We start from the raw sequence: 72,089 nt of genomic DNA on the forward strand, positions 1-72,089 counted from the left end.
TGTCACTATAGCATTATACTGTCCCCTTAAAACTAAGCTTAAATTTTGCAAAACACCTTCTTAAAAAAAAAAAAAGTATGACTTTTTTACATGAAGGGTTAAGCCCCAGAAATAAACTACATTATTTTTACCAAGACCCTACTGACTATTTATAGCCAATCAGGAAAACAGTGTCATGATTTCATTATAGTTACCCAGTATATCACCAGAAAGCATTGCTCACATAATGTGTCTTCATAAGAACAAGTTATAAATAAACTACAAACAACAACAGATCTTTTTTTTTTTTTGAAGTATGACTTTTTAAAGATTTTTTATTGACTCAGACTTCAGAGAATCTTAGAAGTCATCAAGTGTCCCCACCCGGCCCCCTCTAATCAGGACTTACTTCTTCACTGATGGGCAGTAAGGCTCTTTAATGGGGAGGCAGCTAAAGATGCTTTGAGGTAGTTCCATTCCATGTTGCACGTTTCTGTTCTTTGAAAATCCTTGCATTAACAGAAACAGAACTGACTTCCATAAGTTCCTCAGTGCCCTCAGGAGGAGCAACACAGGCTAAATCTAGTCCCTCTTTAAAAAACTAAAAGCCACACCAGTCCACCCTTGAAAGGACGTGCTCTCCCTAACACCAATTATGGCCATTCATTCAAGCATTCTTCACGTGATGGTAAGGAGACTCAAGCATCTTTGCCTCCCTTCTCTGACACTCCTTCACAGCCTCCTCTTCTCTACCTGCCCTTGTATGTTTCAGTTTTCTCGTTTTCCTTCCCTTTGTCTTATCAAACCCCACACTCCCCTCCCAACTGTCACATGGATGAAGACCACCGATTCTCAATCTCCAATACAGACTTCTCTTTTGAGCTCAACTCCTAGCTGAACCACATGCAGGTACCAAGGGCAGCTCAGTCTCAGAATGTCACAGCGGCATCCTTCCTCTACATTCCCTATCTCCATCAATGCTATTTATTAATGCCATCACCCAAGGAAGCGTTTTGAGTCATAATAAATCCTCTTTTCCCCTCAATAAATTTCTCTTCTAATAAATCTACTTCCTAGAATATCCTTGAATTCTGTTCCCTCTTCTCCGTACCACTTCTGCTGCTGTCACTTCAGTCGTGTCCGACTCTGTGTGACCCCATAGACATCACCCCCCCCAGGCTCCCCTGTCCCTGGGATTCTCAAGGCAAGTACACTGGAGTGGGTTGCCATTTCCTTCTCCAATGCATGAAAGTGAAAAATGAAAGTGAAGTCGCTCAGTGGTGTCTGACTCTTAGCGACCCCATGGACTGCAGCCTACCAGGCTCCTCCATCCATGGGATTTTCCAGGCAAGAGTACTGGAGCGGGCCTTCTCCCTACTATGCGTCAATCTGGTCTCCCTGGTTCCAGTTTCACCTTATTTCCCTCACTGCAGCCAGAGTTATCTTCCCAAAACACAGCATGTTCCTGTCACATCCGTTCTAATCACAATGAAAGACACTGTATCTAACAAAAGCGCCTTTCATGCAAAAGCTTACCCTTAACTGGCCGGGGAACAAAAAATATGCAAATAAATCATATTCTTTTTTTAGAGGAAGTTTGAGTTAAACAAAAGAAACAGTTGACAGAAAGGAAGAACCGCAGCTTTAAAAAGCATTTCCACTCAGCTCATCAGTTCTCCGCTGTTAGCTGACAATAAACATATGGGAGGAAACTACAGTATAAGTCAAAGATTTAAGAGCCCATAACAATACCTATGTATGTTTAAATAAGACATTTTCCAGACCCTCATACCTGGGTAAAATAAAAGGACACGTTCTGAGAGTCTTTGAGTTTTTAAGAAGTTAATCTTCCCTCTCCCCCATCGTTAATAACTCCACAGGACTTTCACGCCTTTCTACACGCACTGATTATAGGGGGTTCCTGATAGAGTGCTCTAGGAGGAATAAACGCACTGGTGAGAAGGGTTTGAAAGGATTGTGATTCAGTGGCAGAAACAGAAAACTTTATTACATTTTTTTTATGAGGCAGGATAGCTTCTATATCATACGAATTGTCTGTCACAAACAGCATCATGCTAGAGATAAAACTGGATTCTGTTAGTCTTCAGTCACTTTTATGAAACCAAGCAGACTGGTTTAATTATATATTTTTAGGATCCTAAAACTGACTCTCCCATTCTTGGCTCTTACAATTTTCAATAAATACACACTAAGAGTCCCAACCTTAGAGTTTCTTGATGTCTTCCAAACAAAATATTTCAGGTTTGTTCATTTGTCTAAATTTATTTAGAAAATATAAATATAAAGGATGATGATGGAATAGACCCAGATGAGTGTGTGCATGCTCAATCGCTCAATTGTGTCCGATTCCTTGCCACCCCATGGACTATAGCCCACCAGACTCCTCTCTCTATGGGATTCTCCAGGCAAGAATACTGGAGTGGGTTGCCATGCTCTTCTCCAGGGGATCTTCCCAACCCAGGGATTGAACCTGTATCTCTTGCATTCCTGCATCACAGGCAGATTCTTTCCACTGAGCCATAAGTACAATGTCTTAAACTTTCAAATTTACTTACTTCTTTTTGAAAACATCCATAGTACAGTCTTATTGACAGTGGAGTAAAATGAAAGAAAAAGGTTTTTTACTATTGTTATTTTTTGTTGAAATGTAGTTGATTTACAACATTTTGTTAGTTTCATTCATTATTGTTATTTGACCTTGAAGAGTAATGAACTCTGAAAAATGAATAAATAAAACAGTAAATCATTAACAATAAATAATTCCAGTTAGGTCCTAGGCCTGAAGTTTGAATTTTCTCAGCTCAAAAGAACTGACATATACTCTAGAAACAAAACTGATTTTCTTGCATGTTTCTAAGTATTTATGTCAGTGTGAAGCTATGTGTTTTCTTCTTCACTTCCTTCAAAAACAGAAGTATTTTCATTTAGATTTCATTTTCCATTTCCTTCCATACTTTGGAATCTTGTTACGATGCTGGTGCAAATCAGCAAAGCCACAATCAGGTGTTGCCAGCAGCTTCTGCATAAGTTTATTTTTACTTGGTGTGGGTTTGAAAAAAACTTTTTTTTAAATGGCTCCATTGATAAACATTATCTGAATTGAACTTTCACAGTTCTGTGGAAAATCAAGCAGAACACACGTTTTGGTGGTCATATCACAAGGTTTTCACCCTCCCCAAAGATTTGTGAGGATAGATATGTTCATGGTCAAGTCACTGTCCTGTTTGCCTACTCAAATCAGATGATTTAGGGTCACAATTATATAGAAAAATGAGATTTTATTCTGTTTCATAGAAGGAAAACTAATTGTAATAGTTTTTGCTGTACCTTTTGCTATGGTTTTTTAATCCTCTCCCCAAACTAACAGATCATTTCAGATGCAACAGACAACTTAAAAAAATAATGGAATGGGAAAGAAGGAGAAAGATCCTGAAACATAATGTTTAAACAACAAGAATCCCATATCTAAATGCAACCAAAAAAAATGAGGACAATATCTCTCTATGGTGGACAAAAATAAATGAAACCTGTGAGTGTAAAACAAGAGCAGTTTGAGAAGATGTCATAGATGATTAACCTCGGAAATGCTAATAAGTTAGGGAGAAAATGATAAGGAAAGTAGATTGCATTTCTCCATGCTGAACCAAAAAGATAACAGTGCATCATTAGCCAAAAATTTTGCTTGTGTTGCCATATATGAAAATCTATATAGATTTTGCCCTATTTTTAAAAATGCATGTAGAAAAGGAACAATTTCAACCCCTCAAAACAGCACCAGTTGCAGATATTTTATTTAACTTTAACCTTTTATCCGGACCCATAACTCATTGATTAAGAATTCATCTCTATATTTCAGCTCTTGGTTTAAGGCCCCTCATACCACATATGTCAATCCAGGACTATCTGGAGCATTAACTTAAAATGTCAAAAGTGTAATTTTTCTTTACAGCAGAAGTAGAATTATAAAAATTAGATCTTTCAATTACAGATGACATTTACCACTCTAATCAAGGTTAGCCTTACATGTGGGTGGGGTCAGAGGTTGAATGAGAATGATTCTCTATGCCAAAATAATTCTACCACAGGTCTGTCAAGGAGATTTTACTTGTACTTTTAGTAAATACTCCTATTATCTTGGGCTTCCCAGATGGCTCTAGTGGTAAAGAAGCTGCCTGCCAATGCAGGAGACTTAAGAGATGCAGGTTTCATCCCTGGGTTGGGAAGATGCCCTAGATGAAGCCATGGCAACCTACTCCAGTATTCTTTCCTGGAGAATCCCATTGACAGAGGAGCCTGGTGGGCTACAGTGCGTGGGGTCGCAAAGAGTAGAACACAACTGAAGCTGCTTAGCTTTCACAGGCACCGATTTGCTTGGATCTGAGCCATGACAACCATAACCATAACTATATTTTATCGTGGATTTCCTATGAACCAAATACTGCGTCCAGCCCTTAGTAACTAACATAATGGAGTCCTTAAGTATGGACACTAAAGTCGGGCTCCATATCTTTGAAACCTAGATTTTGGGAAAATTAGCTAACCTAACTGAACTTCTGTTTTCTCAAGTGTAAAATGGGTATCAGTTCCGTTCAGTTGCTCAGTCATGACTCTTTGTGACCCCATGGACTGCAGCATGCCAGGCTTCCCTGTCCATCACCAAATCCTGGAGCTACTCAGACTCGTGTCCATCAAGTCAGTGATGCCATCCAACTACCTCATCCTCTGTCGTCCCCTTCTCCTCCCACCTTCAATCTTTCCCAACATAAGGGTCTTTTCTAGTGAGTCAGTTCTTCACATCAGGTGGCCAAAGTATTGGAGTTTCAGCTTCAGCATCAGTCCTTCCAATGAATATTCAGGACTGATTTCCTTTCGGACTGGTTGGATCTCCTTGCAGTCCAAGGGACTCTAAAGAGTCTTCTCCAACACCACATTTCAAAAGCATCAGTTCTTTAGCGCTCAGCTTTCTTTATACTCCAACTCTCATATCCATACATGACTACTGGAAAAACCATAGCTTTGACTAGACGGACCTTTGTTGGCAGAGTAATCTCTCTGCTTTTTAATATGCTATCTAGGTTGGTCATAGCTTTCCTTCCAAGGAGCAAGCATCTTCCAGTTTCATGGCTGCAGTCACCATCTGCAGTGATTTTGGAGTCCCCAGAAAATCCATTGTTTCCCCATCTATTTGCCATGAAGTGATGGGACCAGATGCCATGATCTTAGTTTTCTGAATGTTGAGTTTTAAGCCAACTTTTTCACTCTCCTCTTTCACTTTCATCAAGAGGCTCTTTAGTTCTTCTCCCTTTCTGCCATAAGGGTGGTGTCATCTGCATATCTGAGGTTACCAATATTTCTCCCAGCAATTTTGATTCCAGCTTGTGCTTCATCCAGCCCAGTATTTCTCATGATTTACTTTGCATATAAGTTAAATAAGCAGAGTGACAATATGCAGCCTTCATATACTCCTTTCCCAATTTCGAACCAGTCTGTTGTTAGGTATAATAACATCTAAATCTTAAAGTGGCTGTGAAAATGATGAGAAAGATGAGAATAGAGAAATTAAGCGATTTTCCTAAGATCACACACAGCTAAGTAGAAGAAACAAGTTTCGATCTAATTCTTGTAATTCCAAATTCCTGCAACTTTCCACAATATCACACCACCTCTCAGGGTGCCCAGGATGACATGCAGAGAGAAGGCACCAGAGAAGAGCAAGACACAAACAAAGGCAGTGTTTCTATTCTTTGAAGAAGACATGGACCTTTGGGGGTCCTGGGATAACCAAAAGAAGATGGATTCTGTTTGATTCTCAGAATTATAGGAAATCATATTTGTGACACATTCAGCTGGACATCATGGAAACTGACAAAGAGTTTCTAATCAACAGTGCTGGACATACCATAGAACTTAAAAAAAAAAAAAAAAGGAAGGAAAGAAAACTAAAAAACAAGATAGTGAAAAAACTGAGTCAGTTAATGAACTCTAAGAACCGTATGAGGCTTCCCTGGTGGCTCAGTGGTAAAGAATCCATCTGCCAATGCAAAAGATATGGGTTCAATCCCTGGGTCAGAAAGACTCCCCTGGAGAAAGAAATGGCAACCTGCTCCAGCTTCTTGCCTGGAAAGTCTCATGGAAAGGAGGAACCTGGTAGATTACCATCCGTAGGATTGCAAAGAGTTGGACACGACTGAGTGACTAAAGAACAAAGAACTGTATACTGTATAAGAAAAGCTATTCCATCCAGTTAATACAGTTTACAGTCCACTCCTAGCTTCAGCCTCCTTCAAACACCTCAAATACTTACATTTTATAACAAAAGATGAAGGTTCACTTCAGGAAAGTTGAGATAAGTGATGCTGTCCCTTGGTTATAAGCTCAACCAGGGCAGGAAGACCAGCAGTTTTAGAGACCACTTTGTAACACTTGCTGGCGCATGCTGAGTTAACTCAATAAGTCTTTCTTGAATTGAATTCAGTCCAATTGCTACTATGACCTTCATCCATAATGCAAAGATATATGACCCTCCTGTTTTCTCCTGAGCTCTTAATTAACATCTAGCAATATTCCATTTGACATGCATTTGGATCCCACCCACATTAAGCATCTGCAAGGCAAAGTCCCAAAGTCACACAGATCAGACATATCAGCTCAAGAAAAATGGAAACAGTTGCATCAAAAGGAATTTTTGTGCCTTATTTTAAATGATTAAATATATAAGATAATTTAATATATAAGATAATTCATGTTGATAGAGGGATTCAATATTATGTGATACTGACCTGGATTTAATGTAAAACATTTTTCTTTCTTCGTGGAATCCAGAAAATCTCATGGTGGTTTTCTTTGTGAGATATTACAGTCATCTAAAGAACATGTAGTCCAAAAGAGCAGGTGGGAGGTACAATCTTGTAAGATGGAGTCTCAAAGCCACATGTCATCACTCTGAATCTTTGGTGTCACCCTGCAGGCTACCTCTCACAGCTTTCCTCCATAAAGCCAAGTTCTTGAAGCTGAAATAACATTGTTCATAAGACTATATAAGTACAACTACTTTTCTGTAAATCTATTTGGAAATGTATGTCAAAACCTTATAATACATCCATCGTTTGACTGAATATTTCCTCTTCTTGGAATCTATTGGCAAAACCAATACAATATTGTAAAGTTTAAAAATAAAATAAAATTAAAAAAAATTAGTACTGTAAAAAAAAAAGAAAAGAAAAAAAAGAAATAATCAAAAATGCAAAGAAAAGTTTGTATTAAAAGAAAAAAAAGTTTGTCTTTTATAAATAAAAGACTCAGAATAACAAAATGGTCAATTAAATTCAGGTGCATTCATTGATACTAAGACTCACCTGTCTCCATTTTAACATCTTTGAAATTGGAATATGTTTTATAGTAGCTGGCATCTTATTATCCCCATCAGCCAGGCAATAGCCACTAAGTAGCTGTCATTGGCAGGCAAGCCTTAACTTGGTCACAGATGTTCATCTTGTCATTACTTCGGTTGAATGATGGACATTACACATGTTGCTTTCACTGCCATTTAAAAGTAACACAGTGATTCAGTATTGAGATGAAAAGTTATTGTATAACCATGTAAACAGAACTGCAGCAGGTAAATTTTATATTGGTGAAGCAAATATTCATCAAAGGAGAAATGGTTACTATTCCATATTTTGTTCCAAAGGAAATAAACATCACGTGTTTTATGGAACCTAAATAGATGAAACAGTGCTACATTTTGTTTTCTGAGGAATATGCAAAAGAAGCATCTCCTACATGCCAAGTAGTGCAACTCTTAGGCTTTTGAATGGCCAGATGCTTAGAAGAGATGAAAGAAATGTCAAAGCATCAAAAGGCTAGTGTAAGTCACAAATGTGTTTCAGGAGATCATGAAGGCTTTGTGTCATAGCTTAATTGAAAACATCTTTTTCCTTTCATAGTAGTGTGTAGAATAATGTGTTCTATAGTCAACAGCATCTTAAAATCATTTAAAATAAAGACTTCCTAGAGACAAAAAAAAACTCTGGGCTTAAATAAAAATATAAAAAAAGAATAAAAGATTGCAAACTCACAACTATGTAAGATAACTTTTAAATAGTGTGGAAAAGTGAAAACAAATATGTTAAAATGTGTAAAAATCTGTAAAGTGAGACTATGATTAATCTTTTCTTCTTCCTTTTTATGTTTCCAAGTCGGTTTTTTTAACTTATTTTTTTTGTGTAATAGGGTATATTTTGTTTCTAATAATAAAAGACAAAATTAGAGATTTTCTTTTTTATTAAAATATGACTTACAATGTTGTGCTAATTACTGCTGTATTGCAAAGCAATTCAGTTATATATGTGTACATTCTTATTTTAACAAGAGTGTGTTTTTTAATCAGCTCAAAATGATATTTAGGATATTAAAAACAAGGGTGGAAATTTACCCTCATGCACTCATCACTTCCTTTATAACCATTATTGTATGTGTCTAAGCCTGTTTTGAATCTGCTCATATTTTATATCCTTATTCTTCTGCGAGGATAGTTCTATAGATTCTATGAGATACAGTCAATAGATTCACAAGCTTCCACTTCTGTCTCCTGCCTGGTGTTCTTAAATCCGGCCCATGCATGTCAACCCAATCTATATTCTTCACACTTTAATTATGTTCAATCGAACTTTCTTGGCCTTTGCTATCCCAACCACAAAAGCTAACTTACTACATTTTTTCTAACTATTAACGCTCTCTCTGATAAAGGACCTTTCCAACTCATCTTTCTTAGAACTTATAATTATTCCGAGTTCACTACCCAAGGCTACTCTGAGATCAGATGAGTTTATTTCCAAGTTATTTATCCAGTTGTGGTATCTTTCGATTTCTTTTCTGTATGAAAGAAAACTAAAAGGAACAAAAGAGGAAACACATCTTTTCCCAGATATATTATTGATCAAAGGGCCTTCTAGCTGGTATAGTTTGCAGCCATGGGCTTTTGGATGGTAACCTTAATGTCATTCACTAGAATCTCTGAGGTCACTGAGAAGATGAATCAGGAGAGCATAAGGTGAAGGTGGAACAGAGATAAGAAAACATAGAGCCTGAAATAAACCTCAGAACCAGGGGACCCTGAACAAGCTGGATTCATGCTGGGGAATAATGTATCCCCAGGCCCAGCTCTTTCTCAGTTTCATTGTATTTACAAAATCTGTCCATTCTCTGGTCTCTCTCATTCTTCTACAGTTGAAAGAAATTGTGCCCAACTGCCACAGGCAGCCTTGGAGTGCAAGCGGGAAGTAGGATGAACCCCAACGTCATATGTTGGGGCTCTTCATCAGTCAGTGCTGAGATGAGACTTCCTCCCAAGCAGCATCTCTACTTGTCCCTGCAGTTACCAAGACTGCATCCTTTGTACCTCAAGCACATGTGTACTTCTGTCACTCATGGTCTGAGGGTGGCCCTCTGGAACATATGGCAAGACTATCAGAGCAACCAGTTCCACAAAGGAAGGCCCCCAAACTAAGTTCTCCACTGGCACCATCAATCAGCTGAGTCCTAAAAGGAAGCTCTGTTTTCATTTCAGTCCCCCCACAAGTCTATGTATTTGATGGTAAAATTATAAAATCATCAATGCATTTAACCTGTAGCCCATAATCATGTTAACTCCCTATTTGTACCTCATCCCACCCCAAACTGGGCTTCCTTGATGGTTCAGTGGTAAAGAATCCACCTGCAATGCAGGAGACCCAGGTTCGATCCCTAGGTCTTAAAGATCTCTTGGAGAAGGGAATGGCTATCCACTCCAATATTCTTGCCTGGAGAATTCCATGGACAGAGGAGCTTGTTGGGCTACAGCCTATGGGTCAGATACGACTGAGCAAGTAACACACACTCACACACAACCCCCAACTAGTTAAAATAATAAATAAATAAAATCTGACTTGATGCTACTCACCCACAACTTATAATAAGTATCTGAGATGTTCTGAGATTGAAGTTCAAGACTTGCTTTGGCTGGAGTTGGACTCTCCCTGGAGATTTGGACAGGAGGCTTGGCAGGAAGTGACAGGATGCAGAGATGCCATGGCAATCTAGAGCTTACCTCACGTCAGAGACACGACACATGGGGTCAGTGTAGGGAGGGGAATATCCATCCAGAGCAGAAATCTGAAGGAGGTGGGAGAGAGGTCTGCCACAACTGCCTTGTCACCGTCACATGAAGACTTAGACTCTGTCAAGTTGAATCTGCCAAAAATTGTAAAATAAGGATACGTCTCATTGCTCTGTCATGTGTGAGATGTTCATTAGCATTTCATGCAGGCAGGCAGAAAATTGCTGGGGAAGGAAGAAATCACATCCCGAGCTCATCCCCCATCTAAGCGCTGCAAATTTGGCATTTATGCACAGGAGGAAATGGTACCCTGCTGGCAACAGGTTCTTCATCAACCCAACCCGCAGTGAAAACACAAAGCAAGAAAAAGACACTGCGTCTTGATTGCTCTCAGTACCTTGTGAGTACCCATCAGTCTTAGGAAGAGTTCCTGGAATTGTTACAGAAACTCTCTGCTCACCTGAAGTACTGTGCTCCCTACCTGAATTCTGTTTAATTCATTAGAATTATTAATAGAAATCTGGAGAAATAGGGGAAGAGGGAAGGAAAAGCATTATTGTATCCAGAGCACTAGAGTGAGGCTGGATATCATCCCTGTCCCAGCCTTGTTCTCCCAGGACTTTTCAGTAGAGAAGCTCTCTCTTGAATCATGTAGGACTCCACAGCCCCAAATGATAAACCAGCCTCGATGCCAGATTTGACTTTCATCACTCAGGTTATGGGGGTCCTTCCTACTCTGCAGGTTCCCAATTGTCCATGGCAACAGGGAATACACACAAAGCAAAGGAAGGCAAGCCCTTTAAACACTTTGTCTCATCTTTCAACACACCTTTTAGCAGAACTGATTGACATGGAACAAAACAGACTGCTTGAAATTGTACCCATTCCTCTTTTAATTGCCCTCCTTTTGATAGGAGAGTGACAAGCAGAGATGTAGTCTAAAGGCTGACTGTCCAAGGGGTGACCAAGTGGGCTGGATAATCGGTACCTTTCTCATCTGAGTCACTTCCCAGGTGGCGCTAGTGATAAAGAACTCGCCTGCCAATGCAGGCAGACATAAGAGAGGAAAGTTCGATCCAGAGGTCAGGAAGATCCCCTGGAGGAGGATCCAGGAGGAAGAAGACCCTCTGGCAACCCATTCCAGTATTCTTGCCTGGAGAATCCCATGCACAGAGGAACCTGGCAAGCTACAGTCCATGGGGTTGCAAAGAATCAGATACAGCTGAGCGAGTTAGCATGTAGGTACACACACTTCCAAGATGAGGACTTTATCTTGTGGGAACCTGGGCTGACCAGTCTGTGGCCTAAATGCTGCTTAGCATTACAAATGGATGCTGAAGAGGAGGACAAAATAAGAAGCTATTACATTCTCTTAAGTGTGTGTCTTTGAATTGACTGTCATCTACCACTAAACACCCTCATGTTGCTGCTTGGAAGGGACTGACAGCTCTCAGCTGCTGCCGTCACCAATCCTTCCATGCTGACACCCCAGATCAGATCATAGCACCAAACCTTAGCATGCCTTTCTTTTTATTCTATACCAGGATTTATGCCACATCATCCTGTTCTAATGGTTCATCAAGTAACAAAAACCAAAAGGAACAACCAGAGAATATTCTTTAGCCATTTAAAAACCATAGCGTTGCAGAACATGCAATGATATGGGAAAGTGCTCATCATATAGTATGCAATGAAAACACCCAGAGAGAAAATTATGCATGCAATATGATCTAATTGGATTATACATATGTATGTGTGTGTGATTCCAAAATACTAATCTTGAACATTTCTTGACAAAGTGGTTAAGGGTAATTTTGATTTTTTTCTTTATACTTTCAAAAGTGTACTAAATTGAGCATGTATTATTAATTTTTTAAATCTGGCTGTGCCTGGTCTTAGCTGCAGCATGCAGGATCTTTAGTTGTGGCATGCGGGCTTTTAGTTGTGGCATTCGAGATCTAGTTCCCTGACTAGGGATCAAACCCAGGTCCCCTGCATTGGGAGCATGGAGTCTTAGCCACTGGACCACCAGGGAAGTCCTGAACATGTATCATTTTTATAAGCAGAAAAAAAAATAATTTTTTCAAACTGCTACACAGAGGTAAGATGGTCCTCAGTTTAAACCAGCACGTTATTGTTTATTTACACCACATTCTACGCCACTAATTTCATTTCCTATTCTCTGGATTTCCCAAGACCCATATGGTTCAACTTTGTTTCTGGCGTCCAGGATGCAAATGAAGCAAGCAGGCTGACTTTTGGGTGACTTCTCAGTTCACCATGTGTCAGGAAGCAGAAGGAGCCAGAAGAACTGGCTCTGAGTCCCCATCCTGCCCCCCAAATGCAATCAGGGACCTTGGAAATCCCTGAGCATCTGGGCCAAACTCTCTCCACGTATGAACTGAAAGGTTGGGCCCTCACTTGAAATGTCTGCTTTCCATGAGCTGCTAGATCCAATTGCAGCAGAAAGTTCTAATTGCCATGAACGTGAGGGTGCTGCAAAGTTCCTTCACAGAGTGATTTTCATTCAACCGGAAGTGGTGAAAGCCAAGTCATCAATATTCAGGAGATCCAACATGCTGTTTTATATCAGAACAAACCTCTTAGGCAAAATATTCAATGCAGATGTAAATACAGTCCAAGTATCTACAGTATTGAAATAGGCAATGTGGTCTTTGAGAAACCTAAATCATGTAGTATAGCAAACATAAATAAGGAGTTAGCTTTATATCCAATATTTAAGTTTGGGCTTCCCTGCTGGCTCAGACAGTAAAGAATTTGCCTGCAATGCAGGATACCTGGGTTCGATCCCTGGGTTGGGAAGATCCCCTGGAGAAAGAAAGAAATGGCTATCCAATCCTGTATTCTTACCTGGCAAATTCCATGGACAGAGGGGCCTGGTGGGCTACAGTCCACGGGGTCACAAAGGGTAGCACACGACTGAGCGACTAATATTTTCACTAAGTTTAATCATCTGAATTCACTTGAATCATCAGGTGACTCAGGTACAAATACGTGGAATGATTATAATGACCCGATCTGAACAAGTAGTTGGAGAAAATATAACCCTTCCCTTGAATGGAATTATTGACATTGTAAATTCTGAAAATTATACAAGCAATACATAAAATCACTGCAAAATAAAATTCATACCATGCAATATTTTCACAGAGTGAAAAATGGAAATTCTCCTTGAAGTCTCACTCTCTGCCCACCCATTCCTCTATCCACAGATAATCTGTTTTAGATCCTTTCCATTTTAAATGTACATATCTCTACATGGTTCCTATCACTTGCTCCCAAAGTTCCACAAGAATATCTATAAATATCTCAAATCTTTGTCCCATCAAATGTAACCAAAAACGACATTTTTTTTTTTTTACTAAAATGAGATCACTGTTTTTCAAAGAAATGTTCCTTATTTGTAGCCTCTACAATTGATGCTGACCATTATTTTCTCTTTGCTCATTTGGTTATCTTTAAATAATTAGTAAATAAACATGAATATTAGAGGAAAAAAATGTTACTGGGACAGCAAGAACAGTACAAAAGCCCCTGCCTGTGCAGTTTTTGGTCTCCCAGATACAAGCATATGCCAACCTTTATCAGCTCAGACTCATAACTGAGCTCAACAGATGCCCCGGGTCAGCTCCCATGTGAAAACACATCCTGCCTGTGGGCACTGCCAGGGAATAGCATCACAACTCTTCCTTCTCTGCAAAACCTGGACAGAGCTTCGGGTCCAAGAGGAAAGATCAGATGATTTTGCAGGCGCTAGAAGTTCAGAAATGGCACTTAGAGACCAGTCCCTGAGGTTTCATTATTTAAATGCTGACATGGACAACTGACTGCTGGCAAAACCAATTCTGTGCAAAGATCACTTAAGTATAGAGCTCACCTAAAAGGAGAAGAAAACAAGCAGCGGTCTCCAGCCTCCAGGTCATGAACTGATGCCTCCCGTCAGATGACCGAGGGCATTAGATTACAGTGCACAATAGATGTAATGTGCTAGGATCATCCCAAAACCACCCCCTCCCCCTGGTCCATGGAAAACTTGTCTCCCCTGGTGTCAAAAAGCCTGGGTACCACTGGTTTAAGGAGTTAAATATAATTAACCAGACAGCTCAGGCCCCCAAAACTGTTACACTGGGCTCACAGAGGGGAAATGATGCTTTTTGTTAAAGTGGAGGAAATATACTCTATCTGCTAATAAAAACGATCACTTATTGAGTATTTCCTGTTCTAAGCATCTTATGTAAGTTAAACAATGTAGTTTCACAACAAACCCAAAGGTGCTATATTAAAGATGAGGAAATGCAAGAACTCAGAGTTGGTCAGCTTCATCTTGAGAGGATCTGGGCTCTCCCTCCTAGTGGCAAAATGGCTGCAGCAGTGTCAGCCTTTACATCTCAATCACCACACTATTCAGAGGAGAAGAAATTCTCTTCTGGAATCCACATTCTCATTGGCCTGATTGTGTTATGTGCTCATTTGTTATGGACAGGGAGACTGAGATGTGCAGATTAGAACAAGCCAATCAGAGCCATCGGGTTATATACTAGGAGGTATAAGTAGGATTAATGTCACTTAAATTTCCAGGGGGATAATGGATGCTGGAGAGGTGAACACCAAATGTGTACTACAGTATTCACGAGCCAGAAAAGAAAAATTTTCCTACAGTGTAACTATAATCATAGTTTAGCTTGAAACTCTTAATTCCTTATTGGTATTATTTGTTCTAAAACAATATTTTCTCCATGGAGTCACTTATATATATATATTTCATTCTATCTCCTCTTCCCCAGAATTTATTTTTCCTAAGGACAATACGTTTGCCATACATAGTGAGCACTCTTAGGCATATATGTGATCATTACTTTTATAATAGGAAATATGACAGTGGAGAACTAGGACTATCATATACTCTTTGATTAGAGGAAAATCAAGATTTCAAATCAGAAGCTTCTTCCTACCTAGTTATCTTATGTATGTGTTATTTTACCCCTAAGTTATGGATTTAGTGTTTTGCTTCAGTTCAGTTCAGTTTAGTTGCTCAGTTGTGACTCTTTGCGACCCCATGGACTGCAGCACACCAGGCCTCCCTGTCCATCACCAACTCCCGGAGCCTACTCAAACTCATGTTCATCGAGCCAGTGATGCCATCCAACCACCTCATCCTCTGTCATCCCCTTCTCCTTCTGCCTTCAATCTTTCCCAGCATCAGCGTCTTTTCAAACGAGTCAGCTCTTCACATCAAGTGGCCAAAGTATTGGAGTTTCAGCTTCGAAGTCAGTCCTTTCAATGACTATTCAGGACTGATTTCCTTTAGGATTGACTGATTGGACTTCCTTTCAGTCCAAGGGACTTTCAAGAGTCTTATCCAACACCATAGTTCAAAAGCATCAATTCTTTGATGCTCAGCTTTCTTTATAGTCCAAGTCTTAAACCCATACATGACTACTGGAAAAACCATAGCCTTGACTAGACGGACCTTTGTTAACAAAGTAATGTCTCTGCTTTTTAATGTGCTGTCTAGGTTGGTCATAACTTTTCTCCCAAGGAGTAAGTGTCTTTTAATTTCTTGGCTGCAGTCACCATCTGCAATGATTTTGGAGCTTAAAAAAAATAAAGTCTGCCACTATTTCCACTGTTTCTCCATCTATTTGCCATGAACTGATGGGACCAGATGCCATGATCTTAATTTTCTGAATGTTGAGTTTTAAGCCAACTTTTTCACTCTCCTCTTTCACTTTCATCAAGAGGCTCTTTAGTTCTTCTTCCCTTTCTGCCATAAGGGTGGTGTCATCTGAGTATCTGAGGTTATTGATATTTCTCCCAGCAATCTTGATTCCAGCTTACACACAAGCAAAGCACACAAGTGAAATCAGAACTGTAGGAGCCCTTATGAAGTGCTCAGAATTATTCCTCTGCTTTTATTCTAAACAGATAATTAGCTATCCAATTTAAAAGATGTTCTCAAATGGAGATGCCACAGCATTCTTTGGGAACACACTTTAAAGTTTAATGACCTTCCCTATCAGTGTGATGCTTATATTGAAACTAATATTTAATTCAAGTTAATCCCACAAATATTTGTTAAATGTGACCATCTTGATCATGCCTATGTCTCAATAGAAAACATCCTCTATGTAGCCTTCATAAACTAGAAGACCACAGTTATACATAAGTTAATCAACACGTATGTATTTGAGCATCTGTGCTAGGAATGGAGGCTTGCAAACAAGTATAAACATTATTCTCAACCTTACCTCTCCTGGATACATGGCTGAAATCCATTTTCCTGGTTCTTCATTGTTTCCATGGCTTTCCTCTGGACCTTCTGCTAGTTTTCCACAGCTATGATAAATGGATGTCTCACAATTGACTCCACAAATAGAAACAGCCAAATGGATTCTAGAGAAAAAAAAAAAAAAGTAGCTTATTTTGGGAAGCAGAATCCCAACCACAACACTGGCATTAGGTTGTGCTTGCACTGGAAAAGAAAAATAAATATGAAATGGAAAATGTGAACATAATAGATATCACCTAATAATCCAGGGAGAAACACCTCATGTAATGGTTACTAGGGATGACTAATCCAATAAATCCCTTGGCTAACACCAGCTGTCCATAACTGAAACAGACTAGCAAACATTCCCAGTCCAACAACATACATACCGGCTGCTAAGAAGGACTAATTCTATCAGAGCCCAAGCAGCTCCAAAGTTCATTCAGTTCTGCTCCTGAAGAAGTTTCAGAAATATTGTAGACCTCTCCATTGTGATTTAAAGCTGCAGAAAAGGCATATTAAGGGATGACTGAGGTCATCTTGTTTAATGCAAGAACCCCTCTATACCTGTGGTTATCCATCAGCCCAGCAACGGGAAACTGAGCATGGCTGTTCCAATGACAAATATTGGAAAGCCATTCTTCACACTAAGTCAAAGTCCTTACGACCCTCCACTCTGCCATTCTCACCAAAATATGTCTAAGTCTTCTCCCAATGACGAGCCTTTAAACAGGAAGTAAGCTATCATATTCCCTTCTTAGTCATATTTCCTCTGTCTTCTTCATAGAACATCCTATAGCTTTTTTGCATAAATTTTGCATCATCTTTCTCCTTGTCACTTTGGTTGAGCAAATTAAGTGACATAAAATCTAGAAATTCTGAAAAGCATAGCTGCTTCATTTTCTATCATATTGCTTTGGCTAAAGGTGTTTATGTTCATTTTGCAGTCACTCAGAATTGAACAAATAAGTGAACCAGTACACATACTAATAAGCATTTATCCTGAGGATGTTCATTTTGTCATGAGTCAACACTCATACTGCTTTGTGCCTCCTTAAACGATAATCTGCTGATTTTCTCCATCTTTGAGTCTTACTGTATTCAGCCTTCCCCATTCAGTCATTCTTGCCCAGGAGATTAAGGTCAGGTAGCAAATGCCTCCTTCCTCCGTCATTTAATTGATTACACTGGTGTGACAGTTCAATCCCTCCTTCATCTTGAAAAGTGGCCTTGTGTTAGATGGTAATTCTGTGGAGGAAAAAAACAAAAAGAGAAAAAGCCAATTAACCTTCAGAAAATGATGGTACAACTTGTGTTTCTGCACACCTGATTATTTTCTAAGCAGCAAAATTTTCAATTTATTAAGCCTTAGGTGGGTAAGTGATGTCTTTACAAACAGAGAATGTGAGATACCATTTTTCAGTGGCTCTGTGACAATCACAAACACTGGGAGAGATTGAGGTAATGAGCAGCTATGAGAACCACAGATCTGAGTTTCAAACACGAGATGCTCTGTCTGCACATGCTCTACATTGCTATTTAGAGAGATAACTCTAACATGTAACTCCAAAAGGTGGAATTCAGACCTCGTCCCAAAGACCTGGGTTACAATTGTAGGTCAGACCGAAGTATTCAGTATAGATTAGCTACTGTGTATAGCACCTTTATGCACCGTAACTCAGTTATCATTCAAAACAGCCTATCAAGACCCAGGAAGATGGGCTCCAATTTACAGATTAGGTCACTGAAGCTTGGAGAATTATGACTTGATGAAACTCACATTAAGTGCCAGATGGAATTAAAATGGACTTCCCACGTGGCACTAATGGTAAAGAACCTGCCTGCCTAAAGCAGGCAGACATAAGAGATGCAGGTTCAATCTCTGGGTTGGGAAGATCCCCTGGAGAAGGAAATGGCAAACCCACTTCAGTATTCTTGTCTGGAGAATCCCATGGATGGAGGAGGCTGGCGGGCTACTGTCCATGGGGTCACAAAGTGTTAAACATGACTGAAGCAATTTAGCATGCATTCATGGAGTTAAAATCCGAAATCAACCCATCATTGATTCAGGATACTATGGTAAGAATTCACCATAGCAGTCTTCAGCGTTTATTGGAGCGCATCTTCCCTGAGACCTAATATAACAAAATTAACTTCTGCTTTGACTTGCCTTAGATTTTCACAAGTGACACAAGCAAAAGGCAGAGGGGAAGAAGGATCATAAGAAGGCTGCAAACATGTATCCTGAGGATGCATCCCCAGAGCACTACTCAGCAGCCAACCCATTCTCAGCTTCAGTGACAGGAAGCCACCATATACTCTGATCATGGTGTCTTAACATCTGCTAGTGGCCATGCCTCCTTCTGTTCCTTGCTACAGAACCCTGACTCTAGATACGTATTTCCAATAGGTGTATAGGACCTTACAAAATACTGGATCTCAAGACAGGTGTACCCACCTTTTCACTGTCTCTGGATTAAGGTGTGTGCGTGTGCTAAGTCATCTCCATTGTGTCCGACTCTTTGAGACCCTATTGGACTATAGCCCTCCAGGCTCCACTGTCCAAGGAATTCTCCAGGCAAGAATACCAGAGCAGGTTGCCATGCCCTCCTCCAGGGGATCTTCCCAACCCAGGAATCAAACCTGTGTCTTTTATGTCTCCTGGATCAAGGTAGGAAAACCTATTTTTTAGTGTCCCAGTGTGGGAAGAAGGACATTTTTTTTTTTTCTCATTTTCTGAGATCACTGGTAAGTTTCTCACTGAAACGATTTTAGGGGAAAAAAACAAAAAAATCCTGGGGAGGATGCAATTTTCCAGATATTTCTAAACTTTCACACCACTAACTCTGGGATTAATCACACGAATATCGTGAATCTTTTTTCGGTAACTAAGCACAGAACAATTTTCTAATCTCTGCTTTGCCATTTTCTTTATAATTGTGGGCTAGTGACATATGTTCCTTCATCTGTAAAATGGTGATAATATTAGCCTACTCTAGGGAGACTTTGTGAGAATAATAGAAGAAAAGCCTTTAAGTTCAGGTATAGCAGCCACCCCCATGGATGAAGGTTTCAGGGGATTTGGGAGGAATGGGAGGGAGCACAGTGGGAGTGGGATGATATAAGAACCTCAGAGAAAAAAGTTCAGCCCACCCCTCCCAAAGGATAGCATCCCACCTTCTCTTTCTGTCTTATGTTCAAGCTCTCTCTTATGATCTTCTCCCTGCAGGTCCTAGGGAACTACTGATTTCATGTTAAGAACACTAGCTTAAGATTTTGCTTGAGATTTTCACATTTCTATATATGCATTGCTGCTTTTAAGACTACACAAAATATGTGAATGCCATGACTGAAGATTCCTTCATTAAGGAAATTATAGTGATATGGAGCCTGTTGACTTTTCACCTTGGAGACCACCAAATATATTACCATCCACTTCCTGTTTTAGGCTTAGCTCATATAGCCGCCTATCAGTAAAGCAAAAGCTGGTCTCCAGGATAGATCATCTTGTCATTTCTTTCTTTTTGATGATTTTTTTTTCAAATAAATGGTTCTTTTTTGCTCATTTATTTATTGGCTGTGCCACACAGCAAGTGGGATCCTACTTTCCTGACCAGGAATGGGACCCACGCCCCCTGCAGTAGAAGCACAGAGTCCCAACCACTGGACCACCAGGGAATTCCCCACCCTGCCTTTCTTACATACCGTCAGCCTTATAGGAAATAAAGTAAGCCCACCACTGGAGAGCCAAGGAAAACAATAGAGACTAATCTCAACTGAACACCATTGTGGCAGAATTGTGAAAAAATAAAGCCACAACTTTACTGGATTTTAAAGGAAATTACATAGAGAAAAGCACATTTCTTTTTGTATACCCAAATAAATAACATGTAACTCTATTAGAAACTTTTACTAATAGTGAATGCCCACCCTCTTCTACTGAAAACATTTCATTTGCAGACAGTATGTATCAATGACTATAGGTCTTAAAGCACTGACAAAAACTCAAGATTCAAAATATAACAAGTTTGATTCAGTTTGTTTTAATCACAGATGCCAATGTTTTCAAAATGTTAGAATATCCTTTCATAGCAACCACTGTTTCAAAAAACAGACCTCTTAATTGTGTTTGTCTAAGAATTTAATGTGATAACCCTACTTTTTTAATTAAATAAAAATTCAGTATCTATATTGAATTTGATAATGATGTTTACCCATCAGTTCAGTTCAGTCACTCAGTCATGTCCGACTCTTTGCAACCCCATGAATTGCAGCACGCCAGGCCTCCCTGTCCATCACCAACTCCCGGAGTTCACTCAAACTCACCCACGTCCATCAAGTTGGTGATGCCATCCAGCCATCTCATCCTCTGTCGTCCCCTTCTCCTCCTGCCCCCAATCCCTCCCAGCATCAGAGTCTTTTCCAATGAGTCAACTCTTCGCATGAGGTGGCCAAAGTACTGGAGTTTCAGCTTTAGCATAAATATAGCCAAATAACAACGGTCTCCTTTTTCTAGAAACAAGACAAAAGATATACTTGTCAAGTGTAAAATCTGATAATTTTTAGTTTAGCTTCACAAGTCTTAAAAATAACCTGGGACTTCCCTGTAGGTCCAGTGGTTAGGACTCCACTTCCCAGCGCAGAGGGTACAGGTTTGATCCTTGGTCAGGGAGCTAAGATCCCACAGGCCTCAAAGCCAAAAACCCAAAACATAAAACAAAAGCAATATTGTAACAAATTTAATAGACTAAACATGATCCACATCAAAAAAAGTGTTTATATAGCTATGGCTGATTCATGTTGATGTTTAGCAGAAACCAGCACAATAATTGTAATAATTGTAAAACAATTATTCCTCAATTAAAAATAAATAAATTTTTAAAAAATCTTTTTAAAAAAATGACCTAGACTAGATGATTACATATTCATTTACCTCTTCCTTTCCAACCATCTACTTTGTCTCATAGGCCAGATCCCTGCACACTTTCAATCTTTTTCATGAATATGTTAAAAGGGCTGGTGTTTCAGTAATCTCAACCCCTCTCTATGTGTTTCCATTCACCTTTTCAACAATTCCCTCGTGGCTCAGCTTGTAAAGAATCCGTCTGCAATGTGGGAAAACTGGGTTCGACCCCTGGGTTGGGAAGATCCCTTGGAGAGGAGAAAGGCTACCCATTCCAGTATTCTGGCCTGGAGAATTCCAGACTGTGTACTCCATGGGTTCACAAAGAGTCAGAGGTGACTTTCACTTTCACTTATTTTCAACAATTAGCCAATTAATGATCTGTTCATCTCCAAGTCACTATTGAAGTACCCCATAAACCAGCAGTTGTACTTTTGAGTCAATATATTACCCTCATTCCTTCTCTGCTAGACTCTAAATAAGAAGTCATTCAAATTCAGTTCAGTCACTCAGTCGTGTCCGATTCTTTGGGAATGGCAGCACGCCAGGCCTCCCTGTCCATCACCAACTCCCAAAGTTTACCCAAACTCACGTCCATCGAGTCGGTGATGCCATCCAGCCATCTCTTCCTCTGTCGTCCCCTTCTGCTCCTGCCCCCAATCCCTCCCAGCATCAGGATCTTTTCCAATGAGTCAGCTCTTCGCATGAGATGGCCAAAGTATTGGAGTTTCAGTTTCAGCATCAGTCCTTCCAATGAACACCCAGGACTAATCTCCTTTAGGATGGACTGGTTGGATCTCCTCTTTCAGATTAGGGAATATTATTTCCAAAAGACAGCCATCAAAGGAGTGTTTCATAGCCTTCAAAAATCTACATCAAATTTGTAAAACTTTGATTGTGAAGTATTAATTAAGCACTATCATTGCAAAGTACCATTACAAAGTGGCAAAAATCTATGCACAGCATATACACAAATGCATATGAGTAAAATAATCAGATACATAAATAGAAGTTATTTTGGTAGATAGTTGTGTGCATGTGTGCTTAATATTTTTGGCAGCTCAGCATCAACTTATCCTTTCTATAAAACACAAATTTTCTTTTGGAGAATGACTTCTTTCCAGTGGTATTGTTTTGGTGGTGGATTAGTCTCTAAGTCGTGTCTAACTCTTGCAAGCCTGCCAGACTCCTCTGTCCATGGGATTCTCCAGGCAAGAATACTGGAGTGGGTTGCCATTTCCTTCTCCAGGGGACCTTCCCAACCCGGGGATCAAACCCAGGTCTCTTGCATTGCAGACAGATTCTTTACTAACTGAGGGAACAGTGAATCCCATGCCTGCCTCTCACTAGGAATGTCAAATAAACCAGCATTCCTCACACTTTCAAGAGTCAGAAGCCCAGGGAATCAGCTAGTGTCTTCCAGGATTTGCATGTTATGTTAGAGATTCTGGGATGAAGGAAACTTGAAATCATTCTTTCCAGCTATGGTTCCCTGACATGATTGTGCCTTGTCTGGAAACATTCTCAGCCCTTCAGAGCAGCCTTAAGTAGTGACTATTACCAACCCCTGTTCTTAGCTTTCCAACTAATTTACTGAGCTCATGGTCAATTTCCAAGAGATTCCCTTCTAAAATTGCCCAAAGTCAGTTTCTGTTGACTACAATCCAAGAATTCTAACCATTCAGTTACTGATGAAACAAACTCTAAATCAGAACACAATTAAATATATTATTTAATTTGGGGCAATGAGTATATATGGATAGATGCATCTTGTTGATCAATGAGTAAAGAGGATTCAGGGAAGTTGAATTTGCAGGCAGGAAGGCTGCCATGAACTCTCTCCAGGGGAAATGACAAGTGCTAAGAAAACATCTTTTCCAGGCATGACACACACAAACAAGTATCTAGTGATATATTCTGAAATTTCGTTAACAGGGGTTTTCAGTGTATATTGCAACCCACTTCAGTATTCTTGACTGGAGAATTCCATAGACAGAGGAGCCATAACCCATGGAGCCGCAAAACATTCGGACACGACTGAGTAACTAACACTTATTCCAACAGCAACGAAGTGAGTTACCTCCCTGTGTTGAAAAATTTTGTATTTTATGCAACCAGTTTAAAAAACATTTCATCCAACTATTCAATGTATATGTAGCATATTATACTCAATGGCTCAGGAAATTTCATTGTTCACCCTTGCAATCTTTTTTAATAGTGACTTACTATCCTGATTCCCCTACATCACTCAGCAAAGAGGGGATTTCTTCGCTTTGTTGATCCAGAGCATTAACTTAATGTTGCAGAATTTAAAGTCTTTTCTTTTATAAACTTACAATATCCCTTCTCTCCCTGTGCTGTAAGTCTGATTTAATTATCTTCCAGAAATCAGTTTAGGTACTATTTTTGTCTTTGCTTGCCCTTAATCCTTATTTGATTAAAGTTACCACATTCTTAATTGGACTCCTCCATTAAGAGGAGTCCTCCATTCTAAATATCAAAGGCAACAGTGGGACTGCTGGGTTAGTTTTAACAGGCACCTTGGATTCAACAGACTTTTCTGGGATAATCAGGAAATTGATGTAATCTACAAAATGCCAATTCCTGTGTTCCATGCTCTCTGAGCTACCAAGCCCTCTCATCTCCTCCGAGCACTGGTCCCCTCCTCTGTCACAGTTCTAGCCAGCAAGCGAAGGGGGATATTTATAGGAATGAGGAGGGTGTATGAAACCGATTATCCTCATTCTAGAAGGCTGGAATCTTTTTCAATCTTGTAGGTCTTTGAAAGACTTCAAATACCATTTGATTGAAGCCCTGCAGTATTGGCAAGAAAGGGCCTCACTAAAAATTTCAGCAATTGAAAAGGCAAGAGAAAACCATAGATCCCTGTCAGCACATATTTTTAAAGAAAGTACATGTATCACTGTGATGCTTTTACCAATGACTGACCTTTAAGATGGTAGGAGAAATGGAGAAGGAAGGAGGGAAGGGAGAGAGAGTTGTCTTAGCTCCAAGAGGGAGCAATATTATAGCAAAAGCACTTTCCCACCAGCAGACATTTCCAGGGTTTCCATGAACACCAGGCACACCTGTAGCAGCAGGGGAAGACATTTCAACACTACCCAAAGTGTTAGTTTCCTGCAGGACTGTCATAACAAAGCATAACAAACTGAGTAGCTTCAAACAGAATATTTTTCTTTCACAGCTCTGGAATCTAGAAGTCTGATATCACAGTTGGCTCTTTCTGGAGGTTCCAAGGAGAACCTCTGTCCTGCCTCTCTCCTGGTTTCTTGTGCAGGCTGGTGGTTCTCGGTGTTTTTTGGTTTACAGCTCTACCACTCCAATCTGGCCCTCCGTTGTCACATGGCACTCTCCTCACGTGTCTCTGTGTCCCTGTGTACAAAGCTGCTTCCTCTTATTAGGATACTCGTCATTGAATTAGGGCCCCACCAGAACCCAGGATGACCTCATCTTTATTTGATTTCCTTGTCAAAGGCTCTGTTCCCAAATAAGGTCACATTCATGGGTACCAGGGGTTAAGACGTCAACATATCTTTTTGGGAGATGCAATCAACCCACAATACCCTCTATAATTCTGACACAAAGTAGCCTTGTACTACTGCTTAGCTATTCTGTGCTCCTCTTTGTATATTCAATTCTTTTTTTTTTTAATTTTGCTGTACAGGGTCTTAGCTGTGGCATGCAGGATTTAGTCCTCTGACCAGGGATCGAACCCATGTGCCCCTGCCGGGGCAGCACAGAGTCTTAACCACTGGACAACCAAGGAAGTCCCTATTCCACCCTTTACTGAACTGGTTCTCAGTCACTGTGGGCCTTGCATGGATATGCCTTCGTATTTTAATTTAAATCTTATAGAGGAGAAGACAATTTGCTGTGAAAAAGAGGGAGGAATATTATCTGGATAAAGACTGTTGGTTCACTAGAGCAGGGGTCCCCAACCTTCAGTATCTCATGCTGATGATCTGAGGTGAAGGTGATGATGTAATAATAATAGAAATAAAGCACACAATAAATGCAATTAGCTTGAATCATCCCAAAACCATCTCCTTCCTCCCAGTCCATGGAAAAATTGTCTTCCCTGGTGCCAAAAATGTTGGAGACCACTGCACTAGAACACACAAGAAGTTTTGCCTTGTGTGAATACATGAGAAGGAGTTCTGGGCAAGCAGTAAGTCCACCCAAACAGACACCACTGGAGCAAATCAGTGAGCAGTGTGATAAAGGGGCAGACATTCCTGGACCCCATGAAGTGTCACTAAGTAGTAATAGCAACTGCACTGCAATCGATGCTTGTCGTGTTGTTGGGAGACCCTCAACCTCCTGCACTGTGCTGTCAGTCTAGAACGCAAGAATGTTAAGAACCTCTGTTCTCAGTGTTGAGTGTAGATCAAAGGCTCCAACTCTAGCACCTCTGCCACTGAATAATCATAATTTACCAGGTGCTTAACTCAGTACATTGTCTAAAGATGAGACTTTCAGACCCATAAAGAAAATGATTTGGGGTAGCTGAGAACTTTTACAAATTTACTCAGTGATTTGTTTCATGTATACAGGGAAAAGATGGGCTTCCCAGGTGGCACTGGGGTAAAGGACCACCTGCCAGTGCAGCAGATGTAAGAGACGAGGGTTCGATCCCTGGCTCAGGAAGATCCCCTGGAGGAAGAAATGGCACCCACTCCACTTTTCTGGCCTGGAGAATCCCATAGACAGAGGAGCCTGGGAGGCTACAGTCCATGGGGTTGCAAAGAGTCAGACACCATTGAAGTGACTTAGCATGCATTCACACGTAGGTAAAGCAACCCCACCCAGGGCTCAGATAAAATCACCCAGTGTCACTGGAAAAAGAAAAACTGATCTCAAGAATATGAATCTTCAGAATCCATCTATAGCTACTGGAGGGTACTTAGAAGGCGTTGCCCAGGCTGTAACTCCCAGCAAGTTGCTGAGGAGCCAGAAATCCTGTCACTGGGGATTTGCTCTGAAGATGTGTGAAGAGCTGCCAGACACAATACAAAACCCACCCCCATGTAACAGCTATCATCAGATAGTTTTCCAGCCAAGAAAGAGAGAAAGGGACCTATCTGGGACACATAACGAAAAGAAAGGCAAAAGAGACCCAAATAATGTCACCCATTCGTAGCTGTGCCAGGGGGCTGGTCTTATAACTCTTCTCCCCATGAAGCTTCTGCTCAGCATGTCCCTAGCTGACATTTTCCATAACTTGGATCATGGAGGGGAATCCTTGAAGTAGGAGATCTGCACAAATATTCTCTCAGAGAAAGTTCATGCTCAGTGAAGAGAAATGAGGGAAAGAATAGAGATCTGGGGAAAAGGAAAAATAACATGCTCTGGTTTTGCTCCAAAGATCAGCTTCCTCATCCTTCTGCTACCCTAACCTGCTGACTGCCGAGTCCTGTGAGTCTGATCCTGAAAGGCCACGTAAACATTAGGCCGTAAAATGAGAGTCGAGGTCCCATCTTTCTGTCTTCCACACGAGATCCAGGTGGTCTTCCACAGCTCCGCACAGTCCATAGCAAAGCTACTCAGGAAGACACTCCCACACTCCGCTGAGAAGCTGTTTTAAGCGCAGAGATATCAGCTAAATGCCAGCAAGAGCCTCATGAGTTTAGAGATGAGAGGAGGACTCTGGAAATGTGAAGGGTGCCAGATCTCACCTGTCCTCACCTTTCCTTCTCTCACCTTTGGAAATCTCCTCCCTACTTTTCCCTACAAAATCCTCCAGCCAGAACTTCCAGGCCACTATGCTGAGGCTATAACCAAGGTAGCATGCTGTCTTCCACAGGACAGCCTTGTACTGCCGAGTTAGTGATGCTTTTTGGTACTGAGGTGCAGTGAGATCATTTTGTGGCAAAGATCAATAGTCATTTCCCTCTTCTCACCTGGGCACACATCTGGAACTCCCCTCCCAGCTCCCTCATAGTTACAGCCACAAGACTGAATTCTAATTAGTGGATTATGAGGGCTGAGCCGCAGTGGGAAGTCTGGCCTGTGAAACTCCAAGCACAGTAATCTTCACTCTTTCCCCATCCACTAGTCTGATGTAACAAACATAAACACCTGGAAAGCCACGTGGGGTGGATTGCAGAGCCACAAGATGGAAGGAGCCTGGGTCCCTGAATCACCACTAGGAGCCTTCAATCAAACCATTTCGGGTGTCACACAAGTGAGAAGTAAACTTCTATTGTCTTTGAGTGATTCTACATTCTTTACTCAAATTTGTTTGTTACAGCGGTAGATCTTAGTCAATCTTCTTTCTGAGGTGCCCACCATAGAGGCCATGTGCTTTCTTATTCCATCTATCACTAGAGCTTCTGAAACAATAAAGATGGTATAAGAGAACCTGTTCCTTATTGGTGATAAAACTTTACTCAACAACAGGATTTTACATTATTGTACAGAGGAAATAGGCCAGCTTTAGAGTCACACTGAGTTTGATCCTTTTCCAAAGTATTCTGCCCAAGTGATCAATATCAGCTCACTTTATTTCTATGACCCTAAACACTTCTCTGTAATTGGGATCACTAGTTCTAATTAAATATTAGGACAATGTCACAAAGCCTAACGTTTAAGGAGAAGAATCAAAGCATTTAGCACGGCATCTGGTACACAGTAGATCATCAGTCACTAGAAGCTATCATTATTATTTATATTTGTTAGCATTTACTTGATTGTACCCTTTAAGTATAGGACAGTATCTTATTCATGCTTCTATCTTCAACATCAAGCAAGAGTTCCTAGAAGTTATGGATTATGTCTAATTTATCTTTATAACCCCACATGCAGAACAGTGATGATTACGTCAATGAAAAGAAGCCCCCCTTTAGTTAATATTTTTTCACGAACTGTGACCTCCAAAGCAAGAATCATGTCTATACATCTTTCCCTAGAATTTGGAAGGGTGACCTGCACATAATAGGAACTCAACAACAATCATTAATAAACTAACTTCTTCCTGGTAGGCCAATGATGTCATTCTGGTCATAAGGCTAGTGGGAGACACTGACTGTTATATAGCAGATAAATTTGTGGGAGAATCTGGATTCCAAATCAATAGCAGCTTGAATTTCCAAAATCTCCTATACCAGGTATGTGGCATCACTCCCCACCACAAACAGAAAATTCATTCAAAAGGAAGCATTCTCCAGTTCCCACTTAAGACAAACAACGTAGCCTTCTCAGCTGCCTCACAAAGTTGTCCTGAAGGTCAAACACCATAATGGATGGGAAGTGATACACATATGGTTGCTGTTGTTTAGTCACTAAGTCATGTCTGACTCATTTGGGACACCATGGACTGTAGCCCACCAGGTTTCTCTGTCCATGGGATTCTTCAGGCAAGAATACTGCAGTGGGTTGCCATTTCCTACTCCAGGGGATCTTCCCAACCCAGAGATCAAGCCTGCATCTCCTGCATTGGCAGGCAGATTGTTTACCACTGAGCCACCAGAGAAGCCCAATATACATATATACAGGGACCCTATTATTGCTGTTATTGTTTTATCACAAAAGCCATCTTCTGTCATCTTTGTTATCAGTACTCTCATGGTCTAGATTCTTTCCCCTCATCTGGTAGGAGATTGCTTATCACATTCTTCCCCTGCCTGATACAGGACCGTAAAGTAAAATGCTACTATTAAGACAAATATATTACATAGTACATAAAGACAAACACCTTTGTTATTAAATCAACTTTTCTTGGAAACACACCCAGAAATGACTCATTTCTTAGAAAACAGGTTAAGAATGCATTTCATTTTGTCCAAGATAAGATTGTATCACACACAAGTCAGACTAGCAGGTGATAAGTCCATTTCACTTTCTCAAGTTGTTTCAACAATGAGTAGACCCACAGCCGGCTGCTGAAACGAAAAACAGGAATTGGGAGGAGAAAGGCAAAGAGTTGAAATGAGAAGAGTAGGGTGAAGCTAAGCTCTGACCAGCTGGAGGAAATGTAGCTCAGTTACCCTGCTGCTGCTGCTGCTAAGTCGCTTCAGTCTCGTGTCCGACTCTGTGCGACCCCATGCATATAAATAATTGCCCTGGTTACATTGAAAGGAGGTTAGAAATGTCACCAGGAGGGCTGCCAGGCTTAGGGCCAAACGACCCCTCAAAGTTACATTCCCTTGGGGGCTTTCTCCTTGAGCAAGGCCAAATCCTCCCCTTCATAGGTTCTGATACTTCATGTTCTAAGTGTTCTTAGAGTAACGGAAAGTGGGGTCTGGCTGCTTGCCACTCAAAAGTCAGTGAAGAGGCAAGGTTAATGGAAAGGAAAGTTTGCTTTAGTTTATATGCTGGCAGTTGGGGGAAAGGGGAATATTCCTGTCCAAAGGCAAGTCCCTTACCTCCCCACTGACAATTAGTGGGCAAGAGCTTTTATAGGCTGAGGGAGGGGGCTGCATGCAGAAACAGCACAGTCAGCTCTGACAGTCATCTTGAAATTGGTCATTGGTGGTCTGACCAGCATCATCTTCATTGTTTTAAGTACAGTTAATCTTCAGCTCCAGGGTTGGTTTGTTTCCATTTCTTGAGGTCAGTTCTCACAATTGTAGCAGTTTATGTCATAGCTACAGTCTCATCATCAAGTAGTTAACTTCTCCCACCTGGTGGGGATTTCAGTATCTATAAGACAGCTCACAGGATATGGCTCAGAATATTATCTATACCCCATGAGAAGGAACTAAAGGTCCTTGACTATGCTTAATGAGTAAACTATTATTACTTGGTCTCCTTTGACTGTTTTCCTTTGTTTCTTCATGTTCTCACTTCTTTGATTAAACTTACTCTTTGGCTACAGTTTTTCTACAGATAAAAGGCAGGCAGAGGACACTGGGGACAAGGATCATAGGATCCTGCTCCTTCCTTAGCACACGTAAGTGAATTCATCTCTTGGGGATTTAAACTCATGGGATATTGAAGGATAAACAAAAAAGCCAGCATCTGCATTTACACTGAGCCATGTAGCATTCAAGATCCTCATGAATGTCTCCTCTAGCCAGCCCAGCCTCTCTGATTTTGAATACCACATGGAATACAGACTGAAAGTAATTTACTTTTAGCCTTGAAGCTAGTACGAGAATTCAGATTATAGGATTTCCGGCCATTCATCACCACAACAGGAACACACATGTCTCTAGAAATCAATGCATTAAGTTGGGGAAGATGGGTGCCTTCTGCCTTCCCAGCATAGAGTCTGAAAGATCAGTACCAACATAGACCTCTCTTGATTCCCTGCATCCAACACTCACTTGTCCTTTACTCCCTCCCCCACACTTGGATGTCATATCTTTTCTCATTCTTCATCATGTTAATAAGGTCAAAAAAGGTTCTTAAGACTCATGGTGGTTGTATGTGAAATGTTTTATTTCTAAAGTTAATATTGCCAATTGTTGTTGTCATTGTTCAGTCCCTAAGTCACGTCTGACTCTTGGCAACCCCATAGACTGCAGCACACCAAGTCTGTCCTCCACTATCTCCCAGCGTTTGCTCAAATTCATGTCCATTGAGTCAGTGATGCCATCCAACTGTCTCTTCCCTGGCCACCCACTTCTCCTTTTGCCTTCAATCTTTCCCAGCATCAGGGTCTTTTACAATGAGTCAGCTCTTCGCGTCAAGTAGCCGAAGTACTAGAACTTCAGCTTCAGCATCAGTCCTTCCAATAAATATTTAGGATTGATTTCCTTTAGGATTGACTGGTTTGATATCCTTGCTGTCCAAGGGACTCTCAAGAGTCTTCACCAGCACCACAATTTGAAAGCATCAATTCTTTGGCATTCAGCCTTCATTATGGTCCAAATCTCACATCCATACATGGCTACTGGAAAAATCATAGCTTTGACTATACAGACCTTTGTTGGCAAAGTGATGTCCCCGCTTTTTAATATGCTGCTGTAGCTTTTCTTCCAAGGAGCAAACATCTTTTAATTTCATGGCTACAGTCACAGTCCACAGTGATTTTGGAGCCCAAGAAAATAAAATCTGTCACTTCTTCCACTTTTTTCCCCTTGAAATGATGGGACCGGATGCCATGATCTTAGTTTTTTGAATGTTGAGTTTCAAACCAGTTTTTTCACCCTCCTCTTTCACCCTCATCTAGAGGCTCTTTACTTCCTCTTCACTTTTTGCCATTAGAGTGGTATCATCTGCATATCTGAGATTATTGATATTTGTCCTGGCAATCTTGATTCCAGCTTGTGATTCATCCAGCCCAGCGTTTTGCATGATGTACTCTGCATATAAGTTACATAAATAGGGTGACAATATATACCCTTGTTGTACTCCTTTCCCAATTTTGAACCAGTCCATTGTTCATTGTCTGGTGCTAACTATTGCTTCTTGACATGTATACAAGTTTATCAGGAGACAGGTGAGGTAGTCTGGTACACTTATACCTTCAAGACTTTTCCACAGTTTGTTGTGATCCACACAGTCAAAGGCTTTAGCATTGTCAATGTAGCAGAAGTATATCTTTTTCTGGAATTCCCTTGCTTTTTCTATGATCCAACAAATGCGGGCAATTTGACCACTGGTTCCTCTGCCTTTTCTAAACCCAGATTGTACATCTGGAAGTTCTCAGTTCACATACTACTGAAGGCTAGCTTGAAGAATTTTGAGCAAAACTTTGCTAGTATGTGAAATGAGCACAATTGCATGGTACTTTGAACATTCTTTGGCATTGCCCTTCTTTGGGATTAGAATGAAAACTGATTTTTCCAGTCCTGTGGCCACTGCTGGGTTTTCCAAATATGCTGACATATTGAGTGCAGCACTTTAACAGCATCATCTTTAAGATTTTAAATAACTGTGCTGAAATTCTGTCACCTCCACTAGCTTTGATTGTAGCAATGCTTCCTAAGGCCATAGGACTTCCCATGCAAGAATGTCCAGCTCCAGGTGAGTGACCACATCATCATGGTTATCCAGGTCATTAAGACCTTTCTTATATAGTTTTTCTATGTATTTTTGCCTCCTCTTCTTAATCTCTTCTGCTTCTGTTATGTCCTTACCATTTCTGTCCTTTATCATGCCCATTCTTACATGAAATATTCCCTTGATATCTCCAGTTTTCTTGAAGAGATCGCTAGTCTTTCCCATTCTATTGCTTTCCTCTACTTCTCTGCATTGTTAATTTAAGAAGTCTTTCTTATCTCTCCTTGCTATTCTCTGGAACTTTACATTCAGTTGGCATGGCTTCCCAGATGGTGCAGTGTAAAGAATCTGCCTGTGCAGGAGATGCAAGAGATGAGGGTTCAATCTTTGGGTCGGAAAGATCCCCAGGAAGAGGAAGTGATAATCCACTCCAGTATCGCAGCCCAGAAAACTCCATGGACAGAGTCTGGCAGGCTACAATTCATGGCATTGCAAAGAGCTGGACACAACTGAGCAACTAAGCACAGGCATACACAGTATTGCTATTACACAATCTTAAGGACCATGCGATGTTTTCATTCAAGTTGTCACCTCTGCTTAGAGGAACTGGTGTTACTTTTCCTTGGGGAAGAATATATTTGGCCTGTTTTTGATGCAAATACTAATCATTTGATGGTCGCATCTGCAAATCCTGAGGTATTCAACTTTCTTCTAGGAGACAAATATTCTTTTTATTAAGATGACTTAATAAGCACAAATTCCTTGACAAAAGGAAGTCTGAAATGGCAGATTTTGTAACTAAAATAACAACTGGTACCTGAGGCACAGGCAGGTTGCTGAAATAACACTAGACTGGGATTCAGAATACTGGCTCCTTGATCTGGTGCAGCCAGTACAGCTCTGGGAAGTCTTTGTTTTTTTCACACTTTCATCCTAGTTCCTTATCTAAACAATGAGAGAGCTAGATGAGATCCTTTCCAGGGCTCTTTTCTGCTCTAAATTCTTATGATGCTAAGATACTACAGTAGTGTACTACTGAGAAACACTGCTAAGATGAGAGAAAGAAAAGAGCTACCAGTGATGACTTCTTTGCCAAGTCCCAGGCATTTTTCACATACCATCTCATCCTGTCCCCAAAAGCATCCTGTGAGTGGGTCTTATCATCATCTGCATTTTGAAGATAAAGAAACTAAGGCCCAGAGATGTCACACGATTTGCCCAGTGTTATGGATTAAACATTTGTGTCCCCCAAAACACATATGTTAAAGCTCTAACCCTCAACGTGATGATCTTTGGAGGTGGGGCCTTGGGGAGATGATTAGGCTTAGATGAGGTTATGAGGGTGAGGTCCTCATAATAGGATTAGTGCCCTTAAAAGGAAAGACTCCCCCTCCCCCAAATCCTCTCCCCTCGACCTGACCCTCCCCTCCTACCATGTGTGGACATAACACAAAAAGTAGGTAGTTGTCTGCACAACAGGCAGTGACTCCTTGTCGTGTTGGTTGTTTAGCTGCTAAGTTGTATCTGACTCTTTTCCAACCCCATGGACTGTAGCCTGCCAGGCTCCTCTGTATGTGGGATTTCCTAGGCAAGAATACTGGAATGGATTGCCATTTCCTACTCCAGGGGATCTTCCTGACCCAGGAATCAAATCCATGTCTCCTGCATTGCCAGGTGGATTCTTACCACTGAACTACCAGGGAACAGGAACCAAATCAGCCAGCACCTTGACCTTGAACTTCCAATCTCCAGAATGATAAAAAATAAATGCCTACTGTTTAAACTACCCAGTCTGTGGTATTCTGTTAAAGCCAGCCGAGCTAAGACACCTAACGCCCTATAGTTAGTACCACATCTGAACCCTGTGCTAAAATTAGAGGCCAAATAAAACTCCATAAATGTCTGAAGAAACTGTCCCCAGGGCGATCAGCTATATGTCAACAGTTCCCATTCTTGGGTCCTGCTACTCTGAAGGAAGGACTAAAATTATTGTCAGGGCTAACCCTACCCCCGATGTGGCAAATGACCTGATCGGAAGGACAGGCATCTGGGGGCAACCTTGTGCAACAGTATCTCATTGACCCTGCAATTAGTAAGCAGGGCACCTGCTAAACCATTAGTTCAAAAGTCCATTCTTCTGGAACAAGCACTGCCCTCTCCCCAGGGCTTTCTTTCAAACCATAAACTTCACTGGATTAGGAGACAGATGCTCCAGGTGAGCTGCCCATTGGCCCACTAGGTGCAATTGGCAAGACAAGAGAACACAAATGATAACAGGAGAGAAGGAGGCGATTGGGAGGAGAGAACTGACAAGAGGGAAGAAAGAGAAGGAGGGGGAGGGCAGATGAAGACAACCTCTTACTTCTCCCTTGCTGAGACCAACCTGAGAGCAGATGATTCTGCTCCAGGCTTAAGTGCAGATGTTAATGCCATTATTTATAGCTGCTGTTGTTGTTCAGTAGCTAATTTGAGTCCAAATCTTTGTGACCTCATGGACAGCAGCACGTCAGGCTCCTCTGTTTTTCACTATCTCCTAAAGTTTGCTCAAATTCATGTCCATTGAGTCCATGATGCCATCCAACCAACCTCATCCTCCGTCACCCGCTTCTCCTCTTGTCTTCAATCTTTCCCAGTGTCAGGCAGGGTCTTTTCTGATGAGTCAGTTCTTCACATCAAGTGCCCAAAGTATTGGAGCTTCAGCTTCAGCATCACAGTCCTTCCAATGAATATTCAGGGTTGATTTCCTTTAGGGTTTTCCTTTAGGGTTGCACCTTGCAGTCCAAGGGACTCTCAAGACAGTCTCCCAAACTAGGAAGCTGCACTCACATGGGAAGGGTACCAGAAGAAGCAGGGAGCCATGATGGAGGGGACATTACGACAGCAGATGGTGGCCACACAAGCTGTGGCGGCAGCTTTTTCAGAGCAGATTCTGTTCTTTTTTCATGGCATCTGTTTCCCAGTTAGTTGAGCCTCAGGTCTGCTGACGCAGCTCCACTAGAATCCAAGTGGGTCTGGGGCTGTTCATTTGCATCTGGACCCCTCAGCCCTGGGGCAGACTGCATTGAGCTCAGGCAGAAAATGGAATTTCCCCTTCCTGCCTCATTAAAGGAACTGTCTAAATTCACTTCTCTAACTGAAGCGATTGGGGCTGAATTTAGCCTTGAGCAGTAATGAGCAAAGGTATAAAGTTCCATGATCCTTCCTACGTCTCAGTTAACAAATGCACTGAAGAAAGAAATCTCTACACACATCCTTACTCAGGGAGAGGGGGCGGATATGTGATTCCATCTGCCATCTCACATGCTAAGGGCCATGGGTGGCAGTCATTTCTAAGCCACCATTTTTAAAAGCTGTTTACAGGTCATATTTTACACGTTTGCTCCACAAAGCATATCACTGGACACCAGGCAGAATACCATGGGTCACAAATACAGATACATCTGTCTTTGTGTTCCTGAGTGCTGAGTTGTTTCAGTCGTATCCAATTCTTTGCAACCCTATGGACTGTAACTCGCCAGACTCCTCTGTCCATGGGAGTCTACAGGCAAGAATACTGGAGTGGGTTGCCATGCCTTCCTCCCAGGGATCTTCCCGACCCAAGGATCAAACCTATGTCTCATATCTCGTGCACTGGCTGGGGAGTGTTCTTTACCACTAGCGCCTCCAGGGAAGCCTCCTCACTGTCTTTAGATGCATTAATGTTCAAGGGAGCAAGCCTTTCTAGAGGTTTCATCTGGAATATCCAGATAATGCAGTTGCCACTTTAATGAGATGTTTCTTACAACATCTCTCTAATCCCTTCTCCATCTCCCATGTGTTGATCCAGATTTAACTTCAGCTTCTTCAGCTCTACCTCCGGCACTAGATTTATCGCTCAAGTTTGGACGGTAAGGAGGAAAGTACGAGAATGAGATCAGAGGTCTTACCAAACCTCACTGCCCCAAAGCACAATGAGCCACTTTTGGCAGCCTGGCCAGTCCAACAGGAAGGCCAGCGGCCGAGGAACAGTGCCAAGCTTTAGCTAAGCACTCAAGTGTTGAAAAGTTTCATGCGAAAATCCTGAAGCAGGGCAGTGGAATTTTCAGGGAGTGGAGCCCCCTGACTCCTGCCCCTGAAATTGTGTTTATGGGATGCTTTCTGGCTCCCAGAAAACCCGGCTCAGTTTCCATCAGGCAAACAGAAATGAGCGCAAACTTTCCACTACCCCCATCCTCCCCATGGAGGGTTTGCAACAGGCTCTGACTCCTCTCACTTCCTGCCTGAGCACAAGCTCTCAACACCCTCTGCTCCACACGGGAGGTGGGTGGCAAACAGCCAGAATCTGGGAGGTCAGGGGAGCTGAGACACAAGCGGAGACCTGGTGTCCTGCGCACTAGGAACATGGGCCCCACGAAGGGGAGAGAGGAGGTCTTAAATGCCCTTAGAGTTCAAGGTCCAGGCATTTCAACACACACGATGTCCACTTTCAGCATTTACTGATGAAAAATCCATGGGGGTTGGTGGGGACTGACGATGACACAAAGGCAGAGCCAGGACTAGAATTCAGATGACTCCATCCACTCCTCCTCACAGTCTCCTTGTTGCTGCAAGAACAGAGAAGAGAAAGGAATTAAAGAGGGTTCCTGGAGTGGAAAAGTTTGAGCATGGCCGGCTGAGGGTTTTCTGCAGCAGAAATTGTGGCATCTTCATCGGTTCTGCCCACAGCCCTCTCAAGGCATCTGGTTGGCTGTTCCCTGCCTCCTGGTGCCAGCTCTGAATGCGGGGGCAGCAGTAACGGAACTCAGCTGAGTGCCCAGGCGCAGAGAAAGAACCTCTGCATCCCAGGGCCTCTTGCTTGCGGGCTGGGCCGCCTGCAGCTACAGTGGAAATGTGTGGAAACAGAAAAAGGGAAGCTGTGGTTCGGCCTCAGCAGACCAAATGCAGAGAGGGAGCGTGAAGGGCTCTCAGCTAACCCACAGCTACAGGGCCCCTGCCCTCCCGCCTCCACAGCCACTGCTCAAAAGCCAGTGTGAAAGCAGGCGAATTTCCCTGCAGAAACTGTCCCGTTAACTCATTTTAAAACGGGGCTTTGAGAGTCTAAAAATAAAGACACGGTTTCTTCTGCTTTAGATTATGGACGGATAGGCAACACAAAACCTAGATTTTAAGCCAGGGGTCACGCCATCTTTAGAAAACAGGTATTCATGCTGAAAGGCTTCCCAGGTGGCACTAGTGGTAAAGAACCTGCCTGCCAATGCAGGAGATGTAAGAGACGGGGGTTCGATCGCTGGAGCGGGAAGCTCCCCTGGAGGAGGGCATGGCAACCCACGCCAGTATTCTTGCCTGGAGAATCCCATGGACAGAGGAGCCTGGAAGGTCACAGAGTCAAACATGACTGAAGCGACTTAGCACGCATTCATGCTGAAATCCAGGTCTCCAGTATTTTTCATGTGGGTCCTCCAGATGGTGTTGTTTTGTCCCTTCTGATGTGCTGAGATAACAGTAATCACTCTTTGTGACCCACGCCAGAGACCTCAGATATATTAGGCAGGGTACACGTTCCTATTCCCGCTTGACAGATAAATGAGGCTGAGAATTCCTGGCTGCGTGATTGGCCCTGGATCCTAAAGCTAATGGGTAACAGGGCTGTGATTCAAAACCAAGCCTGGGCCAGGAACCCGGCGGCTCTTTCCACCATCTCAGGTGCAATTGGATAAAGCTCACTTAATCCACTCAATCTTACTCTTTGCTGAGCACATAGGACTTCCCTGGTGGTCCACCAGTTTTGAGTCCACCTGCCAATGCAGGGGACATGGATTCGGTCCCTGGTCTGGGAAGACCCCACATGTAATGGGGCATATAAGCCCATGTGCCACAGCTACTGAGCCCATGTGCTGCAAGCACTGAAGCCTGCACACCCAGAGCCTGTACTCTGCAACGAGAAGCCACAGCAAAGAGAAGCCCATGCACCACAACCAGAGAGTAGGCCCTGCTCTTGCAACTAGAGAAAGCCCGTGCGCAACACTGAAGACCCAGAACAGCCCCAAAAAAGCCTAGCACATAGAAGCCCGGGACACCCATCAACTCCACACTCTCCTGGACTGCCGAGACTCAGCAAAGGTGAGCTCTCCTCCCACTGTCCCCTGAATGCTCACCAGAGACAGGTGAACTGCCTCCTATTCTCTGAGATACTTTAAAGCTCTTCTGATATGCCAATCAAGGACCTACTTTCTAAGTGTGCTCCCCATGCTGGCTACTAGCAGATGGGTTTCATCTTTCAGTAATATCTATACATTAGTGGCCATACCAGTGGGTTTACTTTAGATTTTAATCCTGCCCTTATATGCCCCAGGTGGCTCAATGGTAAAGAATCCACCTGCCGATGCAGGAGATGCACGTTCAATCTCTGGGTCACGAAGATCCCCTGGAGTAGGAAACGGCAACCCACTCCAGTATTTTTTCTTAGGAAGTCCTGTGAACGGTGTCCCTGGTGCCTCACATGGTAAAGAATTTGCCTGCAATACAGGAGACCTGGGTTCGATCCCTGGGATGGGAAGAACCCCTGGAGAAGGGAATGGCTACCCACTCCAGTATTTTGGCCTGGAGAAGTTCATGGACCGTATAGTCATGGGGTCACAAAGAGTCGGATACCACTGAGCTACTGAGCACAAATGCATAAGTAATCCTAGATAGAAGGAATCTAAGCTGTTTAATTTTCAATTCAGTATCACATAGAAAAATCATCTAGAATTAGGTCTTTAATAAATGTTTGATCTCTAATTGGAGATTGTGAAGATGATGATGATGATGACAGTAAAAAGGCCTGTAGGCTTTGTTCTATATAAGCGTCTAGAGTGCTTTACCAGAGTTATCTCTAGAGATTTCCCAATGAGTTTCAGTAGGGGACTCGGTGGACATGGGAGAGACAGTCTCTGCGGACTGGTTTTCTCTGAATATACTAGATAATGGTTAGTGTCTCCTCTCTCCCAGGACACTGGATGAGGTGGCAGAAGAGTCTCAGAGGCTGTGGGAGGCAGCAGGTCAGGAAGAGTGCCTGTTAGCACACAGAAGCATCACCTGCTCGCACAACAGGGAACCAACCATGTCTGAGTCACCGAGCTCGCAGCCAAGCTGACAGGCTGGAGAAAGAAATCAACAAAACCTTCCCGTCGATGCATGGACTGCTGGTTTCCCTGATAACATGCTGAGCATGACTCAAAGCGGGGAAGCCGGAGGAGAGAGTCGGGCCCCTGGGGGCAGCCAACTGCATGTCGGGGTCTTCTCCAAAAAGGCTCTGCAGCCTGTGATCAAGCCACAGATTACAGTCAGTATGATAGCACCAAGCCTCACTCACCAACAGTTAACAACCACAGTTGAGGTGTGAACATAGAACAAGGGCAGAGGTAATAGGTGTTAGAACTATGGGACACTCGAGCCAGGAGGGGACTTCCTCCACAAGACACTCAAGCCCAGGACTGTGAATACCTTTCAAAATGCTCCAAAACTGTTCCTCCAGGTATTCTACATCAGTCAAAAATTGCCCTTAGATTCTAAAGTATTAGATTTAAGTGACCATAAAGAAAGAATACAAATAGCTTCTGTTATGCATCAAGTCAATATATCATATATCCCAAACCAAGAGGCATTGCACTGATTCTGTCTTGCATTTAGGAAATTTGTTTTTTATTGCATCTATGGTTTGCTGAGTACTTTCAGGGGAAATATATAAAGCTTTGAAAGTACAGCACATGAAATTTATAAATTGGAAGTCTTTTTTACTGTTAAAATAATTTGAGACATATAAGCGATTGTGTATCAATGGCTTACCATCTTTTAAGAAGATGTACTTTTTTTAGAAATAAAATCTTCTTTAATATGAATACTTTCTGGCTTACTTTGGAAATGGGACACAGAAATTAACCCGCAGATTCACATTTCAACCATCTCTTGTCATTTTTGTTATTTTGTTCCATAGCTCATGGAGGTGAGGACTGGAAAAGAATTAAAATGTGCTTTTTGACTCATAGATCCTTATTCCATTTTAATTGCAGGTAAAGATGACACACTATGGCAAAGACATTTTATTACAATTCAGAAGGAAAAAGGTTGAGTGAGTTATGAGCTGTAGGGGATTGGGGGCACTGAAAGAGGCATGACAATTAAATTCAGAAATATCCACCATTTCCTGTAAATGGTATTGCAACAGATTAAATAGCATTCATGTTATTCTTTGCATCTGCTTAAATAAATGGCCTTGGCTGACTATAAATATTGAATGCTGTCTTTTATATTAGGGTAAGCATCAGTAATGATATTACTGTCTCTGCCCTTGAGGTCAAATGAAGATGAGCATGCCAGTTGCTAAGATGATGAACTCCAAGCATCCCTTCTCTGTAACACCCACACATCCACAACCAAACAGTGAGCGCGCCAGCCACAAAGTCTCAGAGTTTCAGTCTGGAGCCAGCCCAAGCCCAAGTTCTGACTCTACCACTTATTAGCACTACGACCTTGATGACTGCCCAGTCCCCTCTGGTGGAAAGAGGGGCTAGTAAGACCTCCTGTGATGTGAGTCTGTTGAGTTATATACAAAGGGCTTGGAACAGTGTCTGGCATGTAATAAATGCTACATTGTTGTTGTTCAGTCACTCAGTTGTGTCTGACTCTGCAACCCCATGGACTGTAGCACGCCAGGCTTCCCTGTCCTTCACTCTCTCCCAGAGTTTGCTCAAACTCATATCCATTGAGTCGATGAGGCCATCCAACCATCTTGTCCTCTGTTGTCCCCTCCTCCTGTCCTCAATCTTTCCCAGCATCAGGGTCTTTTCCAATGAGTCAGCTCTTCCCATCAGAAGGCCAAAATACTTCAGCATCAATCCTTCCAGTGACTATTCAGGGTTTTCCTTTAGGACTGACTGGTTTGATCTCCTTGCTGTCCAAGGGGCAGCAGTTTTTTCAATGACAATGATCTTTTTTTCTTATCGGTGCTTTCTTTAGTACTTCCACTTCTACTCCTCTCCAGCCCCACTTCTACACCCACCCAACCCCACCTCAGGTCGCCTGCAATAAGTAGGATCCTAACAGAGCTTCCTGCTCTAGTTTGTCTCACCTTACCCACCTCCAGTTCATATCACACATCCCCTCCTTCATGGCTCACTCTACCCAGTAGACACTTCTCTTTTTTTAACTTTTTATTTTATATTGGAGTAGTGGCAATTAACAATGCTGTGACAGTTTCAGGCTGAGAGCAAAGGGACTCAGCCATACATACACATGTATCTACTCTCCCCCAAACTCCCCTCCCATTTAGGCTGCCACATAACATTGAGCAGAGTTCCCTGTGCTATACATTAAGTCCTTTTTGGTTATCTGTTTTGGAGAAGGAAATGGCAAACCACTCCAGTACTATTGCCTGGAAAATCCCATGGACAGAGGAGCCTGGTAGGCTACAGTCCATGGGGTCGCAAAATACAGCACAGTGTACAGCAACTACTGCACTTTTGACTTTATCTATCTACAGTAAGGTACTATGAAAGACATATTTTCAACATTTTTTTCTGGTCTATTGAGATATAATTGTTACACATGACCGTATGAGTTTCAAATGTACAGGATAAATGTATGACTTACCTATACTATGAAATGATTACCACAGTAAGTTTAGGGACCATCTGTCATCTCATACAGGAATAAAGTAAAAAATCATTTTCCTCATGATGAGAAATCTTAGAATTTACTCTCTTAAAAACTTGCATATTTGGTTTACAGCAGCATTATATTAATCATATTGCATATTATATCACCAGTATTTATTTATCTTTTAACTGGAAGTACTTTAATTACCTTCCTCTAAGCACATATCTGATCTTTTATTCTGTGAGTTTGGGATTCTTTTTCCTTATTTTATATTCCACATGTAAGTGAGCTCATATTTTATCTGTCTTTATCTGACTTATTTCACTTATTATATGCCCTCCATCCTTGCATGTTGTCACAAATGGCAGGATTTCCTCATTTTTATGGCTGAATAATATTCCATTATATATGCACACATTAATATTTCTATATATATTCCACTAATATTCCAATGTAGATATACATTCCAATAATACGCCATTATATATGTGCACATATAATGATATATTTTACTTTCCTTATTCATCAATCACAGATATTTAGGTTGTTTCCATTTCTTAGCTATTGCAAATAGTGCTGCTATGAACATGGCAGTGCAGATATCTTTCAAGTTAGTGTCTTCATTTCCTTTGGATATATTTCCAGGAGTGGAGTTACTGGATCACATGGTAGTTCTATCTTTAATTTTTTGAGGATCTTCCATACTATATTCCAAAATGGCTGTACCAATCTACAACTCCACCAACTGTTTACAATGTTTTTTTTTTTTTTCCCTGGTGGGCTCAGATGGTAAAAAGTCTGCCTGAAATGCGGGAGACCCTGGTTCGATCCCTGGGTCAGGAAGATCCCCTGGAGAAGGAAATGGCAACCCACTCCAGTATCTTTGCCTGGAAAATCCCATGGACGGAGGAGCCTGACAAGCTACATACCATGGGGTCGCAAAGACTGGGACACGACTGAGCAACTTCACTTTCACTTTTTTCTCCACACCCTTGCCAGCAATTGTTATCTCTTGTCCTTTTGAGGATCATTCTAACAGATGTGAGGTGATATCTCATGGGGGTCTTGATTTGCATTTCCCTAACGACTAGATGTTCAAGCTGGTTTTAGAAAAGGCAGAGGAACCAGAGACCAAATTGCCAACGTCCGCTGGATCATCAAAAAAGCAAGAGAGTTTCAGAAAAACATCTATTTCTGCTTTATTGACTATGCCAAAGCCTTTAACTCTGTGGATCACAATAAACTGTGGACAATTCTGAAAGAGATGGGAATACCAGACCACCTGATCTGCCTCTTGAGAAACCTGTATGCAGGTCAGGAAGCAATAGTTAGAACTGGCCATGGAACAACAGACTGGTTCCAAATAGGAAAAGGAGTACGTCAAGGCTGTATATTGTCACCCTGCTTATTTAACTTATATGCAGAGTACATCATGAGAAATTCTGGGCTGGAAGAAGCACAAGCTGGAATCAAGATTGCCAGGAGAAATATCAATCACCTCAGATATGCAGATGACACCACCCTTATGGCAGAAAGTGAAGAGGAACTAAAAAGCCTCTTGATGAAGGTGAAAGAGGAGAGTGAAAAAGTTGGCTTAAAACTCAACATTCAGAAAACGAAGATCATGGCATCTGGTCCCATCACTTCATGGGAAATAGATGGGGAAACAGTGGAAACGGTGTCAGACTTTATTTGTTTGGGCCCCAAAATCACTGCAGATGGTGACTGCAGCCATGAAATTAAAAGATGCTTACTCCTTGGAAGGAAAGTTATGACCAACCTAGATAGCATATTCAAAAGCAGAGACATTACTTTGCCAACAAAGGTCCATCTAGTCAAAGCTATGGTTTTTCCAGTGGTCATGTACAGATGTGAGAGTTGGACTGTGAAGAAAGCTGAGTGCCAAAGAATTGATGCTTTTGAACTGTGGTGTTGGAGAAGACTCTTGAGAGTCCCTTGGACTGCAAGGAGATCCAACCAGTCCATTCCGAAGGAGATCAGCCCTGGGATTTCTTTGGAAGGACCGATGCTAGAGCTGAAACTCCAGTACTTCAGCCATCTCTTGCAAAGAGTTGACTCATTGGAAAAGACTCTGATGCTGGGAGGGATTGGGGGCAGGAGGAGAAGAGGACGACAGAGGATGAGATGGCTGGATGGCATCACTGACTCGATGGACGTGAGTCTGAGTGAACTCCGGGAGTTGGTGATGGACAGAGAGGCCTGGCGTGCTGCGATTCATGGGTTTGCAAAGAGTCGGACACAACAGAGCGACTGAATTGGACTGAATGACTAGTGATGCTGAGCATGTTTTCATGTGCTTAATGATCATATACATACCTTCTTTGGAAAAATATCTACAAAAGCTTTTTAGTTTCATGTAGTGCTTTAGGTAATTTAGGTGTCATACCCAAAAAAATCTGTGTCAAGATTTTTCCTTTATATTTTCTTCTAGGATTTTCATGAGTAATATATCTTTTGAGAGCTGGTATCAGATGCCGTCTTGGATAAGAAACTGTCTTCTTATCTATCTTAAAATTGAAAAATTTAAGCTATTTTCTCACAAGAAAAATACCTTGAGAGGTAAGTTTTGGCAGGAAAGATGACTCCCAAAGACTCTGACTGTAACAAGACAAAGAAAGAGAAATAAACCTAATTTCTCTGCAAGAGAAGTACACATATATTCAGGGATCCAGGTGGGCAGGGAAAAATAAGTTGGGTGAATGGGACCAAGACAGACAAACAACATGTAAAAATATTTCAGCTTGCAGAAAAATGTGGCCAGTGAGAGATTCCTGGTGAGGGGGGCTGAACAACATTTAAAAGAGGAATTGGTCATCTTTAAGTTCAAATTGTTTGTATTTCTGAGATGTGAGAAAGACTTAAGACTTCTAGTAAACCCTGATATGAACACAAAGGGGCGTGTGGTAAGTGGTTTGGGACCAAATCAAGGAAAAGAAGCCAAGTTCCATACAGGAGTTGAGATGAAGTAGAGGGAAGAGGAGAACCATGGATACAAGGTAGACGTAAAGGTAGGAGTTCAGAGGCTTACAGCTTGGGGCCAAAGTGAAAATATAAACCTTCAGGAAATTTGCAGAAGTCTTGGTCATGAGCTTGGGCTTCCTAGGATATGTGCATTGAATGACTCAAGGCTATATTATTTAAATCCCAAAACCTAAGTGCCTTGGCTTGGGTATGCCAAGAAGCAGATACAATTGGATGTGTAAGAGATTTACTAGGGAAGCACATGTGAAGGAGTAAGAGGAGAGGCTATAGAAGGTGAGAAGAGACTTCAGAGAGAGATGCAGATTTGACACTTATGAAAGGAGAGGGAGAGGGAAAGAAACATAGGTGGAAAGAGCCTCAGGTTACAGAGCAGTTCTGTGAAAGATCCAGCCAGACTGATGGAAAGTCCTTAAGTCAAAGTCACTGTTGCAAGAATCTTGCAGTAATGGCCCCACCATGCTTGTAGCAGCCCACTGGAAGTGTGTACTTGGTGCAAATGTAATGGTGGATTCACTGGGGCAGCAACTGGGGCTGTCAATCAGCCATGACTGCAGAGCTGGAGATTGGAGCTGCGTATTTTCATCACCACCACCACCTCAGCTGATAGAGTTCACACTTGAATCATCACCGGAGTCTCAATTGCTCAACAAATGTTTGCTGAATCGATAAAGGGATCCATCCTGCACATCAAATATTCAACCTAAATAAACTTCAAAAACAAATGTTGTACACTTAAGAACTCATTATACTATTCTTTCTATTTTGTGTATTTAAACTTAATAAGAAGGTTTATTACATATGTTATTCAGAAACATTATGATGTTTCCTCAACAAATTAAATACAGAATCACCATATGACCTGACAATTCCACCTCTGAGCATATACCCAAAAGAGTTGAAAGCAGGGTCTCAGAGAGGCCTCTTCATTTCCATGCTTATAGCAGCACTATTTACAATAGTCAAGAGTGAAAATAACCAGAATGCACATCAACAGAACAGGTAAACAGAATGTGGTATATGCATACACTGGAATGTCCTTTGGTCTTAAAAATAAAGTAATTCTGACACCCACTACAGCATAGTTGAACCCTGAAAGCATTATACTGCATGAAACAAGCCAATTGCCAAAATGCACACACTCTATGATTCCACTTATAAGAGGTAACCAGAGTAGTCAAGCTCCCAGAGACAGAAAGTAGAATGTTGTTTTCCAGGGAGAAGCGGAGAGATGAGGGTTAATGGGTACAGAGTTTCCACTTGGGGAGGAGAGAAAGTTCTGGCAATGGATGGTGGTGCTGACTGCACAACAGTGTGAATGGACTTAATGCCACGAAAGCAGACACCTAAAAATGGTCAAAATGTTAACTTGTGTCTTATGCACATTTTCCAACTCAATGAACATGAATTTGAGCAAACTCCAGGAGACAGTGAAGGACAGGGAAGCCTGACATCCTGCAGTTCATGGGGTCGCAAAGAGTCGGACATGACCAAGGGACTGAACAGCAACAACCACAATAAAGATATATTATTTAGAGGATATATCTTATGGGAGGTCAAATAGAACTACTCCACATGAGCATGAGCTCTCATGCCCCCAAGTCCACCTCTCCGCCTCCTGATCTCTAATCAGGACAGCTCCCGATCTCTCCGAATCCAGCCATGTGGCTGGTGGAATGGTTCTAGGACTTTCCCTAATGGTTTCCTTCCCAAAGTCTACTTAGGGCAACTTCTCAGACTTCATACAGGAGCTTCCTCTCAGCAGTCATTCTCAGACAGCCTATCCCCCCAAAGGCCACAAAGCCCAGGACTCTGTGGCTTCTTAAACCCCAGACACTGGTGCTGTCCTTTGATCCGTTTAACTGAGATTTTGCTTTTTTAAAAAAGAACAGTGAACTTGTTACATAAAAGTACAATAGCTTGATGGCATCTCCTCCTCAAAGACATTTGCCAGGATGATGGTGTGAGAAAGAAAACCCAGGCAAGGAGCTAATTGAGTCTTTGCAGTATATGCACCCTGAGTTAACAACAAAGAGGATAAATGGAGGTAGGGGCAGGAGGCAAGGCAGGGCGTGCCCTTGGTACCTGCTTTCCACTTTTTTCCTCATGTTTCCAACCCCTGATCATGACACCCTTCTCACTTTCCACTCTGCTTCAGGCACTAAAAGATTGCCGATACCGTCCCTCTCTCCATTTCCATCTTCCATCCTGCATATCTGTCCACTCACTCTATTAACTTTATCATTCTAGAAGTTCAAAGTCATGAGGAACTCTGAGTTCAGAATTTGGGCTCTGCATTCCATGTGTTCAAAGCAGCGTAACACATCTGTCAGTAAGACAACTTGGGATTGGTAGGATTTGGAGGTACTGATCATTTCTGCTTCTAAAGGTGGCAAAGACAGCTGACCCAAGGCACCAAAAGGCCTATAAATCACCTAGACTGATTTATAGATCAAGGCGCCTCGGTCTATAAATTGTGCAGAAGGGCAGGGGAAGAGGACAAAGAGGGCACAGAATGTTCAAATAAAGGATGCAAAAGTGCAGCTCTTCCCTACAGTGATGGATACTAGAGTGCCTGGGCCCCTCCGCCCCGAGCAGCTTGCCATGTTAGTTTCATTTTACATGATCCAAAACCAACTATTCTAAATAGCTGGAGTAGAAAAAAATATGATTAAATGATATTAATTCACTTACAGAAACTTTGGAAGACCCCATCAGCAGGCTTGGGGACTAATTAGCCAAGTAAAAAAGTAAAAGCTTCAGTCACTCAGCTGTGTCCAGCTCTTTGTGACCCCATGGACTGTAGCCTGCCAGTCTCCACTGTCCATGGAGTTCTCCAGGCAAGAATACTGGAGTGGATTGCCATGCCCCTCTCCAGGGGATCTTTCTGACCCAGGGATCAAACCCAGGTCTCCTGCATTGCAGGCAGACTCTTTACCACTGAGCCGCTGGGGAAGCCTCATATATACACTACTATATATAAAACCGATAACTAATAAGGACCTACTATATAGCATAGGGTGACAATATACAGCCTTGATGTACTCCTTTTCCTATTTGGAACCAGTCTGTTGTTCCATGGCCAGTTCTAACTGTTGCTTCCTGACCTGCATACAGATTTCTCAAGAGGCAGGTCAGGTGGTCTGGTATTCCCAACTCTCAGAATTTTCCAATTTATTGTGATCCACACAGTCAAAGGCTTTGGCATAGTCAACAAAGCAGAAATAGATGTTTTTCTGGAACCCTCTTGCTTTTTCCATGATCCAGCGGATGTTGGCAATTATCTCTGGTTCCTCTGCCTTTTCTAAAACCAGCTTGAACAACTGGAAGTTCACGGTTCACATATTGCTGAAGCCTGGCTTGGAGAATTTTGAGCATTACTTTACTAGCATGTGAGATGAGTGCAATTGTGTAGTAGTTTGAGCATTCTTTGGCATTGCCTTCCTTTGGGATTGGAATGAAAACTGACCTTTTCCAGTCCAGTGGCCACTGCTGAGTTTTCCAAATTTGTTGGCATATTGAGTGTAGCACTTTCACAGCATCATCTTTCAGGATTTGAAATAGCTCAACCGGAATTCCATCACCTCCACTAGCTTTGCTCATAGTGATGCTTTATAAGGCCCACTTGACTTCAAATTCCAGGATATCTGGCTCTAGGTCAGTGATCACACCATCGTGATTATCTGGGTTGTGAAGATCTTTTTTGTACAGTTCTTCTGTGTATTCTTGCTACCTCTTCTTAATATCTTCAGCTTCTGTTAGGTCCATACCATTTCTGTCCTTTATTGAGCCCATCTTTGCATGAAATGTTCCCTTGGTATCTCTAATTTTCTTGAAGAGATCTCTAGTCTTTCCCATTCTGTTGTTTTCCTCTATTTCTTTGCATTGATCGCTGAAGAAGGCTTTCTTATCTCTTTTTGCTATTCTTTGGAATTCTGCATTCAGATGCTTATATCTTTCCTTTACTCCTTTGCTTTTCACTTCTCTTCTTTTCACAGCTATTTGTAAGGCCTCCCCAGACAGCCATTTTGCTTTTTTGCATTTCTCTTCCATGGGGATGGTCTTGATCTCTGTCTCCTGTACAGTGTCACGAACTTCAGTCCATAGTTCATCAGGCACTCTATCTATCAGATCTAGGCCCTTAAATCTATTTCTCACTTCCACTGTATAATCATAAGGGATTTGATTTAGGTCATACCTGAATGGTCTAGTGGTTTTCCCTACTTTCTTCAATTTAAGTCACAAGCTGGAATCAAGATTGCCAGGAGAAATATCAATCACCTCAGATATGCAGATGGCACCACCCTTATGGCAGAAAGTGAAGAGGAACTCAAAAGCCTCTTGATGAAAGTGAAAGTGGAGAGTGAAAAAGTTGGCTTAAAGCTCAACATTCAGAAAATGAAGATCATGGCATCCGGTCCCATCGCTTCATGGGAAATAGATGGGGAAACAGTGGAAACAGTGTCAGACTTTATTTTTCTGGGCTCCAAAATCACTGCAGATGGTGACTGCAGCCATGAAATTAAAAGACACTTACCCCTTGGAAGGAAAGTTATGACCAACCTAGATAGCGTATTCAAAAGCAGAGACATTACTTTGCCAACAAAGGTCTGTCTAGTCAAGGCTATGGTTTTTCCTGTGGTCATGTATGGATGTGAGAGTTGGACTGTGAAGAAGGCTGAGCGCCGAAGAATTGATGCTTTTAAACTGTGGTGTTGGAGAAGATTCTTGAGAGTCCCTTGGACTGCAAGGAGATCCAACCAGTCCATTCTGAAGGAGATTAGCCCTGGGATTTCTTTGGAAGGAATGATGCTAAAGCTGAAACTCCAGTACTTTGGCCACCTCATGCAAAGAGTTGACTCATTGGAAAAGACTCTGATTCTGGGAGGGCCTGGGGGTAGGAGGAGAAGGGGACAACAGAGGATGAGATGGCTGGATGGCATCACTGACTCGATGGACGTGAGTCTGAGAGAACTCTGGGAGTTGGTGATGGACAGGGAGGCCTGGCGTGCTGCAATTCATGGGGTCTCAAAGAGCTGGACACGACTGAGCGACTGCACTGAACTGAACTGAACTGATATAGCACAGGGAACTCCTCCCAATACCCTGTAATGACCTATACGGGAAAAGAATCTAAAAAAGAGTGGATGCGTGTATATGTATTACTGATTCACTTTGCTGTACAGCAGAAACCAATACAACATTGTAAATCAACTATACACAAATTAAAATTAATTTAAAAAAACTACAGTAGTAACTATTATCTTATAACCCATTTGTCAGTAGGTCATGTACCATATGACATCACTTCTACCATTGTCTCAAACTCTTTGTGTCTTTTCTTACTTATTTGTTTACTTATTTACTTATTTATACATAAATCCATCTTATATCCCCAGTTAGCCACTAAAGCCCTTAATGGCAGAAGCTCTTGTTAGATTTCTTGGAATGTCCATGGCACTTCACAGAAGGCTTTGTTCATTTCAGGCAATCCATAAAGATATGTGATTTTAAATTTACTCCATAGACTTATTTATTTGTTTATTTATTTACTGATTTATATATATTTGCTCCCCTGGTGGCTCAGATGGTAAAGAATCTGCCTGTAATGTGGGAGACCTGGGACCAATTCCTGGATTGGGAAGATCCCCAGGAGGAGGGCATGGCATCCCAATCCAGTATTCTTACCTGGAGAATCCTCATGGACAGAGGAACCTGGCAGGCTACAGTCCATGGGGTTGCAAAGAGTAAGACATGACTGAGCGACTAAGCACACATTTACTTATTTATACATAAATATGTCTTATCTCCCCCATTAGCCACTAAAGCTTTTAATGGCAGAAACTCTTGTTAGATTTCTTGGAATGCCCATAGCATTTCACATAAGGCTTTGTTAATTTCAGGCAATCCATAAAGATAGGTGATTTTAAATTTACCCCATAGAGTTTTTACCTATCAGAGTGACTATGGATGCCCTTGCTTCTTAGCATGGCTGTGCCCCACACGCTGACACTTGTGCTTTTTCTTAAATAGGACATCTTTCTTAGGGAATCCAGGTAGAAGGAAGTCAGCAGTTGCTTCTTCCCCATCAAGCATGCTGGCAGAGACAGAAATAACACCTCAGCATCTCCCATTAATTTGGACACTGGCCCAATATTTATCTGAACAGTGCTGATTAGACATGTTAGGTACATGCTGAGAGCTCACCAATCCTTATGGCAACTCCATCAAGTAAATGATATTATTTCCATTTTACGGCCTGTGTAAAACTCAACTGGATCCCACGGCATATAGGGGACAGACCCAGGACTGAACCCAGACAAGCTAGCTCCAGAGGCAGTGCTTTTAACCATGGGTTAGTGACCACGACACTCCCTTTTCATATTGTAACTTAATCATGGTGTCTACAGAAAGAGTATATTCTAAGGATTTTTAAAGTTAATTTTCATAAAACATTTTGTTATAGCATGGAGATTGGATCAACAGAAGAAAACTTGCCAATATTTCTGTCTCGAATTTCTTTTGAGGGGACATCAGAAAGCATGCACTGTGTTTCCTCTCATCCTCCCTGAAGAGTCAAGTCAGATAAAAGAGGGGAGAGAAACTTCTGCCTCTCTGTGGCACAGAGACTCACGTAGAAACATCTCCTACATGCAAAAGTGGCTGTGAGGAAACCAAACGTGCCCTTAACCTCTTCAAGTAAGCGGTACGCTAATCATTCTATCTAAGACATGTCTGAGAATAAACTGCAAACCCTCAATTTTCAAGAAAATACTAAGAATGTGGTATAGATGGGAATCTATATCTTAGAAATCAAATACTAATTTAAACATTCATAAGTAGAATTAATGGGAAAGTTAACATTTTCTAGTGGTCTGAGCAAAAAAAAAAAAAAAAAAAAGCCTTTTCTTGCGCCTTTTTTTTCCATCCTATTTCTGCTCTGTTCATCCAAAGAAAGTATTATTGGTTATCTCTTGCTAGGTGTTCAGCTTTCTTCTCTTATCAGAACTCTAGTTGACTTCATTTTTTTTTTCTACCTCAATGTTTCCTGCACAGGATGGTAAGCTTCTAAACATCAGTGTTCAGTAAAGTGTAAGAGCTTTCATCTTTTACTCGAGGAAAACTACAAAATTTCAAGAAATCCATTTGCTTTGGGAATGTCTTACCTCTCCCAGTGTCTTCTGGAAGCAGATACTACATGAGAAAACATCTCTAAATTTTTGTTCTATGAAATGTTTTCCTTGAACTCACTTGTCTTATAAACAATGAAAAGTGATCATGTTTTTCAGTTTACCTTGGCCACCAGGAAACTCAGCTTCACTTTCAGGCCCATCATATTTGGGTCTATTTTAGATCCAAACAGAACTGAAGCCATTTAAAATTTATGACTCAGTAGGAGAATCCCAGGGATGGGGAGCCTGGTGGGCTGCCGTCTATGGGGTTGCACAGAGTTGGACACGACTGAAGCGACTTAGCAGCAGCAGCAGGCCAGTTAATGGGCTTCCAGGCGGCTCAGCAGTAAAGAATCCGCCTGCAATGCAGGAGCTGCAGGAGACGCAAGTTTGATCCCTGGGTCAGGAAGATCCCCTGGAGAAGGGAAGAGCTACCCACTCCAGTATTCTTGCCTGGAGAATCCCATGGACAGAGGAGCCTGGTGGGCTACAGCCCATAGGGTCACAAAGAGTCGGACACGACTGAAGCGACTTAACATGCACACAGACTAGTTAGCAATGTATTGCCTCTCAGTTCCAAATGCATTCTTTGCGTCTACTCTGAAAAGGGGCATGGGCCCTTTAAATGTTTTCCCTTCATCAGCTGGCACTGTTAACCTTTATCAGCAGTGGGCTCTGGAGAGACATTTCAGGATGAAAGGATTTTGTTTCCTGGTTTGGTGCTGGTTCTCCAGACTCCTGCAGGGCGCACAGCTTCTCTAGGGCCCTCTGACAGCACACGTGGCTTCCCCAGGACCCAGCACCTGCAGCAGAAGCAGCCTCCCTAGGGCTGGACTCCTGCATAGCACAGTGGTCCACTTCACCCAGCAGCCAACCCCTTCGAGCAGATTTATGGCAGAGTTTCTCCTGTGAGACACCTCCCTGTGTGTCCACCTCCCAGTGAATAGCTTCCTCCAACATCCTAGAGGGCAGATTGCCAGTAAGCTCCTAGGGATGAATTTCTGGATAATTCTTACAGCACAGCATCACACTGCTGCTGTGCTACCCGGGCAGCCATAGCTGCGTGGTCTCCAGCCAGGCCTGGGTCTCAGCCCTGGGGGAAACCTCCTCCCAATCACTCTCAGCCCCTGTAGTAGCCTCTGCCCACGTCTCTGCTCTTCTGATATTCCATAGAGCTCTCCTGATCTCTTCCCAGGCAATACTTTGTTGTTTCAATTCCCTGTTACTGTCAGTAATTCTCTCTATTCAACTTTCCACATTCAAATGACTGTGTTTCTCTCTCCTGATCAGTTCCAAACTGGTAAGTTTTAGCATATGTGCATTTTGTGTTTTCTTCCTACTCTGACATCTACCCCAAAATGTTTTACCCCTTGATTCCATTATTTTTCAATTCAGATTTCATTACTTTACTGTATGTGTGCATTCTTTAAACTGTTTGTGGAATTTAAAGATTATTAATTAATTGAAATGTATATGCAAATGAGTTTCATGCTTTTTTAACTTGCCATGTACCTTTTCCAGAAAATAGCTAGACTCAAGGCAGAAGATCAATTACTTCTGATGAAGATAATGAGGCTGATAATCCTGCTGATCCTAGGTTAGACTGTCTTATAGCAAAATAAGACCTCTGGAGGCTTCCAAGTTAGTACCAAGAATAACAAAGCTATGAGAGCATGCATGCTAAGTTGCTTCAGTCGTGTCCAACTCTTTGTGACTCTGTGGACTGTAGCCCACCAGGCTCCTCTGTCCATGGGATTCTCCAGGCAAGAATACTGGAGTGGGTTGCCACGGCCTTCTCCAGGAGATCTTCCCAACCCAGGGATCCAATCCTCATCTCTTAGTCTTCTGCATTGGCAGGTGGGTTCTTAACCACTAGCACCACTGGGAAGCCCAAATTATGAGAGACCTATGATAATACTAGTTCATCATTGTGCTTCTCAAATCAAAATTTTCCAACAAGTGTAACAGAGTAGATGATAACAATTTCAGATGAACACAGGAGACACTAGTGTGCTTTGTGATGTGAAGTCTCAGGCCAAATTCCCAGGGCGGCTCCAAATGAAAAACTTCCCAGGTTAACCATGAATTCCATTATCACTGTCTAGAAATTGAGAACTGTGGTGTGGTGAGTGGAGCTGGCTTCTTTTTGAAACCCCAGAGTCCACTGAATATTAATTATATACCCTTGAGCAATTATCTAGCCTAAATATCATAACAATGCCTACCTCCCAAGATTGCCATGAAGATAAAGAGACACACTAACTTTGATGCCCTTTTCACAAAGCCTGTCACATGGGAAATATCAGCAAATGTAATTATTAATAGCTTCTCCCCTGAGACTAGTTTCCGAGGGCATCCACAACAAATACCACAAACAGAGTAACTCAGAACCACAGAAGCTTGTTGTCTCACAGTTCTGCAAGTAAGACTCCAAAGTCAAGGTGAAGCTTGACCATGCTTTCTCTGAAACCCATAGAGGAAGGTTCCTCCCCTGGCCCTTCCAGCCACTGGGAGCCCTGGACTCCACTTGTAGCAGCCTAATTTCAGCCTCTGCTTCCATCTTCAAGTGACATTCTCCTGTGTCACTTCACGCAGCCTTCTCTGTGCTTGTCTGTCTCTGTACCCAAATTTCCCCTTGCTATACAGGTATCAGCCATATTGGATTAGCGCCCACACTAATGACCTCATTGTAACCTGACTAGCACTCTGAAGACTCTGTTTCTAAGTACGGTTACATTTTGAGGTACTAGGGACTGGGACTTCAACATATCTTTTTGAGGGCGAGTGGACAAAATTCACCCCTCTTCAGTTTCTTGTCTAGAGGTCACAGACTAGTTCCCTTCCTCCACAGCAAATAATCAATTAGCTCGTTAGAGTACAACTTCTGCTTGATCACAGATTTTAGAATATGGGTTTCTATAATACACCCATCAAGGTAAAGCATAAGTGAGTCCATAACTTAGAAACCTCCTAATTCTCCTCCAAGTCCCTCATTCTGTCCACTGACCATGGATGGCTGCCCTCAACCTTGTTCCCTCCAGCCTCTCCTGGCCTCTACTCGCTCCAGTCATTGCCTCTCATTGTGCGTGTGTGTGTGTGTGTGTGTGTGTGTTAGTCATTCAGTTGTGTCCAACTGTTTGCGACCCCTTGGACTGTAACCTGCCAGGCTCCTCTGTCTATGGAATTCTCCGTGCAAGAATACTGGAGTGGGTTGCCACTTCCTTCTCCAGGGGATCTTCCCGACCCAGGGATCAAACCCGGGTCTCCTGCACTGCAGGTGGATTCTCTGCTGAGCCACTAGGGAAGCCCCTGCCTCTCATTAGCAGCCCTGAACTCACCAGACACTTTTCCTTTTTCCTCTTTCTTAATCTGGTTCCTTAACCAAAGACCATAACTATATATCAGCTGAATGAAAAACTCTATACTCTGCCAAACAGGTACAGTCTATGAAAAATGACCCAGATGGTGAGGAGGACATTTTAGTTCATCTAAAGGGAAGCTCTTCACAATTCTATGTTGAAATCCAAGTCCTTAATTGAAATGTCAGAACTCTGGGGAAGGGTGATACATTTTGCCACTAACTCCTTCATGTGAATGGTAGGGGTAGGGTTCATGTTAGGACATTGTCGACTCCCCTGTGGAACAAAAAGACCAGAAGGGAAGAAGCATAGACTGCACACATGTGTGGACAAAGACATCAATGCATTCTCCAACTGGTCCAAGCCAAGAAAAACCAGCTAATTTAAGAGGGGTCCCTAAGTTGTTTCACAGTCCTAAAGTCTTGGCAAAAATGGGCCTGTGAACATTGTCTCTATGTCCTCACTATAAGCACCCAGTTTCTCCCACTCTATAAATTCCAAATTAAAAAAAAAAAAAAAAGCGATGGGTGGCCTGTAGGAGGCAATCTCATTTAGGCAGACACAAGAATGTTCTGCTTTAAGGAGGAATAAAAGATTCCCTCATTAAAAATCAGCCCCCCATCATTCCCCTCAAGGTCTACAACTCTCATCATTAGGATTACTCTTAAGTTAAAGACATCCTGTTTTTCCAAGACACACGACAGAAGCAGAACACTAGCTGGGAGGTCCTCAGTGCCCTTTAGTACTTTCAGGAGCATTGGGTGTTGCATTCCTGGTGGTCACTTTAGTCAGCTGTCCCAAGGGAACAAGTCCAACTGTAGACATATGTTCATTTTGTTCTCTGCTATATCCTCAGAGCTGGATGTAAAATGAAATATGCATCTGCCTCTATAAAGCAGAGACAGGACAGCACCTAGCATTTCATGTTGTTTGGAAGAATTAATGATAAACACATCGAAATGCTTAGCGTGGTTTCCGACACATAGTGAGCTCCCAGTAAATACTATCATTATTATCAGTATCATCATCGTCATCACCAATGACTGATAAAACATGGGAAATAAAGATGGGAGAGGAAAAATGTCTAGAAAACCAGGACAGGAAGGCCCCATGGGGTGATGTGAATAGTTGCAGCAGGGTAGGGGAAGGAAGTGGGTGGTAAGCTGAAACAAAAAGAGAGCAGACCAGCTTCCCCTACCATCCAAGAGTGTACAGAAGCCCCTGTGGACACTTGCCAGGTCCCAGGCACACAGCACTGACCAAGGCCTGCTGGGGGCGTGGCACTGAACTGAGGTCATCCTTTCCCTCCAGGGTTGAGCCAGGAGCATTCGCCTGTCTGCCCCACTGTGCACAGAGAAGGGTGACCAAATGCAGGAGAGCACTGCAGGGAGGAGCCTCCACACATTAGATTTCAGGACTCTGTCCTGAAATCTCTGAAAGTGAACCAGATCAACAGGGAGCACAGGGCACTGGAAAGTAGGTGTCCCGGATTCCCAACAAGGGCCCATGGGACAGCATCTGGCCGAAAGGAGAGGCAAGGCACTGCAACAGTTTCCCAGAGCACTTACTGGTGGCTCGTGAAAAGGAAATGTATTCAAATAGGTTTCTGGGTTAAATACAGTTCAATGTACTTCTTTAGAATAAGCTTTCTCAGAGCTTCAAATATGCCACAATGCACTGTACATTTCCAGAAGTGGACACTCTGCAGTTTCCCAAATGTATTTGACCAGAAAAGCCTATTTTTAACACAGTATCCAGAGGTTAGTGTCCTGCTAGAAAACCCTGGAGGTACGGACAATGCTGGACACAGTAAGCCTCACAGCAGCCCTGGGAGACCCAAGACTGGGGTCTCCAAGACCAGGTCATTTAGGAGCCCTTGCTTCCTCATCTGAAAAATGAAGGGATCTTAGTTCAGTGGTTCTTATCTAAGAAGCTGGTAAAAGCCATGGATCCTCTCCCTGAAACTAGGTACATTTATTTATATGCCAGACTCTTTTTTTTTTCCTCACAAGTTCAAGGAATCATAAGTCTCTCAACCATAAGACCTTCTAAGATCCCGTATCCCAACATCTCGCAGATGGTGAAGGCACCTGAATTAGAGGACATCATGGCAGACAACCATCAGTCTCGCCTACCCAGCACCCTTCCCTTTCCTTTTGGTAATGGCACTAGTTCCGCTTTGTGAAACCCCCTTTTTCCCATCCTCAGTCCATGTGTTTCAAGAAAAGTAGAATAACTCCCTCCAATTCCAGAAGTGGGCACGTCACCCAAGCTTAACCAGTCAGAATACTTTCTTCCCCCGGTCCCAGCAAATAAATCATGGATGGCACAGTGTTCATGAGAGAGTTCTCTAGAGCATGTGCTGGAGCTATCAGATCAGAAAGGAAGGGGGAGGGATGCAGGGAAGGAGGGAAGGAAGGCAGACTGGAAGGAAAGGAGAGTGAGAGGGAGGGAGGGAGGCAGGGAAGGAGGAATTAAAGGCTTTATATTATGGCTACTAAACTAGCAGAAGAAAAGCTGGCAGTCTACACAGCCACCTGTATCTTTGAGACGGAGAGCAGTTCTTGATATTAGCTGAATCAACCCTAACATCCTCCTCCTCCCCCCAAATATCCCATTTATGTGAGCCAATAAATAGTCTCTTCTGTTTACACTACCTTGCAACTGCATGATTCAGACCTCCATCTTGGGTCTCCCAGGGCTGCTGAGAGGCTCAGTTAAGAGGTTTACCATGTTAATGGCGAGACGACACTCGACAGAGAATAAGCCTGAAGGATATTTAATGGGGGACTATTTGTTGGTAGGTACCAGTAGGAGCTGACTCCTGTTCCATGAGATCTGTGTGCCAAGAAGGCTACAGAGACCTCAGCTGGATTCTTCCACCTACTATCTGCTGCCTGAAATGCCATCCTGGAGCATCTGGGATGCAGGGTGTGGCGGGGGGTGGGGGGGTGGGGTGAGGTACGGGGGTAAGCGGGAGGTGTGGGGGGATGGTTTAGCCTTTTGAGATTATAATGAATCTAATCAATCTTATTTGAAAAATAAGTGAACATATTTGCCTGCAATTTCAGGGCTTCCTTGCTGGCTCGGGTGGTAAAGAATCTGCCTGCAATGCAGGAGACTCAAGTGACCCTGGTTGAGTCCCTAAGTCGGGAAGAGCCCCTGGAGAAGGGAATGGCAATCCACTGCAGTATTCTTTGCTGGAGAATCCCAAGGACAGAGGAGCCTGGCAGGCTACAGTTCATGGGGTCTCAAGAGTCAGATTCGACTGAGAGACTAATACTCAGGGATTTACAAACTCCCTGAAGGCTGGAAGAGACTTCTCCCTCAAGGGGTCCCAGGACTGTATGACCTCACTTATGTAGAGAAGAGTGGCTAGACTTGTTCCATGAAAAATCCCAATTTCTGCAAGGCCTGAAGGTGGGAAGGAAGAAAAAACGGAGATTACCACCAGCATAGGAAGAGAAAGGAAGGTGGCCAATAGTCCACAGACTCTGGCATTTAAACAAACAACGCGAATTAGTCTCACTACCCCCATCAGCCCTTTGAGGGCTTTTCCAATTCATGGAAATGGGAAGCCAGCATAGCTAGAGAGCCCCTTAGTCAAGTCTGGAATTAGCTTGTAACCTAAGGTTTCGATTCCTGTTAAAGCGATTCCTGGAGAGAGAACGTTTTAAACTTCTGTCAGTCCTTCGTACCTTTTCCCAGGTAACATATTCTAATAAGAAGAATCGGGGCATCTGAACAAAAGTAGGAGGGAGAAAAGAGACGACAGATGTCCTCTGCGGGCGGCTTTGTCTGGGCGGTGGTGGAAGCACTAGTCTCTAAAAAAAGCAATGGATCCTAACTTTGAAACCTTTTGCTGAATAACTGCTTTAAAGGGCTTTGTTCTTCCAATTGTGAGAGATTTTTTCTAAAAAAGAAAATTAGCCAAGATCTTACAACCAGGGAACTACTGAGTATACAGTTGGCCTTACATTTAATTGCAAAGTTACAGGCTGATGATTTAACAGAGCCTCACCTATTTTTCTTCTTATCCTGAAATTTTTTTCTCTTTCTGATCTTTTATTGTTTTAAATTATGAAAGTACGATAACACATTCACAGAAGACTTAAAAACTACACAACAAGGTTACATATAGCTCCACTATATATACAATTCTTTTTCTAAGTAGATAAATTCTCAGTTGGAGCTTCAATAGCAAACTTTAATAATAAAGTTTAATAGAATGAATTAATAGAATTAATAGAAAAAAATTAATGGAATGAATATACAGAGAAGTAGAAGGATATAGTAGACCTGGAAAAAGCACTGTGAACCAGTAGTATAAATCTTAATTATGTTGAGTTGGCTTAATTTATTCTTTATTAAAACGGGCCTCTCCTACGGGAGTCCAACTGTTCCATTCCCAGCCCTCCCCCCAGCCCCCGTTCCCCCACAACACTCCCAGCAAGCCTGTGCTTGTGACCCTCTTGAGAGCTCCTACACAGCCAAGGTCCCAGGTAGGAAGAGGAAGGTGACACTGCAGCTCGGCTCCTGACATAGTCCTGCCACCAAACTGTCTGGGACCTTTATCTCCTGCCCGCCAAGATGCAAGAAAAACACATTTTACAATCCAGAGCCTTTTGCTAAGAACAAGAATGGTCTCCCCTGTGCCCTATTTCAGTCTCAAACAGAGAGCAGATAATAATTTACATTTGCCAACTCCTCCACAGCGTGGAAGTGCTTTTCTCTATCTTTCTGCCTGTTTGTTTGTTATACCTGGGACCCCAGAGGGGAGCCAAGATGTCAGATCTGCTCCACAGTAACTGCCTCCCTCTAATTTCAACAGAGCTGGAGTCAGCATCACAATGGCACATGCGGATGCAGCCTGAAACCCAGTTCATGGTGTGGCTGGCTGCCGGGAGATGTGAATGTTGTTGAATGTTTGCCTCCATAAATCCTTGAGAAATAAGAACAACTCATTTCTTACATGAAATAAGATCTTTACATCTAAATAGTCAAGAATTAAACCAAGCCATCGAGTTTCACTTTGTTTTGAAAGGCTGGTTTCGGTACCAAACTCACTCAACTTGGCATATTCCAATAGGAAGCTCATTGTACTAAGTGAGTGCTAAGTTGCCTCAGGCACATCCACTCTTTGCAACCCCATAAACTGTAGCCACCAGGCTCCTCTGTCCATGGGGATTCTCCCGGCAAGAATATTGGAGTGGGTTGCCATGCTCTCCTTCCAGGGGATCTTCCAGCCCCAGGGATTGAACCTGAAGCTCATTAAAACCTAAGAAACAGCTTGGGCAAAGGCTTTACACCATCAGCTCAGATTTGATACAAGCACAGGTCGAAACAACCCACTCCAGTCCATACAGTCCATGGGGTCACAAAGAGTTGGACATGAATGAGCAACTAACACTTTCACTGTCACTTTTCAGGTCAAAAATCTGGCCACCAGGACCTGTGTTTTATGAATGATAAGTCAGTGGCACAGTCTTGGGCACTGAATGGGGGATTTCACCATAGCACCACTAAGGAGGATTAGAAAGAATGTGATGTCTTGTGGGTTGTCCCCTTCTCTCTCTTTTGCACCCTCTTATAAATTCTAGGATGGACAGGAAGGCCTGGCGTGCTGTGATTTATGGGGTCTCAAAGAGTCGGACACGACTGAGCGACTGAACTGAACTGAACTGAATACATTCTAGAATCCCTTGGAAGCTTCTCCTCTGTCCTGCATCCACAGACACTATTTCACGTTGCCTGTCCATATCAAAGGGCTCTGTGCCCTGAACCACCTATCCAGGAGGGGAGTTTGAAGACGGAGTTGCAAGAACAAGCTCGCCCCAGGAACAATTCCATGCCATGGAGATGGCAGCACCATCTGGCAGGAAGCTTTTACCTTGCTCCCTAGCAACTGCTCCTACACCCATGCCTCTGGCTTCCCTAGCTACCAGGGCTCCCAATCACCAGCCCACCTCTGACACCACCCTCCATCTGTTCGCAGCTTCCCCTGTGAACTCCTAGAACTACAGAGGTGGGTCCCAGGCCTTCTGCCTCCTGGACCACAGACTAACTCTCAGCATCTACTCCAATTTCAATCCTGCCAAGTCAGCAATATGTTAGTCAAACCGCCCGAGTTCCAGTGTTTTAATTCGGTGTCAGGCAGTCTGGTCAGATAATGCAGTGGATCTCAATCCTGGATGCATATTTGAATCTCCTGGAAGCCTTTAAAAATGACTAAGCACCAGATACTAGCTCCAGAAATTCTGATTTCATTGGTCTGGCATTGAGCAGTGTTTGGTTTTTTTTAAGCACTGCAGGTGGTTCAAAGGTGAGTCAGGGTTCCAAATTAAGGATCCAACCCAAGAAAAGCAGAGTACCAAGCTTGTGTGCAAATGCAAAAAATAATGTCTTGCACAATTATGACTGGACAAATACTAAAGAATGTTGTCCCAGTTTAATTTAAACAGATTAATTTCACTAATTAATCTAGTGAAATTTTAAATTTAAACTAATTTAAAATTTAAATTAATAAAATTTAAACTAATTTCACTAGATTTTTTAATTTATCTAACACTCAGTAAAATACATATTTTATAATTATATTTTATAAAAAGCCAGTCCAGTTTTTTCTCTTTCAGGATAGCTCCATAAAACTGCGTTACCAGTTGAATGTAAACTCTGTCTATGTGACCCCCTGGTTGAATATTATGCACCTTTAGATATAACTCTTTCATGCCTCTGAAGTGCTATGTGAAACCCTGAAATAGTCAGGTTATATAATATATAATAAAAATATCATTAACCATTTTTCCAATTAAATCTACACATGTTTTCACTTAGTCCTCCTGACTGTTGCTGTTCAAGGTGAGGTCCACGAAGCATGGGAGAAATGCAGAGTCCACAGCTCCACCCCAGACCAACTGAATCAAAATCTGCATTTTAACTGGATCCTCAGGAGAACCCACAGCTACATTCACATTTGAGAAGCACTATCCTATAAACTGTTCATTGGATTCTCCAGGCAAGAATGCTAGAGGAGCTGACAAGCTCTCCTCCAGGGGATCTTCCAACCCAAGAGTCAAACCAACATCTCTTACGCCTCCTGCATTGGAAGGAAAGGTGGAAAGTTCTTTACCACTAGCAACAGTGGACTGAGGAGCCTGATGGGCTACAATCCATGGAGTCATAGTGTCAGACACAACTGAAGGGACTTAGCACACATCCAATAAACTACTTTTATCAGCCTTGATGTTAGAATAACTTCTTTGAAGGTCCTCCCTTTGTGGCCTCAGCCCCCCATGAATACTCTGCTCCCATTAAATCAAACTACCCCAGTTTCCAGACCTCTCAACCCTCTTCCCCACCAACTGCAAAGCCCTCTCCCCTACTTTTTGCCTAAAGGTAGAATTTGCTTTTCTCAAAGTCCCAGTTGAGTCTCTCAACTCCAAAATCTTCTCAGATCTCCACAGCCCAGAATTCTTGCCTGCCTGAGAGTCCCTTGGACAGCAAGGAGATCAAACCAGTCAATCCTAAAGGAAATCAACCCTGAATGTTCACTGGAAGGACGAATGCTGAAGCTGAAGCTCCAATGCTTAGGCCACATGATGTGAAGAACCAACTCATTGGAAAAGACTCTGATGCTGGGAAAGATTGAAGGCAGAAGGAGAAGCGGGCAGCAGAGGATGAGATGGTTACATAGCATCACTGACTCAATGATCATGAATTTGAGCAAACTCTGGAAGATAATGGAGGACAGAGGAGCCTGGCCTGCTACAGTCCACAGGGTCACAAGGAGTTGAACACAAATGAGCTAATGGACAATAATCTGACAGCACTTACCTAGCTACACATTCACCCAGCAATTCACAGCAGTTCTTGTCTTATTACTTAACCCTTATTCTGACTTTAATTTTCCTGGTAACTTCTGCTTTGTGTCTTCTGCTAGTCCATCATTTACATGTTTTTGCACCTGTCATGGGACTTTGCACATAATAGATTCAACAAATACATGGTGTTTGGCTTTGACTCAGATCTCTGATGGCAAACTGTATGATACAAAAAAAAAAAAAAACTATAAATATGAGTCTAGCAACTAGTAAAAAATTTACAACATCTAAGCTTTGCTGGTATTAAACCTTCCAACATGCTGAACAAAGGAGTTGCAAAATAACATACTGTGCAGATACTGAACTAATTCAAATACTGGAGAAAATAAATATCAAAAATGAAAATAAGACATAATATGAGGTATCAACTAACAATGTAAGTATAAACATTTCATATTATTGTTTAGGACAACTAAACAAATAAAATCCCTTAGCTACCAAGAGCTGCTATCAAGCAAAATGCATTGAAAGCCAACTCTAGACTATGATGTACAAAGAAAAACCTACAGGGCTTTAAACCAAAATTGTGTTTACCAGGATACAGGCAGTCTCAAAACTCATTCTGTTCCAACCCTGGATATCACGACCCCCATACACTGTGGCAGGAATATTCAGGGGTGTTTTTTCCTATTCTTTCAGAAAGTCCATAAGTATTACTGAGAATTTAATAATGTGTCCTGTAGGAGGTCCCAGAAATACAAAAAGTGGCTCATACATGTCCTTACCATCAAGATGCTCAGAGTCCTAGTGGGAAGAGGCACAAACAGATCCTTTTAACACAGTGTGGGACTCACAGTACTAAACTATACATACACAGGACATTATGGGAACACAAGGAAGGGCAGCCTAACTCAACCTGAAGCAATCAAGACTATGGGCTTTTTGGAGTGGGGATACTGGAGTTGAGACTTAGAGTTGGCAAAGGAATTAGCTGAGTGAAAGATGAAGATTGATATTCCAGGTCAGGGGAAATCTGTAAGGAGAGGGAAGAGGACACTGATCACAGGGTATGTGGAAGGAGCCTAGATAGTTCTGCTTACTATGAGGCTGGAAGTAATGAGATTTTCTCTACAAAGGCAGCAACCACCTGCTAGTTGATAAGGTTGGAGGTAAGAGACTGGACTTTATCCAAAAGGCAAATGGAGAATGTCTAGGCTTTAAAGACTTCGTGCAGCTTCTGAGATCTAATTAGCAAAATAAGAACAGCTTAGATTCTAGATGAACTACACTATAACAAATGCCACAAAAATCCTCATCAACACGGCTGCTGAGATACTGATTCAAACATTTCATGGGTCATCTCTGTCGGTGGGTATTGGAGGAAATGACCTCTGAGATAAATTCCGTCCAGTCAAGATTCTATTTTCTGATTTTAAATGGCCAACACCCCTATGGTCCTATAACATGGAACTATCCTTCTGAAGGCAGTTCATACCGCAGGACATATACCACAGTGTTATTAAGACAGTAAAATGAAAAGAGCCTTAAAAGTGCCATAAAATAGAGGCCTTCTCACTCCTAGCTAACTTCTCTTTCCAGCAAATCATATTTTTCTCCAAGTATAGCCTGTCACATCAACAAATGTATATAATTATTATTTCTTTATCCTTAGTATTTTAATTTATTTAATAGGTTTTTTTCACTTGCAAATGTGTTCAATTATTTGCTTCATACCTACAAACGCACATGTACACACTGACTGTTACTCAATTTTGAGAGGTGAGAAGCTAGTTTATTTGAATGCTGGCATTTTGTGAAATTTTGCCTCAGTATAAAAAATAAATTGCTTAGTCCTGGATGTTCAAAACCATTTACACCGAAGAAAAACACCAGCAGGAAATAATCCTGTTTGGTTCAGGCAGGTGACAAAATACATTATACCCAAAGTTATATATGAGCTGGAATCATCCAGCTGCCTGCCTTTTAAATATGCCATGTCTCCAACCTGAACTGTGCACACTGCTTTCTCTAATGGCTTCTAATCTGGGCCAGACTTCTCAAAATGGATAAAACTGGACTCACTCAGTCAACTTCTGCCAGTTCACCTATTTGGATGCAGTGTCTCATCTTTCCATCTCACCTGTGTAGGTATTATCTTCCTAGCAGTGATTTTACTTCTTGGAGATGGGCAAATGTTCGTATTTACATTTTTAGCTTTTTCAGGACCACAAAATTCAGCAATCATTAGGAAAAATAACAATGATGATAAAGTTTAAAATAATATTAAAGAGGTAAGTGTGATAGTTAAAAAAATTAAAATTAAAAAAGCAAGTAGACCAGAGATGAAGAACATGGGCCCTGGGGCCAGACTGCAGAGTAGTTCTTGGTTTCCTCAATTGGTAAAGAATCCATCTGCAATGCAGGAGAACCCAGTTCAATTCCTGGGTTGGGAAGATCTGCTGGAGAAGGGATAAGCTACCCACTCCAGTATTCCCGGGCTTCCCTTGTGGCTCAGCTGGTAAAGAATCCACCTGCAATCAGGAGACCTGGGTTGGGAAGATCCCCTGGAGAAGGTAAGGGGGTTCAATCCCTGGGTTGGGAAGATCTCCTGGAGAAGGTAAGGGCTGCCCGCTTCAGTATTCTGGCCTGGAGAATTCCATGGCCTGTATAGTCCATGGGGTCACAAAGAGTCGGACATGACTGATCGACTTTCACTAACACTAGCTAGATGTCTTTGGAAAGGTCATTTACTCATTCAGCGGTCTCAGTCATCCAGCATGTAAAATGGAGCTAATAACGCTGGTTCTTATATCATAATGTTCTTGACAAGATTTTTAACAGTACTTTACACACAGCATATAAATCAGAGTTTGGAACATAAGAAGCTGTATGTGCTAGTTATTATTAGTATTATCATCAACAGCAGCAGCAGCATTATGCTGTGCTGTGCTTAGCTGCTCAGTCATGTTCACCCCACGGACTGTAGCCCACCAGGCTCCTCTGTCCATGGGGATTCTCCAGGCAAGAATACTGGAGTGGAGTAAAATCCCTCCTCCAAGGGATCTTCCCAACCCAGGGATCGAACTCAGGTCTCTTGGCTTGCAGGCAGATTCTTTACCGTCTGAGACACCAGGAAAGCCCCAAGAATACTGGAGTGGGTAGCCTATCCCTTCTCCAGGGGACCTTCCCAACCCAGAAATCAAACCAGAATCTCCTACATTGCAGACGGATTCTTTACCAGCTAAGCTACCAGGGAAGCCCCATCATCATTATAAGGTACCACAATCCACTAATCTAAATTCTCAGAAACGGTTTCATGGAATGTCACAGCGTATTTCACATTCACATAGCTTCTTCTTTCCCAGCACTTCCTGGGATGTTTGAAATACAAGAGAAAAACAAAACAAAAAACAACTCTTCTCAAGAGATTATATTACAAAAATTAGTTAGCAGAAAAGTACTGTTGGCAGACATTGTTGGTTGAATGGCCAACCCCAGTTCCCTAGATCCTCTTCCAGCTTGCAGTGTCCACATGGCACAATGCAGCTTTTCCCTTCTTCCTACTGAAATGATCACCAGCCAATGAAGGAAACCCCAAAAGAATCAAAGACCTTAGTGCTAACTTGCTGAGCCCCACAGCCTGTGCCAACAATCCCCCACCCTCAGATTTGTCTTCATATATGGAAAAAAAAAAGTCCTTTACAATTAAGATGTCATATTCAGATTTTCTGCTGCAAGCAGCCAGATGCATTCCTGACCAAGATAAGTTTATAGACTCCATGCTGCTCTTGAGACGACCTGAGCAGTCATCTGACGACCAGTCTGCAGCAGTCATGCTTTCCCATTGCCACTGATGTCTGATTTCTTTTCAAAACTAGGGTAAAACTAGGTCCCTGGTGCTCCTGCTTGTTTTTTCAGGGTTCCACCTTTCCCTGAATAAGCTGCATCCTGGAAGCATCCAGGGAGCCCTTCCTTCTAGGTCTTACCCATTCCATCTTCCTGTTCCCAGTGGCTGATACACTTCTGGCTGCTCCTGCTGCAGGCTTTTCATTTCTTGCCCTCCTGGAAGCCACATTCTGGGTAACCAGCCTCCTGATCCTCGTGCTCCTCATTCCCCCTGACACCAGCTTCATAAGTTTTCTCTTCAGTGTCACCTGGTAATGGGAGCAGACATCTTCCCATCACTTGTCTCTCTCCACCTTACCAGTTTTATTACTGTGGCAAATTTTCCTGGTGCCCTGCAGTTCTCAAAAACCTCTCCTGTCCAATCACTCCTCAGCCCCTTCCTACCTCCTAGCAAAGTCTAGTTTCAGCTGAATACACAATAAAACTGGTAAAAGCCACACAGTTTGCAAATAGCATTTCCAATTGTCATATTGTATTATTGTATTTAGACAATCAAACTGTTCACTGAAATACTTACATTATCAAGACATTTTTGAATTGTCTATGGGCTTATTTCAGATAGTACTTCTTCAGATCTGAAAGTATTCACCATTTCCATAACAAAGGAAAAAGCTGGAACTTGGACTCAGTGATTAATTTTTTCCTTCATCAACTTAGTTCACATTTTGGAAACAAAGGTTTGTCTGCTTAATATTATATGAAAGATTACAGTCATCTTGGATAAACAACAGTGTCAATAAATAACATCTACACAAGGATGAAAAAAAAAAAAAGCCTATATTCTTGCTGCCAGCAGAAAGATAAATTCTGTGGGCCTTTGAAAGCCAGGGGATTAACTAGCATTTGGGGGGAGATGTTTGGAAAGATACAGAACCTGTCATATTTTCTGCTTCATGAACTAAACATAAACACTGGGAAGGCGGTTATGGGTGTGTTACAGCTGTCTGCTAACAGATGAGGCTTCAGAGATTGTGAGCTGAAGGAACCGCAAAGACCATTCTGTGTTTAATAAACCTTATACCCTGTAGTATTGAGATTATCCCTGATAGGGAGTTAAAATTTGGGGGAAAAAACAAAACAAAACAGTTTTTCCCAGTCATGGAGATATAATATAAAATTCTTTGATTGTAAAGAAATCACATGGGTTGTGAAGAGAAGCAACTGTGAGAGAGGTCATTTTTGAAATTTACTATAATTTACAAATAGGAGAGGCCTGAGCTGATAAAGTAGCATCCAAATTACCATTTAAAAATGACTCTGTGGGAGAGGGAGAGGGTGGGATGATTTGGGAGAATGGCATTGAAACATGTATAATATCATATATGAAACGAATCACCAGTCCAGGTTCGATGCAGGATACAGGATGCTTGGGGCTGGTGCACTGGGATGACCCAGAGGGATGGTACGGGGAGGGAAGTGGGAGGGGGTTTCAGGATGGGGAACACGTTTATATCCGTGGCGGATTCATGTTGATGTATGACAAAACCAATACAATATTGTAAAGTAATTAGCCTCCAATTAAAATAAATAAATTTATATTTTTTAAAAATAAAATAAATAAAAATGATCTATACCACAGGGAAGACCAAACAATATTTTTTTGCTTTTCTAGCAAAACATACATATGTGCATCAAAGTGAATCAGAAATATTTTTCTCAACTAAGAAAAACTTTAAATCATAATAATAATAAAGATAAAAATCATTTTCAGGCAGTCGCTCAATAATACACCAAGAACACACATACATAACTCAGGTATAATGTAATCCTCAAGACACATATTCCTAAAATAAAGAGGCAGATAGCCTGGGTGTGCTTCTGGTTCTTGCTGTGCTACTCTGTGCAAATAACTTAACATCTCTGAGCCTCACTAGCCACATCTATAAAATGCAGCTAATAGCTATGTTTCAGGGTTGTTAAATAAGTGAAATGATGAAACATGTAAAATATCATGTATGAAACGAGATGCCAGTCCAGGTTCAATGCACGATACTGGATGCTTGGGGCTAGTGCACGGGATGCTGGGACGACCCAGAGGGATGGTATGGGGAGGGAGGAGGGAGGAGGGTTCAGGATGGGGAGCACATGTATACCTGTGATGGATTCATTTTGATATTTGGCAAAACTAATACAATTATGTAAAGTTTAAAAATGAAATAAAATTTAAAAAAAAATAAGTGAAATGAGGTGATTTTTCAGTGTTCAGAACTGTATATGTGTATATATGTGTATGTATATAGTAAATGATATATAAATATAAATAACAAATAATAACAGCTGAATACTGGCAATGGCACCCCACTCCAGTACTCTTGCCTGGAAAATCCCATGGACGGAGGAGCCTGGAAGGCTGCAGTCCATGGGGTCGCTAAGAGTCGGACAAGACTCAGTGACTTCACTTTCACTTTTCACTTTCATGCATTGGAGAAGGAAATGGCAACCCACTCCAGTGTTCTTGCCTGGAGAATCCCAGGGACGGGGGAGCCTGGTGGGCTGCCGTCTATGGGGTCGCACAGAGTCTGACACGACTGAAGTGACTTAGCAGCAGCAGCAGCAGCTTATCTGATGCCTGATGGGATCAATTTAAACTAATCAGTCAGTGGAAGAGCCATGAAAGCCTTCAGTCTAACAGGTAAATCCAAGTCTGCTTCCACAAGGCAAACCATCGCAGTTTTTAAGGAGCCATCCTCATCCTCTTCAGGACAAGCATCCTCTGTCTCCACCCTTTGAGACCCTGTTGCAGCCCCAGTTCCCTCACCGTGCAGGATGCTTGCCTCTACAGGCACTGAGTTGGGAGAGCTCCCCAGGAAAGTGGGGCAGGAAGCAGCTGGATGTGGATCACATGGTGCCCTCTGTGCCACTCTCCTTCTGGACAGTTGATTTCTGTCAACTGAGGCTGGGATGGTGCTCACATTTTTGGGCATCCATGTCACATTATTGCTTTATACTTAGTTTTCAGTTAATAAAACTAGCCTCTTGGTCTGCTGAAAAGTCAAAGCATTCAGCTCCATCTTACACTGACATTTTTAAGCCTACACTCAAAGCTGTATATTTATCTCTATTAATAAGTCTCACTTGATTATTAATCAGGATAAATGTGCATGCAAATAGAATCATAGTACACCAAATCAAATTTTAAATTCCCTAGAGGAAATTCGGGTTTTTTACAGGAATCTTATGATCAAATTTTGTAAGGCAAATCAGTATCCTTCAATTGACTTTTTGTAATTATCTATTAATATATTATAGTTGCCTACAGCAGGAAACAAATATATTAAACTTTGTATTATACCATATTATCTTATTAAAGTAGATCTGCCTTCCTGTACTTTGATTAAGCCAACATTAAAATTAGTTTATTTTCCCTGAATGTACTGAAACTGGAAGATTAGCATGCAGAAGAGAGAGCCAGGAGGCCACAGACCCAAAAACTATGCCTTGGTCTAAAATTTCCTCAAACTTACAATCCGCAAAGGGCAAACCAAGAGCTGATCTTGGCTTAAAAGTTCCCTTCCATCCCTTTTACATGAAATAATTCTGTGAAAAAAAAGTTACAACTGATCCTCTCCTATTTGTTCAGTTTCCATTTAATTTGTTTCCACAGTTGGCTCCCTCTCCTCTGGGACTTTCCACCAGGCAAGGCCCTTCAGCTAAGCCTTCTACAGGCTGAGTCTAGCTCATGTCTCTTGCCTCATCTCTGATGAAACTCCATCACTGTTATCCCTGGAGTTTCACCAGCCCACCCACCTGTACTCTCAGCTCAGTTCAGTCGCTCAGTCATGTCCGACTCTTTGCAAACACATGGACTACAGCACGCCAGGCTTCCCTGTCCATCACCAACTCCCGGAGCTTGCTCAAACTCATGCCCATCGAGTCGGTGATGCCATACAACCATCTTACCCTCTGTCATCCCCTTCTCCTCCTGCCTTCAATCTTTCCCAGCATGTCTTTTCCAAGGAGTCAGTTCTTTGAATCAGGTGGCCAAAGTTTTGGAGTTTCAGCTTCAGCATCAGTCCTTCCAATGAATATCCAGGACTGATTTCCTTTAGGATGGACTGGTTGGATCTCCTTGCAGTCCAAGGGACTCTCTTTGCAAACATGAAAAGACCTGTACTCTCAGCTCTACCCCATATCCCAAGACCAGTCCTGACAAAGGAAGCAGTTGGCAAGATCTTCTCTTTTTTAATTATTTATTTTTAATTGGAGGATAATTGCTTACAATATTGTGTTGGTTTCCATATATGAACATGAATCAGCCATAGGTATATGTATGCAGTTGGTAAGATCTTAAATCAATCCTGTGGTAACACAACTAGTATCTAGTGTGTCTGGGTGAGCCCTGGGAACCATTACTGAGCTAATCCTACCCAGAAGCTGAGGACACTGAGCCTTCCTGTCCCCTTACTGGGCTTGAAGCTCTTCCCCAAGCCTGGACACTGAGCTGAGGTCCTGACAACTTCCCCAGCCCATTTGCCAATCTCTGTTACTCAGTTATTACCTGGGATCCAGCCATAAATCAGAAAGACCATGTACCACCATGTCACCTCCCATTAGACTTTCAGTGTTACTGCCCACAGATCTCCCACCACATTGGAGACTCAGCCACAATTTACCATGGATCTTTCAACAACTTGAATTACTGACACTGAACTACTGATACTAAAGAAAAACTTGAAGAAGAAATATGCAAACCCACATATAAAGTCAGAGCATTTTTTTTTTTTTGAGTCTTAAAAGGTGTCTCAAATAGCTGAAGACATGTGGCATATTCCTGGGAATAACAGGGAGTCAAAGCCAAGATATACTGAGAATCCAGTTGAAGGCATCAAACCTCTGGCAGCACCAATCTACTCATGGGGAGGTTTTCTAATCAGCAGGACTCAGGAGTGTTAGACTGATGGTTGAATTCATCCTGGCTTGGGATTTTGCTAAGCAGATGTGAGAGAAGAACAAACAAAAAGACAAAAGAGTTGATACTGTCAAAGAGAGACAGAATCTCTCTTAAAAATCTCATAAAATCT

At 42.1% G+C, this 72,089-nt stretch overlaps 1 long non-coding RNA gene across 1 annotated transcript; it reads right to left on the minus strand.

The window, feature by feature from the left end:
- Positions 1-17,238: 17,238 nt before the first annotated feature.
- LOC132346780 (uncharacterized) lies at positions 17,239-39,996 on the minus strand. The gene is made up of 3 exons (XR_009496732.1): positions 36,554-39,996; positions 20,712-20,897; positions 17,239-17,633 (listed from the first exon to the last, which is right to left on the minus strand). It is a non-coding gene; the product is annotated as an uncharacterized lncRNA (long non-coding RNA).
- Positions 39,997-72,089: the final 32,093 nt, after the last annotated feature.

The sequence above is a fragment of the Bos taurus genome, chromosome 12 (assembly GCF_002263795.3).
Source record: "Bos taurus isolate L1 Dominette 01449 registration number 42190680 breed Hereford chromosome 12, ARS-UCD2.0, whole genome shotgun sequence".
Classification (NCBI taxonomy): domain Eukaryota; kingdom Metazoa; phylum Chordata; class Mammalia; order Artiodactyla; family Bovidae; genus Bos; species Bos taurus.